We start from the raw sequence: 60948 nt of genomic DNA, 5'->3' as shown, positions 1-60948 counted from the left end.
CGCACCTTCTCATCGACGGCTGAGACGGCACGGCTCCGTCGTGGATAGTGTGGCGTGAGCAGGACCGTCAGGTGTTTTTTTCTTAGACCACTGGGCATACCCGAAGCGTCCACTACTTGAAGAAGTAGGGGTACATGACAGGGCGTCAGGTATCTGACACCTTGGGGGTGAGAATGTGTTGAAAAAGAGTAGACTAAATGACCATTACAGCTTTGTAACTCTGAGAGTGTACAAAATAAATGGAACCAAAGGGATCTACAATTTGAGTTACTAGAAGCTCGGCCGCCGGCCGAGCGTCTAGTCGGCGCCCTGGCCAACTCGGGAACAATGTAAATAGGGAATGAATGCCCCGCCCTTTAATGCAAACCCCATTATACCTGTTGTCATAGCATCCGTTTTGACCATCTGTTTGCCTGTGTCCATTTTATGCCCATATATGGAGATATCTGTATCTGTCTGTCTGCGTCCATTTTATGCCCATATATGGAGATATCTGTGAATGCCCTACCATTTAATGCAAACCCCATTATACCTGTTGTCATACGACCCGTTTTGACCATATGTTTGCCTTTGTCCATTTATGCCCATATATGGAGGTATCTATCTGTCTGCGTCCATTTTATGCCCATATATGGAGATCTCTGTATATGTCTGTCTGTTTCCCTTTTATGCCCATATATGGAGATCTCTGTAACTGTCTGTATGTGTCCTTTTATGCCCATATATGAATATCTGAAGCCGGTGGGACGAACGGTTCTCGAGATACGCAGATTACATACATACATACATACACGCACGGTCGCACGCACACACGCAGAGACTTCTCGCATTTATTGTAAGATGAGGTTCATTAAAACAAAACATTTGAGAACCAATATGTTGTAGTAAATCTGTGTCATACATATTCTGAAGAAAACTTGGAGACTGACATTCAGTAATTGGGTCTCATGACATTCAGTAATTGGGTCTCATGATAAAAAAAAATATATTTTTTGTCCGTGTAAGCCAAGGACATATTTATGATCCCTGAGTTTGTATATCTGCTATTTTTGAATAGTGAAAGTATAAAATATGGTTAAAGTGGTTTGAATCATTGTGATGCTATATTAACTATAATTTTGCTGGGGACCCCCCAGTCTCTCAGACACACATTCTCTCTCTCTCACGCATGCGGAGCGTGCGTGCGTGTCCTGACACACAGTCCTAGACTTTTCTTTTACGCTGTCCTGTACCAGTACATTTATTAAGTCTTACACAAAAAGTACTCTTCTTTGTTTCATTCCGCTTTGTTTATTATTTTTTTCATCTGATACCACTAACCATATCTTTCTTTCCGTAATGCCCCAACCTTTTCAGGTCATTGCCTTTTATTCCTTGCTTCCATGTCTTGCTCTTCCCCTTCCAGCGCTCTCTCTCTCTCTCTCTCTCTCTCTCTCTCTCTCTCTCTCTCTCTCTCTCTCTCTCTCTCTCCCCCCCCTAATTTAAAGACAGCCAGAGGGTAGATTGTTATGACAGCGGACCACACAGCCATTAGCATAAGGAATGTCACCTTTTCCTTCAGCAGAAAAATGACCAGCATTTTCTCCCCCTGCCATCTGTTTGCTTGATGAGAGTGAGTTCATATGCTTGTGTGTGTGTGTGTGTGTGTGTGTGTGTGTGTGTGTGTGTGTGTGTGTGTGTGTGTGTGTGTGTGTGTGTGTGTGTGTGCGTGTGCGTGCACTGAAGGTGGTCCACCCACTCTTAACTTGATATTCAGCGCTAGCTTGTTGCATTGATTATGAATGTTCGGAATCCCCCCCCCCCCCTCCCTCCCTCCTACATGTCAACTCTGTGCCCTTGGCACTCCGCCTTGTTAGTCACCGAACAGCGGAGGCAGACTGGCATCCCGTTGTGTCTTCAAATGGAGGATGTATGATAAAGAGATATTATAAGAGATTTGTTGTAGGAGGGGTGGAAGGAATGGCCTAATTATAGTACAGTAATTAAAGTATATTACACCTTACCATTATTACCATAACAATAATTTTAACCACTTTATCCAATTCAATTCAATTCAAATGAGCTTTATTGGCATGAGAAAACATATGTTTACATTGCCAAAGCAAGTGTTACAAGTAAAATAAAAACAGTTATATCTTGGATATTCAAAAATAGCAGATCTACAAAGTTGTTGTAGAAAATATTGAAAATGATTGGAAATCTTTTCTAATTTCGATTTTCTTTTTTTACATACATCCTCTCTCCTGGGGGTCACTGGCACGAAGCCTTTTCAGATGGGGGGGTCCGTGGACCAAATGTATATCCATTTGGGTGTCTCCTTGGGTTACCACTGGTCATTCATTCATTTCAAGAGCCTATTTGCGTGTTTTCCTCTTTCATTTCTTGTGTCCTTACGTGATTCCTTCTCCTACTCGGTTCAGTTCTGTCTCCATGGTTTCAGCCTCACCGTGCGTCTCCTCCACATCTCAGTTAGTCTGCTGTGAAGCTGCAAAGAGCTGCAAACAACGCCTCGGAAAGACGTTTTCAGCACCTTAATTGCATTGCATTAACTTGCACGCGTCTTATAAAACGTACAATTTAGGCATTTTATCCGACACTCTTATCCAGTGCAAGAGTACCTTAATTAACTCTAGTCTAACAAACGTCAAGGTAAATAGTCACATAAATAAAGTGCAAAGAAAATAAATAACAAAAATATAATGTTGTTGGCGGGCGTAAACCTCATAGTGCATCTCCTTAGTCTAACTTTTTGTTTTAACTAAAAGTAAACGCTTGTGGATCTGTTACTTTTGCTATTTTAAAGGCAACAAAAAGTGATAAAAAGAAAGAGGAGTGCTAGGGGGTGAGGTGAGGTAGAGCCTTTTCAGACCAGCGGAAAATAGGGAGTCTTTGTTACCTGCCAACTATAGCTCCAAAATTTAATTCTGCACTGATATGTGCTGCACAGACGACCCAATTAGTTGAAAAGCAAAGAAAGATGTGCTGTCGTTTTATCTATGAAATTCACTGAAATTCTTACGAGGTGGAAACTCTACATTGTTTATTCAATATTCATTAGTGTTTGAGCGTTCAGGGGAACTATTTGGCATTATGCTCTCCATGCGACGCAGTTTATTTTTAGGGATTTACTGTAATAGGATTATTATTATTATTATTTTTTTTTTCAGTGAGTTATGTTTATGCATCACTGTATCTACAGTGAAGCCCTGTGGCATTCACCTCACACTTAATCATGATCATATCAGCCCTTTTTTTGTGGAAGTAAAATGTTGCCCCCTTATGGACAGTGTGTGTAACTACCACCAATATAGCCAGACCAATGTTGAATGAAAAGTGAAATCATTTTTTCACAACCTTCTGTGCCAGCCTGTCGATATCAGGAAAAACAAGTCTTTAACCCTTTAAATCTGAGAAAGCAAATGTGTATTTTCTTTTTGAAAAATCATGAGAATTTGTGCAAATCTATAAAAATATGCATATTTTTAAAGCAACATTTTTTTAACTCAAATCTTTGAGTCCCTGGAACAAAATATTTGGAGATGGGGGTCGGCGGCCAAATACTTGTGAATCTCCTGTGGCTCTGAATTTGTTGTGTTAGTGGTTCAGGGTGTAGAGAAACCGTCATTAGAACACGGAGGGTTCCTGAAGGGTTCCCATGCAGTTCGATCCCGGGCTTCCCCAGAGTTTTGTCGAAGAGTCCTCTTGAGCAAGACTCTGAACCCCTAGTTGCTCCCGGTGAGCAGGTTGGTGCCTTGCATGGTTTCCTCTGCCATCGGTGTATGAATGTGTGGGTGAATGGGTGAATGTAATGCACAATCTCTAAAGCGCCTTGGATAAAGACACTATATAAATGCACCATTTACCATGGCCGTTAACGCCCCCCCCCCCCTCCCCCCCTCTCTCTGTAGCACCTTCCATTGACGGTACAGGAACTGCAGGATGAGCTGAGAGCCCACAGGGAGATGAACAGTCACTTGCAGCAACAACAACATCAGCAGCAACATCTTCAGGTAGGTCAGACAGTCAGTTCGATAATATTTTTTTGTTTTTTGTCGCATTCCTAAGACAAAAAATGTATTACAATAAATGCACCCCCATTGATCCGGAATCAATGGGGGTGAATTTACTGTAATCACATTTCTGTCTTAGGAATGTGACAAAAAAATATCCATGAATTCAAGTCTCCATTCGCGTGAGTAATCAATAGAGAAAAAAACTTTTTGGGGGTGAACTACTAATAATGTATTTCCAAAAACAGTGGAAATGGCCAATCTACAAGCTCAAAACGCGTGTGATAACGTTCCAGTGTTATCACACTGGACGTTCTAGTATTATCTAGGGATGGGACGATAATCGTTATCATCGTTTATCGTGATAAAAACACAATAATCGTATCGTGCAAGTTTACATTTATCGCGAAATTATCCTCCGTCATGCACTGGGATCAATTCACCTTTTATTTGCCAAGCTGCATGTCTGGTACCACTAAAACCCTCTGTAACTGGTAAAACGGACCTGGAAATAACGTACTTGATACATTCTTTTTATTTCTCACTCTCTACTGCCAAAATGTTCCAAAATGTTCCGCCGGGATATTTAAATTTTTGCGATAATATTGTAAATCACAATTTCTTTGGTCACAATAATCGTGACATGAAATTTTCATATCGACCCATCCCTAGTGTTATCACACCGACAGTAACACAAATAAATCGCTGATCGCTGTTATTTGAGCGACAATTTGAATCGTCAAGTAGATTTCTCATGATCGGCACAGGCCTATCAGCAGGAGAGCTCTACTGGCTCCTACAGAGACCATCATGTCAACCAGGAGGACCACCACCACAGGGACCCCTCCTGCAGCCCCGGACACAGCCCCAGGCAGAGCCCTGGGCCCCCAGGCCCCCCAGGCATGGTCGCCCATCATCATCATCATAGTCCCCAGCCGCCCAGACACACCAGCCCGTCTAACACCTACAGTCCCAGGCAGCAGCACGCGGACGTCATCATCCACAGCCCTGGGTATGGAGCCACGCAGCAGAGACTCAGCCCGGGTAACAACCAAGGTTATTATTATTATTATTATTATTACCAGTAAGACTCCCTAATCGGGAGATAAGCGAACGTCAGGTCACATACACAAACTTTAGAAGGCAATCGTAGCCAATCAGGGTGGAATATGGGAAATGGGAGAAGTCCGCACACTGAATAGTTGCTTTGGGATGTGCGTGCCTTCCCTTGAACAATATGGGAAATGGGACAGATCCATGTTGATGACATGACTTTAGAGATACTTGTGTACCGCTTTGCATGATTTTAGGCCAAAATCTGTAGGAGCAGTGTCCAAAAATGTGTTTTGCAAAAATCAGCCTCATGGTGGCGCTAGAAGAGGGCCATGTGAGAAATCAGGGCTGGAGGTTGTGAGTTACCATCCATGGAGTGTATGTGCAAAGTTTGGCAATGATAGGGGCAACAGTTCCGGAGATAAGAGTAGGGCCAAGAATAATTTGCATAAAACTGCAATATTTATTGAATTATTAAAATAATAACACAAAACACACAATTCAATTTCAATTCAAAGGAGATTTATTTGCTTATTGACATGAACATGAGAAAACATATTTTTACATTGCCATGCAAGAATCAAAATATAATAAAAACAGTTAAAGAAAACGGGGAATGTATATACAGTTTAGTCACAGCGTCATTTTTGGATAATCAGTCTGCTTATCGATAAGTAAAAAAGTAAAAATAATAAAACGGTCTAATAGTAATTATAAAAAGGATATTTATATGCGACATGCCTATGAAAAAATATCTAATAGGCTTTAAAGCAAAAAAAAAAAAAAAATGATGGTGCCCTCGTCAGCACCCTCCAACTGTATATATGTTTTTTCTATACTGTTTTTATTGTATTACTATTTTGATACTTGCTTTGTCAATGTAAACGTATGTTTTCTTGAATTTGGTATAATTGACAAGAAAATGTTGAGAAAACATATTAAACATAGGTCTAGGTCAACTAGGAGGTGTTTAGGAATGTGAGGAATTTAACAGATATGTCGGCCCCCACACGTCACATGTTTGCATGCAAATACGTATGTATGAATGCAAATGCGAGGCTTTGTTTACCGTCGGCCGACTATTAGCGCCCTTCGGCTTCACTGTGCGGGGAGGGGAGGCGCGAGCTCCCGTTTCTCTCAAAGCCAACAGACTATTTGACTAAATGAAAAAATGGTGAAAAAAAGAATAAAAATGAATAGGACATTTTAATAAATCTTATGCAAGGGTGCTCCCTGTCCAAACTGAGGGTGCAAGGCAGGCCTCAGCACTCTCATAAAACCGGCCCTGCTACCTCACCAGCCGTTGTGGTTTCATAAAACTAATGCAATATTTAACAGACTGACCTCTGCTAACTGTCATACAACATGTCACACTTAATGTCATGAGAGATTCATCCAACGTGATGATTCTATGTTAGGAAATACTGTAAAAAGTACAGAACAGTAAAAGGACCAGGTCACCTCTGGGACAACCAGATCTTATTTTATTGTTGTGTGGGACACGATCAACACAATCCTGAATTATTTTTTGTGTTCAATCTGTGTTTTTAGATATGTTAGTATTTCAGCATGCTACAACTGGTCATATGATGCATTTTGCATCATATGACCAGTTGTAGCATGCTGAAATCGGCTGAAATACTAAAATATCTAAAAACCCAGATTGAACACAAAAAAGAACTCAGGCTTGTGTTGATCGTGTCCCACACAACAATAAAATAAGATCTGGTTGTCCCAGAGGTGACCTGGTCCTTTAAGTACAAGAGTAAAAGTATCATATACCTGTATAACTGATACATTTTATAGAATATCAATGTTTACTACTGAGATAATTACATTTCTATGATTCCCATGATATTAATTACTACCTTTAAAATCATTTAATAATCACACCATCATCATCATCATCATCATCATCATCATCATCATCATCATCATCATGTCTAACTACGTGGTTCCTTCCAGAGTTACACTGATCTTCCATGGTAACATCTTCAGAGGGACAGTATGACCAGTTTGAATGAATGGAAAGAGTGTGTCAGTGAAAGTGTGCGTGAAGGTGCGTATGCGTGTGTTAGTATCAGGATCAGAGAAGGACAGCTTTCCTCTGTTCCAGTCCAGCTGGACTCGGATCTTCTTGGGGTTCTGCTTCACTGAGAGAACAGTGGGTGACCCTGGTGAGGAGAATGCTCCGTATTTACCTTTATGTAACAATATGCTCCAGTATTGACCCTCTCCTGTACCCCTCCTCAGAAAAGACTTTGCTAACACACCCAGTCCCCAGAATGTGTTGTCTCCAACCTCAACATCCCAGCAGTGAGTTCCAGAGTTAAAGCCCTCAGAACACAGGACTTGGTGCCATTGGTCAAACCTCTCTGGGTTGTCAGGAAGCTGCTGAACATCTCCACGTCTCACACTGGTCAGATCATCAGACAGGATGAGGTTTGGATAGGCAGTGTTGGGGTCCAGAATGACAGGAGTGTAGGAGACAATGTCCTTCATCTTGTCCCAGACTCTGAAGGTCAGGTTCTTCAGGTGTTTGGCCTCGTCTATCAGTGCTCCTGAGACTGGCGGTGGGTCCTGCAGTGTAAGCTGGACTCTTTTCACTGTGGACTTGTAGTTCTGCAGGAATGAGATGTGTTCAGCTCTCAGATTCTGCTCTATGGCTCTGATTGTGTTTGAAAGGGTTGATATGTCTCGGTTCAGACCCTTAATCTTCTCCTTCACCATCTGAGTCTTCTGCTGCTCTTCCTCGCTCAGTGCACTGATCATTATCATCTCTTCCTTCTGTAGAAACTGATGCATCTTCTTAAACTGTTCCTTCATCTGCATCTCTGTGTGCCGGGCCCGGACCTTAATTGTGGGCTCGCCTGGAAGGCGAGCACACGTATGTTATCTTCATTATTTATTTCTATACTATACTAGTCAGTATCCTCAAAACTTTGGCGCGATTCATCTCCTAAACGCTTACACCTTTCAACACCATTCAAATTTTTATGTGTTCAGCTTACTGAGGACAAGTGTGCGTGTATTTTTCATTTTGAAATGTTTTGTAGTATAATTATAAAAAAATAAAAATGTTTAACTTTAAGCACCCAATGCATTTTCAATGGGTTTAGACAGAGTGAGACATAGGAAAGGGACCCATGTTTATATTAAGTCGCTGTGGCTGCAATATTCACACTTCAGATATGCTATTTATATCAATGCGTTCACACAGGTCTGCTGTCTGATTTGATCCAAATGTCTAAGCTGTGTGATGTATAAAACTATAGTTATAGTTAAAACTATAAATAAATGTCCCTCTACACTCTACTGATTGACACAGCTGTGATTAAAGGCTTGGCTGTCATTGGCTGTTCTGTGGTGATGTAGCCTTACATAAGTCGGCCCTGCAGTGACAATGTGAAAGTCTCGGCAGAAACGTCTTAATGTAAGGCTAGTGGTGCTGCAAAGTAACCAAGTACATTTACTCAAGTATATACAAGTACTTGTACCTACAGTACAATTTTGAGGTACTTTTACTCTACTTTCCATTTTTGTTACATATACTCTACTATAAATACAGCATTTGACAGCTTCAGTTACTTGTTATTTTGCAGATTTTATTATTAATAAAAAAACATAGATGGACCACTTAATACTGCTATGAAGTTGATCTACAATGTGCACGCACGCACACGCACGCACGCACACACACACACACACACACACACACACACACACACACACACACACACACACACACACACACACACACACACACACACACACACACACACACACACAACTGTTACTGTGGAGACGTTTGCTTGTATTTGTCTTTGAGACATGTTTTGTAGTGTTTTAGAAATTTTACTTAAAAAGAATAAGGGATTATTCTAAGTTATAGTTTTGCTTAGGCTTGCACCCCAATTGTTTGGCTACAAATCGGGAAAAATGGTCTACATTTTTTGTGCTGGATGTGCTCTAATTTGTGCAGTTGAAATCATCAATTGTGCTTTTATATATATTTATATATATAAATATTTATATGGTTATGAATTAGCAAATTTAGCAGCAGTTTACTGATTGCCGGTGCAGCAGTATTTCATTGTAGAAGATAGCAGCAGAACAGTGGTGTCGTGTAGAATATCTCAATAATGATAGCAGCACAAATTATAAAATTTACGGCACAATTTTCAGCACTAAAGAATGACACCATTTTTATTATGTTTTCATCATATCTTACTTTCCATTTTTGTTACTTAAACTCCACTACAATTACAGTATTTGACTGCTTCAGTTACTTGTTACTTTGCAGATTTTAGAATTAATACAAAACATAGGGAAACCTGGAGGTCCTTGAGGGTCCATTGCTGGTTCCCAAAGTGTGGTTCGGTTACCCCCGAGGGTCCCTGAAAGGTTTCCAGGGGGTCCATGGCTGGTTGCCAAAGTGTGGTTCGGGTAGAGTACAGTAAAAGTACAGTAAGGTTCAGTAGAGTACAGTAAAGTACAGTAAGGTACAGTAAAGTACAGTAAGTTACAGTACAGTACAGTACAGTACAGTACAGTACAGTACAGTACAGTACAGTACAGTACAGTAAGGTGCAGTACAGTATAGTAAGGTACAGTACAATACTGTAAGGTACTGTACCTTACAGTACCTTAAAGTATCCTATTTGTTGGGTTGGAAGCGAGCCCACACTGTTTCGAAGGAACAGTCTTTCTAGTGTGTTCTGCTGTCTGGTCACATTTTGTTTTAAGTTTATTAAAGAACTTACGTTTCTCCTGTAAAGGCTTCAGTGATTTCTGGACTTCCTCCTTGTAATCCAGTGCAGCTTCATCGATGGGTCTGAATATGTGGTTGATGTGTTTTTTAGAATCCCGACACACAAGACACATGGTCAGTTGACATTCCAGACAGAAGAGTTTGAGTTTCTCAGCATGCAGACTGCAGAGAACCTCAGACCCTGTTGAAGATCGCTGATGTCTCTCCTGTATGAAGGCCTCACACAGGTTCTTCAGAGCCAGGTTTCTGGGTGGATCCACTGAATGTCCCTCCTTACAAACTGGACATTCTTTTATTAACTTCTCTCTCCACCATTCCTGCAGACAGGCTTTACAGAAGCTGTGGCTGCATGACAGGATAACAGGATTTTTAAAGATGTCACAACACACAGGACAGGAAAAGTCTTCTTCTGAGAGAGACAACTTAGATGCCATTTTGTCCCTGAATGAAGCAAAAAAAAGAAAAAACACTCTGCTCAATAAAGGCAATCAGCCAGTCAGTGGTGGTAACACTCCCTCTTCTAGAATGTTCCCTGAAGTTTACTTTCACAGTGAATGGTGGTTCTTGTTAAAGTCCATTCAGCTGACAGAGTCAGCAGCAGGTTCCAGTGGTCTGGGTCAGTATTCCCTCCTGTAGCTGTGGAAAGACTGTCTGTCCTCCTCACTGGAAGGTGTGTTTGATCTGAACGTGAATCTTATCGCCTGTGTGTGTGTGTGTGTGTGTGTGTGTGTGTGTGTGTGTGTCAGAGAGGGGAGGAGCTTTGACACACCACAGATCTGTTGTTGCAACACACACACACACACACACACACACACACACACACACACACACACACACACACACACACACACACACACACACACACAGTGAGCTTGTAGATCACTATTTTCACTACTTCTTAAACATTTGTTTCCTAATTTATGGAATTTCTCAGATTTTGGAAACATGGACATTTAGAAAATGTTTTGAAATAAATAATTAAAAACAAATAGTATGAAATAAAATAAAATAAAGGGACCCATAACAATTTGTCTGCAACCTACAAACGGGTCCTGACTCCTGACCCTGTGTTTGGGAACCAGTGACATAGACTGTAAGGCACTGGTTCTCAACCTGTGAGTCGGGACAGGGGGGGTTCCCAAATTATTTCAGAGGGTCTGATAAGGTTGAATTTTATATGCCTATTTTAAACATTGTATTTCACTCCATGCTCTCTGAACTTTTGAAACCTGACAGAGTGATGGTTGAAGCCCCCATATTCTTCTGACCTTCAAACTGGTTCTCCCAGTTTGGCTCACAGACCCCATGTAGTGTGTGTGGTCTTTTGTTTCAGATTGCTAATCAACGACTGTCTGAGCTTAATCTATTGAAATCCTTTTGACAGTGTTGTTCTCTAATATACATGTGTGAGGTTTGTCTCAGTCTACCAAAGGTGTTAGGGCCTTGGTCCGGCCTCCCTGGGGTTGTGGGAGGAACTTGGCTCAGTATATGAGATGATGTTTTTACTGTATGCTTGAGAGTAGTGATGGGCAATCCCGTTCATTTCAGTGAATGGATCATTTAGTTCACGTTCACGTTAATGATCCGTTCAAAAGATTCGTTCAAATGATTGGTTCATAGCGCTATCGTCCAATGAAAAACACAATCGCCGGAGCGTTTTTATTTCGTCGCGAGTACAGCTCGCCGTCGCGTCCTGTCTGCCGGCCGGGGCTATTAGGGGGAGGGTCGGGGGTGTGAACGAAGTGTGAACGACCCATTTCAGGGATTTGAACAAATCGTTCACGAGTCATGCTAATGATTCGATTCTTATGAACGAATCACTCATGAACGACACATCACTACTGTATGCTTGAGAGCTCTCACGAATAAAACCAAGAACGTTGTACGTCTTTCTCCTCAACTGCGTGATTATTTTCAGACTAATAGGTGAAAAAACCTACCTATCAGGGTCCCCAGATGATTAACTTAATGTGCAATTGTTTTCTCACTCAAAATTAAACAAACCAACATAAAGTTTAAGTGTATACTGTATAGAGGGTATCTGCACATTTCTAAAGTGACAATTTAAGGACTTTTTAATATCTCTAAAATGACAAATTAAACAGATTAAACGTAATCTGACAGCTCACCTCTTTGGACTCCACCTTAGAACAAGCCTTGACTTATGCAAATAGGTTAAAATTAAATTTAGATAGCATGTTATTCAGATGATAGGTTCATTATTTACCTATACATGTAGCATCCTATAGTTCAATTTCAAATGTTTATGAGTGGTGCTAACCGCTCCTACATCTGACATTATTGTCTGTTTGTCCCACGTCTGTCTGTTTGTACGTATGTCCCGCCCCATCCCATTCCACATTGGCCAAGCTTCACGGGACACTAAATTAAACTAGAAAGGTGCAATTCTGGGAAATTGCAAGTTTTTGGTTGATTGATTGATTGAAGAATGTATTAGAAGTTTGCAATAGAAAAAAGTACAGTTTCATGACAGTACAAATCACTGGTACAAGGTCAACTAAAAGGAGATCCTAGAAAGCCGAGGCTTACACTGACACAAGTCACAAGGAATCCAAGGCCACCAGACTTCAGGTCACATCATATTCTCTATTTGCACACTTACTCAGTGGTGGAAAAAGTTCTCAAATGTTATTATAGTATAGTAAATGTATCAATATGGCAATTTAGAAGTAGGCTCTGTTACAAGTAAAAGTCTGGATTTCAACATTTTGTTGAGTAAAAGTACAAAAGTATTGGCATCAAATGTACTTAAAGTACCAAAAGTAAAAGTAAAAAAATAAATGTTTGAAAATAGCAGATCTACAAGCTCACAACACGTCTAGTATATTTATATAAATAATTGTAAAGGTACAATATTTGGATTTGAGATGTAGTGGATTAGAAGCAAAAGTACTGAAAACTGGAAATACTCAATTACATATACCGTAAAAAATTGTACTGAAGTAAATGTACCTAGTTACTTTACACCACTGCTTGTAATCCATGGGTTTCATAGAAAGTTCCCTTCTTGAATTCTGTTTTGTATTTACATATTACGATGTCTTGTAAACTTTTGACCAGCTTGAGATGTCAGAATCTCCTGCAAATTGCAGGAGATTTCATGACGTCAGAATTATGAGATGTTATAATAATCTTGTCAGTAACGTCAGAGTGTACCGCCCCCTGTCTATAGCTGACCTGTCACGTCACATTGTTGTGACATCACATTCCATCCTTGTCCCTTGTATGCCCATATATGGAGATCCCTGATGTCATCAATATTAAGCCCATAGCTTGGAATGCCCTTATATGGACATATTGTGTGAGTCTCATGTGGTCTATAACCACATGAGACATGAGTCATATCCATATTTGGGAAAATATTTTGTCCACATTTTGTCCAACTCAAACAACAAACCGCAACTCGAATCACACTTGCAAATGAATTCCGTCCTGTGCGAATTCCGTCCTGTGCAACCTCGCCCTTTAGATCCTTAGGTGTCTTACTGGTACTAGTCCTTACCCGTCTTTACCCGTTTGAACGCTTATGATGTTATGATGTCTAGGGTCACGTGAGACCTGACCAATCATGGAGACCTAGAGATCGCCTATTTAGAGCTTGGTTGGCCGAAATGTCATGTGAAGCTCACCAATCCATGATGGTCAAGTTTCAGGGCCTTTAGCCAATGAGGAGCAGCGTTCTTGGTGACATCACCACCAACAAGTGCAACCTGATATAAATAACAACAACACCCACAAGAAATCTTTGGGCTCGCTTAAAGGCGAGACCAGTTGTGGGCTCACTGAAAGGCGAGATCCGGGAATATTTTCTCTCTAGACCAAGTTTATTCTTCTCAAAGAAATGACCAACAGTACAAAGGAAGGGCCTTTAGCCAATGAGGGAGGGAGATAACAGGTTGCACTTGTTCGTGGTGATGCCAATGAGGGAGCAGCGAGTCCATACTGTTTTCGTAGGAACAGTATTTCTAGTTTGTTATGAAAGTGTTGTTTTGTTCAGCAGGGTGCCTATACAGGGCAGTGGTGAGCTCGATATCGTGAGGCTTAATTTGGTCATTGGCTTTGTGGATTGGCCAAGCATTGCGTGACATCTGTGACACTGAGAATATGTGTGATAAACACACACATTAGGACTCCAGGGTTGTTTAGTGCAAGATCTAAACAGGTTTACGGTGTGAGAGATGTTCCGCTGGACGGTACATGTGAATGTAGAACACGTAAGGCGCTGGCGCTTTGGTGTTGCTGTTGCCATCCAGCATGAGGTGTACTTCTTTAATTGGTACTGTTTTTATACTACAACTGGGGCGGACTACAACGGGACTATGATAGTATCTGCACATTTCTAAAGTGACAATTTAAGGACTTTTTAATATCTCTAAAATGACAAATTAAACAGATTAAACGTAATCTGACAGCTCACCTCTTTGGACTCCACCTTAGAACAAGCCTTGACTTATGCAAATAGGTTAAAATTAAATTTAGATAGCATGTTATTCAGATGATAGGTTCATTATTTACCTATACATGTAGCATCCTATAGTTCAATTTCAAATGTTTATGAGTGGTGCTAACCGCTCCTACATCTGACATTATTGTCTGTTTGTCCCACGTCTGTCTGTTTGTACGTATGTCCCGCCCCATCCCATTCCACATTGGCCAAGCTTCACGGGACACTAAATTAAACTAGAAAGGTGCAATTCTGGGAAATTGCAAGTTTTTGGTTGATTGATTGATTGAAGAATGTATTAGAAGTTTGCAATAGAAAAAAGTACAGTTTCATGACAGTACAAATCACTGGTACAAGGTCAACTAAAAGGAGATCCTAGAAAGCCGAGGCTTACACTGACACAAGTCACAAGGAATCCAAGGCCACCAGACTTCAGGTCACATCATATTCTCTATTTGCACACTTACTCAGTGGTGGAAAAAGTTCTCAAATGTTATTATAGTATAGTAAATGTATCAATATGGCAATTTAGAAGTAGGCTCTGTTACAAGTAAAAGTCTGGATTTCAACATTTTGTTGAGTAAAAGTACAAAAGTATTGGCATCAAATGTACTTAAAGTACCAAAAGTAAAAGTAAAAAAATAAATGTTTGAAAATAGCAGATCTACAAGCTCACAACACGTCTAGTATATTTATATAAATAATTGTAAAGGTACAATATTTGGATTTGAGATGTAGTGGATTAGAAGCAAAAGTACTGAAAACTGGAAATACTCAATTACATATACCGTAAAAAATTGTACTGAAGTAAATGTACCTAGTTACTTTACACCACTGCTTGTAATCCATGGGTTTCATAGAAAGTTCCCTTCTTGAATTCTGTTTTGTATTTACATATTACGATGTCTTGTAAACTTTTGACCAGCTTGAGATGTCAGAATCTCCTGCAAATTGCAGGAGATTTCATGACGTCAGAATTATGAGATGTTATAATAATCTTGTCAGTAACGTCAGAGTGTACCGCCCCCTGTCTATAGCTGACCTGTCACGTCACATTGTTGTGACATCACATTCCATCCTTGTCCCTTGTATGCCCATATATGGAGATCCCTGATGTCATCAATATTAAGCCCATAGCTTGGAATGCCCTTATATGGACATATTGTGTGAGTCTCATGTGGTCTATAACCACATGAGACATGAGTCATATCCATATTTGGGAAAATATTTTGTCCACATTTTGTCCAACTCAAACAACAAACCGCAACTCGAATCACACTTGCAAATGAATTCCGTCCTGTGCGAATTCCGTCCTGTGCAACCTCGCCCTTTAGATCCTTAGGTGTCTTACTGGTACTAGTCCTTACCCGTCTTTACCCGTTTGAACGCTTATGATGTTATGATGTCTAGGGTCACGTGAGACCTGACCAATCATGGAGACCTAGAGATCGCCTATTTAGAGCTTGGTTGGCCGAAATGTCATGTGAAGCTCACCAATCCATGATGGTCAAGTTTCAGGGCCTTTAGCCAATGAGGAGCAGCGTTCTTGGTGACATCACCACCAACAAGTGCAACCTGATATAAATAACAACAACACCCACAAGAAATCTTTGGGCTCGCTTAAAGGCGAGACCAGTTGTGGGCTCACTGAAAGGCGAGATCCGGGAATATTTTCTCTCTAGACCAAGTTTATTCTTCTCAAAGAAATGACCAACAGTACAAAGGAAGGGCCTTTAGCCAATGAGGGAGGGAGATAACAGGTTGCACTTGTTCGTGGTGATGCCAATGAGGGAGCAGCGAGTCCATACTGTTTTCGTAGGAACAGTATTTCTAGTTTGTTATGAAAGTGTTGTTTTGTTCAGCAGGGTGCCTATACAGGGCAGTGGTGAGCTCGATATCGTGAGGCTTAATTTGGTCATTGGCTTTGTGGATTGGCCAAGCATTGCGTGACATCTGTGACACTGAGAATATGTGTGATAAACACACACATTAGGACTCCAGGGTTGTTTAGTGCAAGATCTAAACAGGTTTACGGTGTGAGAGATGTTCCGCTGGACGGTACATGTGAATGTAGAACACGTAAGGCGCTGGCGCTTTGGTGTTGCTGTTGCCATCCAGCATGAGGTGTACTTCTTTAATTGGTACTGTTTTTATACTACAACTGGGGCGGACTACAACGGGACTATGATAGATGGCTGCGTTTTCAACACAGATTCTTTACGCTTTACGAGGGGGTTGGGACAATCGATAACTGGACACAAAGAAAACTGTGGGAGTTGCATACAGAAATCCTCTTGCGGCCACACAGCTGTGCTGATAGAATATATTGTCTACATCTGGGGTGGTGATTCTCCTTACAGCCACGTGCTTCATGCTTTTGATGTGGACACCCACAGCTGGTCCAAACCCAGGGTGTCAGGGACTGTTCCGGAGGGGAGGGAGAACCACTCGGCCTGTGCTTTGGGTAAGCTCATGTATGTCCATGGAGGACGCAATGCGCTGACTGGTGGATGGACTAATGACTCCTACAGGTTGGACACCTCCACAATGGTCTGGTCTTTAATAAACACCGAAGTCAATGGTTCATTAAAATGCTCTGCCACCATCATCGGGACAAAGATGTATGTCTTTAGGTGCGAAGGGGAGGCGCACCAGAGCAACTACAACCAAATCAGAGTGTTTGACACTGAGACCAACTGCTGGCTGAACCCAGAGCTTTGTCCAGGAAGAGGATTCTATTTGCAGTCGGCCTTTGAATACAACGGAAAGCTGTACTTAATCATAACTGACAGTCATGGCCGTGTTGATGGCCTGTGGAAATTCAACCCGGAGACCTCTTCCTGGACGAAGGTTGAGCCCAAGGGGAAACAACCAAGTCCTACCTATTGGAAGTGCTGTTGCAGGGTGGGAGATCGCATCTTCCTCTTTGGGGACAGATTTACAAAGTATAAAGTGCAAATCCTAGACTTGAGTCCTAGTTTGAAGACGTTAAGCAAGCTAGCAGTTATTCAGTACAGACTGGAGCAGTCGGAAATCCCGCACGACATCAGGTGGGAACTTAACCTCATAAACCACCCCCCTTCCTGAAATCACAGGCTAGTGGGAACTGAGAGCCATGAGCAGAATATATCCACCACCGACTGTTCGACAACTCAAAGCACATTACAGAGGCCGAATCCCGGATCTTATCGGCCCGAGGGCACCGTCTCAACAATGGAACAAAGGCTGAAAAAGCTGGAACAAATAGTGAAACAACAAACAGAATCGTTGGGGAAACGTCGTGGTCATGGGTTAAAAGGAAGGCTTAGAGAATCAACATCAACAACCTGTGAAATTCTTTGAGACATGGCTCCCCACCTTGCTGATGTCGCAGGGTTGCGGAAGACATTAGGCCTGATAAGACTAGACCTGTGGTAATAAAACTCCACACGTTGGAGTTAGGTTATTGTATAGGTTTCTAAAGGACCTCCATTTTAAGGTTGAACTGACCAGCTCTGCTCTTATTATTCATGAAAGGACACATGCCACAAGCCATATTATTATATTAAGATATTATGTTGTCAAGTGAAAACTTGACCAATTGTGGAGATTGGCCCATCTTGTGATGTCACTCTTTACCCCACTCTGATTTGCTACGAACCCTTGGCCCGTGATTGGCCACAGGCATAAACACAGACACACAGACAGACACACTGTCGAGGGGCCAACTTTTGCCATATATGACCTACATGTGCGCCAGCAGAGCACGCCTTGTTTTTGTCTTTTTTGAAAATAGCAGATCTGCAAGCTCACAACGTGGCACACCGCAACACGCTTTGAGCTTGTTGATCATCTATCTTCGCAATATTATTATTATTAACGTTTTGACAAATGATCCATCAATATTCTTTAAAGACTGGCGTCAGGGCATTCCACACTTGGTGGCAGAGTATAATAGAAAGATACTTTTCCCTTGCTTGTGCTATAACCTTACAGGCAACAACAGCCTCCACCCCCACCCCGGGCCTGTTAGGAACAGTCCCGGCCAGCAGCAACAGCAGCAGCAGCACCTCTACGGCCTGGGCCAGAGTCCAGGAGGAGGGGTGGCCCCCGACCCTTCCACCCCCGGCCGGCCCCACAGTCCCTGCCAGGTGCCTGGGTGCGACGGCTTCTCCTCCTCCTCGCCCCCTCCGCAGGTAGGCCTGTCACAGTGGAATTTCGTCATTTTAGGGGCAAGGCCGCTTGGCCTTTGGTGTTGTCCATTTTTTGAGGGCACAAAGGCAAGTCACTGGATTGGTTTAAAGATGGGGACTCAGGGACACTGGTGTCTACATGACAAGAAAGAGACACAGGTGTCTACTGTCTACAAATTAACCAGAAAGAGACAGAGGAGAAAGTGGTACAGTCAGCTGGGGCATTAAGGCCACTAGGTCATGCCATTGGTTTGAGGGGAACAAGGCCAAACAGAGGGGCAACGGTGGCCAAATGTGTGATGCAGATTTTCATCGATTTCATAGATAGATTCAATAGACTTGTTTGATAGCACCTCAGTCTATGTTGGATTCATGTTAATGTGTATTTTCAGACATTTAACCACTTAAATCGCCAATATTTTGTAAACTTGACCTTTCACTATGTACTTGGTTAGCTATTTTTTACTTCTACACCTATTTGCCGGAAATAGACAATCTACAAGCGTGAGAGCTTGTAGATCTGCTATTTTTGGCTACAGTTCTCCTCAGAATAGGGATGCGAGGGTTCAAGTTATTAATTAAAAAGAATGATCCTACCACACAAGGATTTGGTGGACCCCCTGTAGTAACTCTGAGGACCCCCTAGAGGTCCCGTAACCCCTGATTTAGAAGACATTTTTAAGTATTTTCCATGTCTTAGTGGGTTAATCTTTAACTTAAATGTTGTGATGGTGGCGGGCCCCTACACACACAGGACCCGTCGGAGGAGAGCTACATGCGGCTGCAGTCGGAGCACGAGCGGCAGGCCAAGGAGATGCACCTGTTGAGGAGAACCATGGAGGAGATGGAGACCCGGATCGACTCCCAGAAGCAGACGCTGGGCGCCCGGGACGAGAGCATCCAGAGGCTGCTGGAGATGCTGCAGGGCCAGGGGGGGCAGGGGGGCCAGGGGCACGGTGGTGGAGGAGGAGGAGGCCGCTCCAGCCACAGGGCCGCCGCCCTCAGCATGGCGGCCCGCGAGGCAGAGGCCCAGCTGGAGAACATGCACGTCAGAGAGGTTGGTTGTTGTCGTTTTCCTGATCTCACCGGCATTCTGCTTCTGAGGGCATTCAGTGATGGGCGAATAGATTATCAATTTAAATACGATGAGGACCATTTTCCTGGTGCTCACAAGTGAAAATCGCTGTTTTGCGTTTTTTTGTTTGTTTACAACAACAAAAAATTACAATTTAAAAAAAGGATACAGGTTTCTATTGGCATTAGACATTTTGAGGTTTGGTTTAGGGGCTGGAATAAGAGTTTTAAACATGATTTGTACATAGTTACATAGCACATGTTGCCATCATTCACTGAAAAATAGGCGATCTATAAGCTTATAGATCAGCTATTTTTCATGCTTATGGTAAAGAAAATATTAAAAGTGACATTTCATCATGTTGATGTATAGTAATACAAACAAGTAAGTGTGTGTGTGTGTGTGTGTGTGTGTGTGTGTGTGTGTGTGTGTGTGTGTGTGTGTGTGTGTGTGTGTGTGTGCGTGCGTGCGTGTGTGTGTTAAGCGCTGTGGGAGAGCAATAAAGCAGCTCAGCGGGTCTTATCAATGGGTCAGATTAACAGGCGGAGATCTCTAAGCCCCTGTTCAGTCTACACTTCACAATCTGACTGTGTGTGTGTGTGTGTGTGTGTGTGTGTGTGTGTGTGTGTGTGTGTGTGTGAGTGTGTGTGTACGTCTGTCTGTGTGTGTGTGTGTGTGTGTGTGTGTGTGTGTGTGTGTGTGTGTGTGTGTGTGTGTGTGTGTGTGTGTGTTATTATTTTTGGTCGTCATGACAACATGCCCGCCAGTTGTGCTGTAGTTGTATTTAACCTACTGTTCTACTGTCTGCACAACAAGCTGTGTAGTATTCTACTGGTTCTCAATGGGGTCTAAATTATTGATTGTTAGAGGGAACCAAGATTGACAAATATACCAAATGGAATTCTATGGGTCCATTTGGTTCCATGGTGTGTGTACACACCAGAAGCGATACAAATGGACTTGATTATTTCATGTTAAACTTGAAAAAATCGACCTCTTTTCGAAAATTCATTTTGGCGACCGAAGCCTAAATGCACGTCAAATTCTATGGGGAGAGATTTGTCTCAATATTATTCCTGCATCCAATACCATAATGCACAAATATTTTATGATTTACTAAAGTGTTTCCACGATTTGCAAATGTGTTTACACGATTCGGTCCTTGAAATGGACCACTTAAACCCTCTACACTTTGTAAACTGGACCTACCGTAAGTTGGCTACCACTTTATTTCTGTCTACAGCAAATCTCTAACTACAAACCTAACTTCATCTTCGGCTCGTGTTCCTCCCAGAATATGAATGCCTGGGGTTCAAGTGTTTAAAAAGGTTGTGAATGACTGCTCTACAGCACTACATGCTTGTTCAACGCCATCCCAATTTGCGCCACTAGAGGGGAAATGGTACACAAATTGCATACAAATAGTCTTCCTAAGTGGACAGGTCTTGTGTGCGGCCTATGTTTACTGGTGCTAGATCCCGTGAGAGTGTGTTGCCGGGACAGAGAAAGGTTGGGAATAAAGTAGATTTTCTTCCGATGTGTCACTATGTGTCACATTGTGTGGCTTGAGGCGATTGGGTCCAATATTTAGTTCAGTGACCATTGGATAAAGACTCGTTCAGAAGCTGTGTTCAAGTTCACTTCTCCCATTGGAAATAATAGACTCCCACCTAATTCTGATCTCCTCAAAATTAGGCCACCTACATCACACAGACACGGAAGTAATTATGGCAAGTCAGTATTTCCAATTGTCAATACAAACACATTTAAAAAAAGTGTTTCCAACACAACAGTGGGCGGTGTCCATGAGCCAACTCAAGGTTGTTGACTGATTTACCACTGTTTTAAGCCAATCAGAATCCAGTATCTGAACATGTGACCACAAAAAGTGGTAGAATAACTATTTTACTGCTTTATTTATTATGTATTTATTCGTGCTACTGCAATCAAAGTAGCTTAAAAGTAGGTTACCTTTGCGATGTTATAGAAAATGATCTATGCATTATTTCCATTATTATTCCATTATTTTCCATAATTATAGCTGTAATCAAGCCAAACTGACTGCAGGGGGCAGCCATATGCAATGAATGACGCTGCAATTGTCACTTTGCTCCCACTGTAGCTCAGGCCATAGAAATGCATTTTCTAGATCAGGTCCACAGAAAACAGCCAGGAAGTGATTTAGCCATGAATTGTTGTTTATGTGTGGTGGAGATTTGAGAGCAGCGTTACTGTACACACCCGTGCGACCCCTCATCAGCATACAGTGCTCAAACATGGTAAAGAACGAACAAACGGCCGTCCGTATTGGCAACAGTAACCCGCCAGAATGGGGCGAACGTTAACGTACATAGCGGTAAAAGACTTAATGACATAGTTCAATGTTGAAAATGAGTGGTATTCCCCTTTAAGTCAAATATGTGAGTGCTCCACCACTGCAGACATCCAGGTGTACTGAACAGAAGTGTGTCTTGAACTAGAGGGTCTGCTCTGTGCTCCTCAGTCATGCCTTGTTTATTTTTATCTCTTAAATCTTCTTAGCCTTTCATTTCACTACGCCTCCCTCATTGTGTGTGTGTGTGTGCGTGCGTGCGTGCGTGTTATTATTGTTTGTGTGCCTACAGTTTGCCACACCCATTTCCTGTCAGACAGTGGGTGTCTTCCTCTGTGTGTGCGTGCGTGTGTGTGTGCGTGCGTGTGCGGCCTGTCAGCTTACAAACAGCTTTCAATGCGAGGACCCTTGCCACTCACAAGTGGCTGATTTTGACAGCAGAGGGGAGCATGGTGTGTTTGTTTGAGGCTGTGCTGAAACACTGGCACTGCTGTGTGTGTGTGTGTGTGTGTGTGTGTGTGTGTGTGTGTGTGTGTGTGTGTGTGTGTGTGTGTGTGTGTGTGTGTGTGTGTGTGTGTGTGTGTGTGTGTGTGTGTGTGTGTGTGTGTGTGTGTGTGTGTGTGTGTGTGTGGCATCACTGGCATGGTGTGTGGGACCTTGTCATGCGGCGTGTTTAAGAGGTGAGTACCTGTTCACATACACACTCGCTCTGCCATGCTATTTATAACTGTCAGCTTAACACATATGAGAGAGAGAGAGAGAGAGAGAGAGAGAGAGAGAGAGAGAGAGAGAGAGAGAGAGAGAGAGAGAGAGAGAGAGAGAGAGAGAGAGAGAGAGAGTAAAAATGTTAGGTATTTTTACTTTCTTCAGTATAATATACTGAAGAAAGTAAAAATACATTTTTGTATATTATACAGTTTTCCATATTTGCATTATTATTACAAAACATACACTAACCACTTAAAGGGGAATACCACCCATTTTCAACATTGAACTATGTCATTAATATACCTTGCAGTTATGTGGAAATAAGACAAAAGTAGTCTCAACTCAAGTAGAAAATGTTACTGCGGGGAGGAGGGGGTGTAGAGGGAGGAGTTGAGTGAAGCGTGGGGGGGGGGGGGGGGGGGGGGTGATGAAATGAGTGTTTTCTAAGGTAGAAAAACACAGTTTGTTTGTCTGAATATTAATGTATGATTAATGAGGGGAAACACAGCAACGCCCTGATTGAGGAGAGAGAGATGGATTGTTGTTCTTAGAGGGGTTTTTCTTCTTCTCCCCTCTCCTCTCTGCCTTCTTCTTTGAGGTGGAGGTGTGTGTGTGTGTGTGTGTGTGTGTGTGTGTGTGTGTGTGTGTGTGTGTGTGTGTGTGTGCGTGTGCGTGTGCGTGTGTGCGCGAGAGAAAGAGGGGGAGAGAGAGTGAGACTTGAGTCTGTTGGAATGAGAGCGAGGGAACATGGAGAAAGCCATATATTTTCACGTATACATTAAATATTTGACATCTATTTTCAGATCCAACCCAACGCAAATGTTTTAATTGAACCTTCAATAAAATTCCACACCCATTTCAGTCCCCGGCTGTAACTATATGACCCACACAACATTGACCAATCATTAACAACCCCGCTTATGTTGTCTCTGTCCTCATGTGTCCCGATCTGTTACTTTTCCGCATTCAAATTAAAGAAATGGCAAAAGTAGCAGATCTACAAGCTCAAAAGTGGAGACATACTGTACTGTGTACAGCATCCTGCGGACGTTGCGTTGCTTGGTTATTTCTCAATGTCGCTTGCCTGGTGTTGTCTGTCACTGTTCTCTGCGGCTTTTGGGCCTTGGTTCTCGAACCTTTCCAAAACAAGGACACCCAAATTGATGTTTATTTGGCCATATATGGATTCTGTTAGTGTGGTATGTGGCCGATGTGGCCTCCATATACGGCATTCCCATATGAAGTCCTGTTAGACAGGGGCTTAATATTGATGACATCAGGGAACTCCATATATGGGCATAAAAGGGATTCTGTTAGTGTGACATCACAGTGAAGCCAGAGCGTGATGTCAGAGCGGCAAACCCATTCTGTTAGAGTGGTTCCCCTGACATCACAGTGACATCAGAACATGATGTCAGTGCGACAAACCCATAGAACCACAGTGTCAGGCGTTATAGAGAGAGATACAACATATGGACAAGTTGTGAACCGTTCACATACTAATCTGTGACCTACGGTCGCAACAAGCTCAAGCGCAGCATGAAGGATCAAGCTCTGATCATGAGTAAGCGATAAAGCGGATGTCGAAGCCTCTTCCCCACTTTCGTTTTGTCTACTGTCACGCAAATGTATCCTACTGTAATATAGATACATTCATCAAAGCTACAGTAGCATGCTGCTTAGCAGAAATGATTATAAAAAATGCGATGTAAAGATATTAAAAATATACATATTTTCTTGAACGGCCAGCTTCCCTCTCTCGGATTTCGAGAGGTGTAGTGCCAGACTCTATAGAGCATTCAGCGATTGTGGAATATTTATCTGGCTACACAAGACTATAGTTTAGGGAACGGGTATGACAAGGTCACCTGGGCTGGGAATATGCACAGAGCCTATTGTGATCCAGGTTTTGAACTCGTAAAAGGTCATGGGAATTGTGTCCTTTTTTTTCTCCAAAAGGTACCACACAGTTCACAGTGCACACGTATGCCAATGTTTTCTGTGATAGTTTTGCCTGGGGAGAGGAATTAAGTTGTCTGAGGTCATGAGTTGAAGCTTTGTGTGTTTTTTACCCTTTCGGCGTGGAATTTCAGTGATGTTAAAGAATGATGTTTGCCTCCTCCTGTTTATTAATTGGAGGATTTGGGCGCAGTGATTTGACTCCGGAATGTAGCTTGCTTCCTGTGAATGCCCTCCGAACCCCCTGTTTATGTGTCAGGGTAGCAATTTAGCCCCTGCGTGTACACTTGTCATGGTTAGCGGAGCCCGGCTGGTGATGGCCAGCGTGACTATTGCCCCAATTAGGGGGGGAACTACCCTTACCCTTTTGATTAGCTCTAAAGGAAACCGGCCCAACTGCCTTCCATTACCTTGCCCATTACTCTCCTTTAAATGACCCAACCTGTTTGGCTTGGGCCGGGATAATAAATGCCTCCATTTTCTTTTCCCCCTGTGCGTTTTTTTTTCTGTCTTCCTTTAAAACTGGCAGAGTGCAGACAGGGGACTCTCCAGCTACTCTTCACTTGTATGAGGTGAAATTAGCACCTTACGTTTGTGTTTATTTTATCTTATTTTCTTTAAAGGCGAGGTGCTCACTGAAGGGCTTTTGTCCGAGAAGGTTTGGTCAGTGTGTGCACGTGCACGCTTGAATGACGCAATTTAGACATTGGTGGATATGGTACATTTACTTAAGCGTTGCTTTTTGAGCAAGTATCTGTAACTAACTTGAGCATTAGCCTCTTATTTTATTTTATTTATTTTATGTTGACATTTTTTTATGTCTCTCACTCCACGTACATTTCAAATAGATTTATTTTTTCTTTTGACACCATTACATTTCGAGAAAGGGACCTCCAGGACCCAAACTTGCAGCAATTTTATTTTAAATACTTCAGTATTTTGTATAAGCAAGCAACTTTGACTCTTTTCACCAATAGTATATACACTACATTTTTGTACATATGAACTTTTAACTTTGTTGCCACAAAAGTGACTGAACTAAACCAAACTAACCACTTCATCCACCACTGAATTCAGAGAGTGGAGTAAAGGAAATCTTTCTTTAATGTCCTCCTCCTCTCTGTATGTCTGCCTCTTGGTCTGTCTCCTGCCTAAGGGCATACGGTCACGCATGTGCTTCTTACGCGTCAGAAGTGTCAGCGGGGCCTGAAATTCATTTATGGGGGAATTCCCCCCTTAAATGCATCACATTATTCACTTGGGGGTGTGTGGGTGGAGGGGGGGGGGGGGGTCCTTGCGCTAATGCACGTTATAATGACGCTGTTGGCACTTGGCAGAAACCTATCCATGTTTTATGTTTTTTTTTCGTAAATTAAGGCCCTGCTTGATAGTAAAGCGTTGCACAAAAGCAACAGATCCTTCGCGCCGCCTTTCAAGCTTTTGGATCAGCTACTTTTGCTGTTTTTGAATTTGAATCCGGAAAAGTATGTTTTGGACGTATGAGGTTTCCACCTGACAGAGGCAGTAAGATGGAACAATTTCCATCTGCTCACTCAACTGGTAGATTGTGGACAGTTCAGAAACCGTGCGTGCATGCGTGCGTGTGTGTGCGCGTGCGTCAGGAGAAAGAGATGGACAGCATGTTTTAAAGACAGGTAGAATTCCAAGGTAGATTGTATTTGTGAGTATTTGAGGTCTATGTGTTTCTGTGCCCACAGTACATGCCTCCTTCCTATACTCCCTGAAAAGTCAGAACACACAGGGGACGAAGATGCCAAATTCTTGATAATATGAAAAATATCATTTACACTTAACAGCAAATGCTTTATCTCCTGTTACAAGCCTTGACTTGGGGGGAGTGAGTAATAATAGCTGACCTGTCAATCCAAGATTGGATGGGAACCAAGGAAGGAACCAGGCAGACAAACACAATGTGGATGGGATTATGGGCGGATAATGCATAGACAGAACAATGAGATTTGGAGAGGAGGAAAGATACTGTAACTACAGACATTACGCCAGTGTTTTTTGGTCTGGTGTTTTTCACTGGACAGGAACTCCTTTCAGATTAAGTTTTAAGCTTGATTTATATAAAATTTACTTCATCACACGACGGGTGCCGTGAACACCACACACAGCCGATGCACAAGCCCCATAATGCACCACGAGGTCGCGAGCGTTGCCGGGTCCAGAGGCTTATGTCGACTGGGCTGGCCCACCCTATAGGCGACCTAGGTGGCCGTCTTCTAGGGCGCAATCTAGAGGGGGCTTCCGAAATGGGAGGAGAAATACCAGTGTAGTGTTCTGAATGATGGCACTTGCCCGCAATCGGTATTCTATCATTCGTATGCAAGTCTCACTGTGTGCATAACCATGTGATTCTTCACAAACACTACGAAATACTACCAAATAAACTACCATCAGTGCTGCAGTTTAGAGGAAAGGTGAGAAATGCGTGCTATGTTTTGTTACATACATAATAAAAAATAAAGACAGTATGAGACATGATTGATAATCACAGTCAATGTTTGAACAACGATGTGACGACAAGCGAGAGTGGGGTAGGTGTAGGCCATATGTTTAGACTCAAGTGGAGACTGACTAGGCTACTAGAAAATGAAAAGGCGACTGAGTGTTTTAGCTGGAGGCAGTCCGCGGGCGGGCCATCATGGATCCACAACGCTGTCTATCTCAGGGACAACTGGCATAATATTTTGAGGGGGGGAAAAGGACGTTACCGTGAATGCACCGATGGGTTAACAGAGAGATCTTGTATTCAGTCCGGGAGGAGATGGGAAGCCAGTGCAATGAATGGAGTATGGGCATGTAACCTAGGTTCGCTATAGGATTTCCGCATTTTCGGGTTTCTGATCCGGTCGGGAGTGGAAAGAACTTAAGTGATGTTCATAGGCGGTGGGTAATGAAGGCTATGCCTTCCCAAATGCTATGCTGGGAATTATATAGGCTGTTTTGTGTGTGTGTGCTGTTGCTGCAGCCCCCCATTGACGATCAGTTGATAATTCAGCAAGGCTAAATTGATGTCTAAAAGGCTAATAAAAGTGAACGTTTTTGATTGGCTGTTTTTATGCGTCTAAAAAAAACTATTTGTACTTTTACTTTTGGTACTTTAAGTATTTTGTATTTTGATACCAATACTTTCATACTTTTACTCAAGTACATTTTGGATTACAGTAGGCTATGGACTTTTACTTGTAACAGAGTATTTCTACATTGCAGCATTGATACTTTTACTTTTTCCACCACTGACTTACTACTTACTATATGTAGTTACTTTCCAACACTGAGCCTGACAGACGCTGGGCAGATGTGAAGTCATGGAACCATCTGTGTGTGTTTATGCCCGCCGTGGACTGTGTGTGTGTGTGTGTGTGTGTGTGGCATGCGTACTGTACATCAGTCCCTCACCTGCTGATGCGTACTGTCAGCTGACCGCCGCTCTCTCTCTGCCGCGCTTCCTCCCCGACGTCCACCGCTGTCAGAACGTCGCAGGGAGACACTATGCAGAAACACACACACACACACACACACACACACACACACACACACACACACACACACACACACACACACACACACACACACACACACACACACACGAGCACGAGCACACAAAAACAGTGGGTGTTGAGAAGGAATATTGGAAGCATACTGTGGCGCAGATGGTTGGCACCTCCATTAGAGATCTGTTTTATAGCTAGGGATAGTTGTTCACATCTCTATGGTTTACCCCCTAAGTTACCTTATTAGGCCACTGGTTCTCAAACTGTTTCATGTCAAGTTGATGTATATGTCCTGCGGACCCTCCCATCTGAACATAATGCTGTTCCGGGTACCCCAGGAAGATTTGTGTAAAAATAATCAAATCAACATTCAACATTTTACAAACACTTTCAAGATCTTTCAAAATTACTCAAATAGCAGATGTATAAGCTCGCTGTGAACTTGTATATCTGCTTTTTTTTGAATAGCCAACGTATAGACTGATTTCTCCGAGCGGCAACCTTCTGCGGTGTCAAGCTGCAAAGTGCAGCTGTGCGCCGACACCGCAGCTACACGGCAGCACTCTGGAAAAAAGGTCTATAAAGCATGGATGAGGTGATTATGATTGTGCTGCTATATTAACCATTTTGCATGGGGATCCTCTGGAACGCTCCCAAGGACCCCTGAGGGTCCCTGGACTCCACTATGAGAACCACTGGACTAGAACACTGCAGCCAGACTCTTTACACCAAAAATATCTTGGGGTGAAAATTGACATTGTACTCATTCTGCTCAGTGCTCTGCATGACACTTTGCTTTGTGACTTGTGAACTTGCAGAATGGCACTCTTAAGCCTCGATCAGAGTCGGGTCCGCGGTGGAAGGCTATCCACCGCGGTGTAGTGCGGTGTAGTCTTTTTGAGTCATAAAACTACAACGTTAACGCTCAAAAAGACTACACCGCACTAGCCGATAGCCTTCCACCGCGGACCCGACTCTGATCGAGGCTTAACCTAACGAGGACCAGTTTGTGTAGGCAGATGGGCGGGCGCGGCGAATCTCTCTGCGAGTCTCTGGCCAATAGCATGTGTTCTGATCCCCCCAGGGACGTGCTGGCCATTGGGAAAAGCGGGACAACTCCCGCACGGCCGTTTCATTCCCAGCCGGTCCAGGCCGGCCATTAGGAAAAAATTAAAAATTAAATGTTTGTTCCATTTTGGGGGGTTGGGCGGCCAACAAAGTAAATCGTCACTGTCGTGCAGAAACCATGTATCTCCAAGTTTCAAATTTGTAGATGTTTTCACAAAGCAAAGCCCTGCTTCATCATACAAGGCCGTTGCACAAAAGTAGTGAAAACAGCAGATCTACAAGCACACAACGCCTCGCACCGGCGTTGTGTGCTTGTAGATCGGCTGTTTTCACTAGTTTAAATCATTTTTAAAATGATAAATACAAAACAAATGGTTTTGGACATACAAGGTTTCCACTCGACAACGACGAAATATAAGTCACTTTGTCACACATCTTTGAGTAGCAGCAGCGCTACAGAGAGAGATCTCTCTCTATAGCACGCAAGGGCCTCTACAATTCTTTTTCCCTGGCTGAATCTCAGCGCAGAGAACGCTGCTGCGTCATGACGTCAACACATTCGGTGCAACGCTCTCTGCACTCTGATTGGTTAGGGAAATTCTACACTTCCTCCAACAGTGATCATAACGCGATCGCCCAGGCTTCTTTTTCTTCCTATCGCCAAAAGAAGCCTGGTTTTCCGAGGCTAGTAGAATGGCTACTTTCGCCATAACGTCAGTGCTGAAATACATAACCATATAGTCTATGGCTTTGCATATCGTCTCTGTCGGGTGGAAACCTCATATGTCCAAAACTGTTACTTTTCAGGATTCAAATTCAAAAACGTCGAGCTCAAAACAGGTTGCTTCCCGCCGCATTTCGAGCTTGTACACCTGCGACTTTTGTGTAATGCTACAGTATGATCAAGTAGGGCATTCTTTTATACTGAAAAAAACACAAGCGTTAAAATTTGGAGATAAGAGTTTTTTTGCCCGACAGCAACGACATTTGGAGCCAATACAATACAGAAGGTCACCAGGAGCACGCAGTAGTACCAAGAACGTCCACCAAGTGGCAGTGTTCAATCAGTGTTGATGTGCTGTGTGGTCCTCACAGTGAGACTTAACTTGTGTACACTGACTGCAAGCCAGCCAAAGTTATGTGTCCGCACACACACACACACACACACACACACACACACACACACACACACACACACACACACACACACACACACACACACACACACAGAGAAAGAGTCGGAGGCATAAATCTGGGCCTAATCGACTCTCCCCAGCCGTCTGGTCCCTGTAGGCCCAGTAATAACAGCCGCAGCACTGGCCTGTTCCTGCCCAGCCCTGACCTGCTGCCAGACACACACACACACACACACACACACACACACGCACACGCACACGCACACGCACACGCACAGACACACAGACACACACAGACACACGCTCGCGCGCCCACATACAATACACACTCGCGTGCACAGCACACACCCTCGTACATATTTGTACTTGGAGATGGTACGCATGGACTTCATCCACGATGTCGTGCAGATTTACCACGGTCCCTTTGGGACCAGTAATGTTCATGAAGCCTAGTAGATGAAGAGACGCCTCACTCAGTGTTAAATCAATGGCAGAGTGAGGGTGATCTATGAAGGCAGAATGAGGGTGATCTACTCCAGTGGTTCTCAACCTGTGGGTCCAGGTCCCCAGATGATTAACTTAATGTGCAGCATTGTTTTCTCTCTCAACAGTAAACAAACCAACATAAAGGTTAAGTGTATGGAGGGCATCTGCACATTTCTAAAGTGTCAATTTCAGGACTTTTAATACCTCTAAAATGACAAATTAACCATTGGCCAAATACTCAAATATTAGAGGCAGAAATTGTGAAAATAGCACAATAGAACAATGTTATACAAAATGTAATGCCTCAACTCTTAGTGCTCGTCGGGGTGGGGGGTCCCCAGTTAAAATATGATTCTTTTGGGGGTCGCGGCCTGAAAAGGTTGAGCACCACTGATCTACAGTAATGGCAGAGTGAGAGTGATCTACTCTGAAGGCAGAGTGAAGACTCATTCATACTTCAAGGTGCGGTGAGTAGCTACTCACCTTTTTAGGCCATCCTACTTCACGGTGATGTCGGTCAGTAAAAACAGAGAGATGTGTCAGGCCAGGGTGAGAGGTGAGTGACGCAATGTTGTAGTTATCTGACTTTGGAAAACTACACCACAGTGTGTTGCTACTCTGCTCACCTCACCTTGGAGTATGAATGAGCCTTCAGGGTGATCTACTCTAAATACAGAGTGTGGGTGATCTATACTCTAAAGGCAGAGGGCAAGGCAAAGCACTTAATGTCTTTGCACACTGCTGCGCTTTTCGGGCCGAATATCGGAGTGAATTTCGCGTAAATAAAAAAATCTACCTCACGTTATGTCAATCATGTCTGCACACTGCCGCCCGTTTCGTATTTATTTTCGGACCAGGGTTGATTTTCGCTGCTGTCGCACTCAGTCCCTTGCTCTCTCTCTCTTTCCTCTCTCTCTCCCTGGACTCCAGATTTCGGATTTCCAAAACGAGACGAAAACACGCAGTGCAGTGTTCAACCAGCTTTATAGTATGGTCCCCATTTTTCTGGATAGAGCTGCTGTTTTTGGCTGGTGTTCTCTTTCTACCACAATACTCTCTCTCTCTCTCTCTCTCTCTCTCTCTCTCTCTCTCTCTCTCTCTCTCTCTCTCTCACTGATGAAACTTCAGGAATAGTGTGTAAACACGTTCTGTAGTCAGTGTGTTAACAGGATGTGGAAGTTTATGTCAGCGGAGGCCCTCGGTGCCAGCCTCGTGTGTTATCACATGGCTATTATGTCTTCATTTTCACTTTTCTGTTGGCAAACGATTAGTTATAATTATTTTGTCATTCTCGTCTCTCTCTCTCTCTCTCTCTCTCTCTCTCTCTCTCTCTCTCTCTCTCTCTCTCTCTCTCTCTCTCTCTCTCTCGCTCTCTCTCTGCTATCTGTTGTGGTTAGTCTAATTGGTGCAAGTTTGGTCCTGGGCAGGGCTCTTTAAAAGCTCCATCCTGATTGGCTACCCACAGCCTCCGCTAATGAAGCCCTCTCTCCTCTGTCCATAAAAAGGCCTCTGTAAATACCAGCAGCACGCACGCACACACGCACGCACGCACTCACTCACTCACGCAGGCACGCACGCACGCACGAACGCACGCACGCACGCACGCACGCACGCACGCACGCACGCACGCACGCACGCACGCACGCGCACACACACACACACACACACACACACACACACACACACATGACCCGAAAACATGATGTATTCACACAAAAACTGTGCATACAGTCATATATGCACATATACCTAAAACGAACACACACACACACACACACACACACACACACACACACACACACACACACACACACACACACACACACACGTGTGTTTAACTCCCTCCAGCCCCCCAAATCTGCTGAGCACACCCTGGGCTCCTCATACTGGTCATGCTCTGCTGAACTCCCAGAATGTTGGAACGGAAAAGTTTATCGGGGCAAAATTACACCCGTAAAAAAAAAAAAAAACTTGTTCAGTACAGTGTTCTCTCCCCTTTCTCTTCCCGACCCCGTCCCCTGCTTCTTCATGTCATGGACCTATGTATTTGGTCATAGACCCCCCCTCCCCATAGGAAAATAATGTTGAATCGGGGACCCCTCTTACTCCATACAGAAAATTGTTCCAAAATTAAAAATTCCTTCCAAATTGTTCTAACATTTTCCAAGAGCTTTTGAAATTGCCACATCTTCAAGTAGGCTACTATCTATTTTGTAGATCTACCGTTTGAATTTCAAATAGCCGATGTAGATTATAGGGTTAAAGTGGTTAGGCTGATTTGGATGCTATATTAACCGATTTAGCTAAACCCCCCCAAGGACCCCTGCGGTGAGAACCACTGCTCTAAATCAATTCTCCATGAAGCTTTGATTATCCTCACTTTTTCATTTTCATTTCACTATACGTTTGCCTACTTTGTGAGTGCGTTGCAGATGCATTGAGAGCATCTTCCTCCAGTAAGACTCCCTAATTGGGAGATAAGCGACCGTTAGGTCGCATGTAAAAATCGGCCTGATGGTAGCGCTAAATGGGACAGATCCATGTTGATTACATGAGTGTAGACATACTGTGTGCCGCTTTGCGTGATTTTAGGGCCACATCTGTAGGAGCAGTGTCCAAAAATGTGTTTTGCAAGAATCGGCCTCATGTTGGCGCTAGAAGAGGGCCATGTGAGAATTGAGAGGTGGAGGTTGTGGTTTGGCAGCCAATGAGTGTGTGCAAAGCTGCATGATTTTAGGGCAAAATGTGTAGGAGCAGTGTCCAAAAATGTGTTTTGCAAGAATCGGCCTCATGGTGGCGCTAGATGAGGGGCATGTGACAAACGAGGGGTGGAGGTTGTGGTTTGGCAGCCAAGGAGTGTGTGTGTGCAAAGTTTGACATGGATTGGGGGCAACGGTGATGGAGATATGAGAAGGGGAAAAGTGTGACGTGACGTGACGTGACAGACTGACAGCCGGTGGGGGTTTTGATAGTAACTGCGACCTGACGTGACGTTCGCAATAAAACCTTATAGTGTTGGATGAAAAAGCAAAAGCCTCAATCTGTTTTTCCCCCCTCCTGGTTGGCATGATGTAGAAATCAGGAACAATATGACAAAAGCATCATAATTTTACATATTGTGTTAATTGTTTAGGAATCAGAGCTAGTGTGGGGTGGGGATCTCCTTTCACACTGTTTAATCTCACATTAGAACAGTTTTTCAGGCCATTCTGGCACATTTTATGGGGTGCTAACCACAAGTTTAGCTGTGCTGCTGGTGACTAATTAGCGATAAAAGTGATAAACACAATACCAATTGGTATTACCGTATTAAAGGGGAGATATAATGGACCGAGGTTAACTTTCCGACTTTTTCCGGCCTATTGTATACATCAACAACTATACCAAAAGGGGTTCCCGGATTAAAAGGTATTAACTATTTAAATGCCAGAAATAAAATAACACAAAAACTTGAGTTGGAGAATATGAAGACTAGCGGTTTCTCCCCAACAGCAAAAATATATAATATCGCAATCTTAACTGTAAATTCCACACTTTACGTGTCCATTTTGGTTCCATTTGTACACTCTAAGCCAGGGGTCTTCAACATTTTCAGGCCGGGGACCCCTTTGTTGAGAGAGAGAGAGATGAAGCAGGGACTCCCATAACCTTTTCATAGATTCCATATACAGTAGATTCATCGTTTGACAGCACAATCATAAGTGTATTTTGGATTCATGTCAATTTGTGTCTTCAGATATTTAACCACTTGAACCGTCAATACATACAGTATAACCTTGACCTTTCACTCTGTACTTAGTCTGCTCTTTTTCCCCTCTACACCAAAGCTATTTGCCCGAAATGGCAGATCACAAGCTCACAACGCCTCACAACAGGCGTTGTGAATATGGACGCTAGGAATATGGACGCTAGGGTTCAAGTGGTTAATGTAAAAAAGGAGGAAACAAAGTTTCTATCACACAAAGATTTGGAGGCCCCCCTGTAGTAACTCTGAGGACCCCCTAGGGGTCCCGGACCCCCTGTTGAAGACCCCTGCTCTAAGCTACAGGCCAGCAAGGGGCCATTCACTTCCTCCTAACTACCAGTCATTTTAGCTGAGGTTTGGGTTGGGGGCGACCCCTTGGAACTCCCTCCAGGGGGTCCCTGGACCCCACATTATTGAGAAGCAGTTGTGTGTATCCATTATGTACAGTATGTGACACCATTGCCTCCGGGCTAGACATGAACCCTTTTGGAGCATACATACTAGGATGTATGCTTTGCTCAGGATGCCGGCATGCAGGCCCGTTACACAGCGTTTGATCCTATGCATTCCATATGCTCTGTGCTCTGACACATGTGGAGCAGAAGAAGACATGCTTTGATGACATGCTCGCTTTCATGACTTAATTTCCCCCCGTCGAGCGCCACGCGGTAAATGTGGAGATCTGCACTCACTGTGAGTGGACACGCACGCACGCACATACACGGACGTAGAAAGACAGACAGATATAGAGACACTTACATATCGTCGTTGTCGGGTGGAAACCCTGTATGGCCAAAACCGTTTGTTGTGTATTTATCAATTTAAAATGATTTAAACTAGTGAAACGGTGCCATGGCATTGGTCCGAAGGTTCATTAGTCCGAAGGTGCCTAACTCTAACCCTAACCCTAACCTTAACCTCAGTAACCCTAACTAAATTCGGACTAATGAACCTTCGGACTAATGAACCTTCCGGCTAATGAACCTTCGGACTAATGAACCTTCGGACTTATGGGCAGTCCCCGTGAAAACAGTTTTCACTACTTTTGTGCGATGGCCATATGATGAAGGAGTGCTTTACTTTGCGAGAAAAAAAAAATTGAAACTTGGAGATACAAGGTTTCCGCCCGACTGTGACGATATGCGTTTACGCATAGACAAAGTCACACGCGCACACGAGGGTGCGCACGCACACACACAGAGACACCGAGACAGACAGACAGACATTCACATGTGCAGTTTATTTATAGGCAAGGTGACAGACATCACAGCGTTAAACACAAAGCTGGAAGGCAAACCTTTTCTTAGAGACAATCAGAAACAGGACGGGGGGACGGGGGGCAGTGGCTCGGGAGGTAGATAGTGGCCATCTGGGAACCGTACGGTTTCTCGGTTCGATCCCCATCTCCTCCTCCTCCTCCTCAAAGCTCACAACGTGACACAGCTCCTCTTGTTGCTATTTTCAGCAAAGGCTTTCCCCACGATACGAATGCTGGGGTTTAAGTGGTTGAAAACACACACACACACACACACACACACACACACACACACACACGCACACACACACACACACACACACACACACACACACACACACACACACACACTAGGGATGGGACGATATGAAAATGTCGATTATTGTGACAAAAGAAATCGCGATTTACAATATTATTACGACAATCAAAATCTATTATCCTGGGGCGGAACATTTGCCAAAAAATAGCAGATCTACAAGCTCACAACGTGACGTGTTGTGAGCTTGTAGATCGGCTATTTTTTGGCAAAGACATTTGATAGAGTGAAAAAAAAGACTGTATCAAGTACGTATATTATAAGTACCTTTTAACAATTATAGAGGGTTTAAGTGGTACCGGATATGCAGCTCAGCAAATAAAAGGTGAATTGATCCCAGTGCATGACGGAGGACAATATCACGATAAATTAAATCTCCACGTTTCAATTATCGCAAGTGTTTTTTATCACGATAAACAATAATATCGCATATGGTCCCATCCCTAACATACACACACACACACACATACACACACACACACACACACACACACACACACACACACACACACACACACACACACACACACACACACACACACACACACACACACACACACACACACACACACACACACACACACAGTCAGTTGATTAGGAAAGTGGTGCATTCAGTCAGTCAGTCCGTGGCAGGCTAGGCCATGGGGCAGCAGAGGTCTGACAGCACTAATCCTCTCCTCCTCCTCCTCACCCACACACTGACGTGGACAACAGGATAATCCCCTTGTCTCACCCCCCTACCCCCACCATGCCCATCGCTACTCACCATCACACCTCTCTCCGGAGGCCCAAGGGGAACATGCACGCACCCTCCTGCACGTGCGTGCAGTGCACAACCCGCAACAGCCTGCTATGTCAGTTGGTTTATTTTGTACCCCCAAAAGGAGGACCCCCAAATGTATTATTCGGCCACCACTGACCCCCGTCTGAAAAGATTTTATGCCATTTTGTCTCATACTAGATTTGCGTTATTAGAATGTTTAAAAGGTGTCATTATTTTATTCATTTTGGGGAAATACTGTATCTACAGGCTCACAATGATGGGACACGTTGTGAGCCTGTAGTATCTTTTATCTCTTTGAGTCAAGCTACACAGTAAAATCCTCAGTGTTTTATTGAACTCTGAGGTTGTACAGATGGACCATGGTGCGTATTACAATTATCCATGTTCTGGTAAGGCCGTCTGTCTGTCTGTCTGACTGACTGACTGACTGACTGACTGACTGACTGACTGTCTCCCAGACTGGATGTCTTGTCGAAACACGTAGTGTCAGTAAAACAAATATAAGAATACAAGAACCGCTGGTGGCGATCGGTCCGCAGAACAAATGGGGGCAAATGAGTTTTGGGGTGAGCGTTCCTGTCTGTTACAGTCTTTTCTGTTCTGTTGAACCTTAATTCTTCTGCTTACAATATGTCTCTGACATGTCCCTGCTAGCGTGATATCATTGTCCATGTCAGACTCATTGTCCGCCATGAACCATCCATCTCTCTCATTGTTTTTGTCTCATCATCTCTCTCTAACACTCGAGACCCAAAAAAAGAACATTTGGTCATCTCTCCTGGACCCAAACTCGTGAAAATAGCAGATCTTTACAAGCGATTTGATGCGACACGTAGTGATCTTTAGATCGGCTATATTATCAATACGTATTTAAAAGTAAAAGAGTGTATTGCATGATATCCTATATCTCTTTGATTCATTTATATTTATTCATGAAAAATGAAAAAAGGGGATATCTCCATGGGTCCCGACCCACTGTTTGGGGAAACAGCGCTCTAACATGTTACTCATCCCTGTCTGTCTGTCTGTTTGTGTCTGTCTGTGTATGTCTGTCTGTCTGACCTCTGCCCGGCACCGACACTCATGACATGTCATTGTCCATATCTCCATCCATCCGTCCGTCCGTCCGTCCGTCCATCAGTCACAGGGACGTGGGTGAGAGGGTGCGGTCGGTGTCCTCCGTCCTACAGGGCCCTGCGTTGGCGAGGTAGAGCACTGCTTGTTTCTCCCCAACATCCCAGACGCAGCCAGACAGTAGGCCCTGTAGTCAACGAGGAGCAGATGTGCTGGTGGTTGTGTGTGTGTGCATTGTAATAGGTCCTCACGGCCAGGCAGTCCAGTCCTACAGGCTGTTAGAAAACATGGAGAGTCAACATCATTCCTTTTCCCCTATAGCACTGCCGCCCCTGCCCAATGTAGGACGCATGTCTTAACTGCTGTAATATGGCAGTCCCATACCCACATGCGGTCGCATACCGCAACGTGTCCGCAGGTATGCATGCGCGTGTGTTCGTGCGTGCGTGTATGTGTGTGCAGGTGCGCATTCTTGCCTACTAGCATGGTTGCGTGTGTGTGTGTGTGTGTGTGTTGTGTGTGTGTGTGTGTGTGTGTGTGTGTGTGTGTGTGTGTGTGTGTGTGTGTGTGTGTGTGTGTGTGTGTGTGTGTGTGTGTGTGTGTGTGTGTGTGTGTGTGTGTGTGCGTGTGTGCGTGCTTATGTGTATAGTGTGAACTGTTGGCATTAATTATTGATGGAAGAAGCTTGGCACATGTTGCTGGCTGAAAGTGTTGCTAAGCGATAGCTTTAGTGAGACATTTGAGAGAGGGGGAGAGAGAGAGAGAGAGAGAGAGAGAGAGGGAGAGAGAGAGAGAGAGAGAGAGAACAACCAAGAAGAGAGAGACAGATGAGAGGAAAACTGTTGCATCTGAACCTGTTGCTCCAAACTGCAAACAGTTGAGATAAAGCCAGACAAGGCGATCGAGGGCTCCAGATCGTGTTGTGTCCGCCGGAGCGTGTCGGGAGTGCCGTATAGATAAAAACACACCTAACAAGACCAGAGGCGTGGATCGACCAAGGAATATAAATAAAATAGAACGCACTGCGTAGGGCGAGGTGACAAAAAGGACGGCTCAAGAGCCACTGAAAGGACAGGGACAGAGTCCTAAAGTGCTGGCGGTTACTGTAGATCGATCTCACGTTGGACTCGTCCTCGTCAGAGCCTGGGAGAGAGGGAGGAGGGAGGGGAGGGGGGCTCAAGATGATGAGTCGCCAGACTTACTTTTACCGCGTGCCTCCCCAGGAGCTGCACAGACGCAACAACCAGCTCCACCTGCAGGGCGGCGACCCGGCCAAGAACAGAGCTCTGCAGCACGTCATTGAGATGAAGGTAAGATGGAGGGCCGCGGTGTTGCCGGTCCACCGCCGGTCAGCTCCTCCGATGTGTTCGTCACAAAAAGTGTTAATTCATCCATTTGGAGCCGCTGGTTGTCAGTTGGGTGTGTCTTTGGGAAACGGAGGAAACGGACATTGACGAACTGGAATCGGTTCCATCACTTTAGGAACCGTTTCCTGAACTTTTCTTTAGTGGACTTCACGTCTGCTATGCAATTACACTACCGGTGGTTCTCAAACTTCTTTATTTTAAGGACCACCATAACTCTGAGAGTGTAAAAATGGACGCTTGTTGAAGGGAACTGTTTAGGAATCGTACTGGAAAGGATCCCAACTCTGGTTGCCAGCTTTTGGACCCCAGTGTTCCTTGGTGAGGGGGTTCCAGGGGGGTTCCCCAGGTATAATGATTGCCAGTTTGAGAGGGACTAAGTGGGCCACTTAAGGGTCTGTAACTCAGAGAGTTAAATTGACACTATAGTCTGTTGTGTGAAGACACACAGTACAGTACTTCTGGATGGAGCTCACGTTGGTTCTCTTGTCTGTTTGCCACGTTTTGGAGTGCAGCATAAAAGGCCTGCTCCCAGCCTACTGTAAGCTAGAGGTACTGTAGGTTAGACTGTAAGCTGAGACCCCAACCCCCGCCTACAAAACTGTGCTGGGATCAGATGGTGTAGGTGTGGTTACACAAATGCAGACCAGACTGATCTGGACGCAGCACTAAAGAGACACTTAACCATTGAGTGGTCTCTGCCAGTTTGATATTGTTGTTGTTGGTCATAAACCTCCATATTCTAAAGTTTTTTTTAACCCATTTAGGCCTAGAATTATTGAATGCTTTAACCAGTGAAAAATAGCAGATATACAAGCTCACAGCGCGGCACCAAGTGCCGCGCTGCGAGCTTGTAGATCTGCTATTTTTGAAAAAGTCGTGAAAATGTGTGCAAATCTTTGAATATATGTATTTTCAAAGCGAACGTTTGTAACTCACATTTTGCTTCTGGGTGGTCCCTGGAACTAGATATTTTGAGATGGGGGTCCGTGGCCAAATACATATCATTTTGGGGGTCCTTCACATGAAAAGGTTTGAGAACCACTGACAGAGTAGTCTCTCAAGAACAGACTAACTGAACTCCAGTTAAGTGAAAAGGACCTTTTCTTTGACGATGGCCAGCGAGATTGCTGACGTAGAAAGATAGGTTTTTCAAAAAGTCTTAGAAGGATTCAAAAGACACTTCGGGTCAAAATTCTAATTTTCACGATTTTTCAAAAATAGCAGATCTACAAGCTCGCAGCGTGGCACTCGGTGCCGCGCTGTGAGCTTGTATATCTGCTATTTTTCAATAGTTAAAACATAAAATCATGATACACAATACAGTGTACCCGTTCTATTATTTATTTTGCTTTTATTTATTTTTGTTGTAACACTCCACTTGATCATACTCAATATCACACAAAAGCATCAAACGTAGCAGATCTGCTACTTTGGCTGTTTGAATTTGAATGCTGAAAAGTAACAGTTTTGGACTGTCTGTCGGTTTCCACCCGACAGACGATAGGAGGTCAAGAATGTCAATCAATAACTGATATTATTATAGATATTACTTGCGTTAACACACACACACACACACACACACACACACACACACACACACACACACACACACACACACACACACACACACACACACACACACACACACACACACACACACTCGCGCACACAGGGGTTTCAAACTAGTCTCATTGTTGCCTACGGTGTCAGTATGGGGGCCATGCCTGAGGAAAAGTCCATTATTGGCCCACGCAGAGCGCAGCACTTATTCAATTTGTTTCAAATGTCACATATGGAAGCTTTCACTCTCATCTCAGCCCTTTGAAGTCTGTGAGAGCTGTGAAAAATGCAGCTCCACTCCACATGTGTGTGCGTGTGCACGCTCACAAACACATACGCACGCGCATGGGAGCGCGCATGCACACACACAGCATGGACAAAAGCAAGCACGCACGCACACGCACACACACACACACACATGCACACACACACGTGCGCACTTTGCTCCAGAAGTGGTTTGTTTTACAGCAAAGCCACAGTTATTTTTCACACATAGGATGTGATTTGTCTGCCCATTAACAAACGACACATGTGTTGTATGAGGGAGTGTGGGACGGTTATGCTGCTTGCAAACTGCATGAGAAGAGGCCAAATTAAATCTGACTGGAATAATTAGAAGAAAGCAGAACAAAACCTGACCAGAAGGAATGATAGAGGGAGGGAGAGAGGGAGGGAGAGAGAGAGAGAGAAAGAGAGATCAGGGTTTCTATGGTAACCGCTGAGGCGTGACGTTGGATCAAGGCGCATTTTGCCGGAGTTGGAAGTCCCGTTCTGACACGCAGTGTTCTGGTTGAGCAGTACTTCTCAAACTTTTTGCATGCCAAGGACCCCTAAATTAATTAGAAGCATATATTTTTTTACGTTATTTAAAGATGCGGTGCCATGATTATCAGAAAAAGTACAAAACTATGGCACCACCTCTTTAAGTGAAGTAAAAGTACCACAAAATACTAAATACTAATAGTAAATGTACTTATGTTTACTTACTGGTAGTGTTTTGATTGAATACTTTATTACCAAGTTTTTAACAGTACAGGTACAGTATAGTGCAGTCAAAGGTTATCCTAAAAGGGTAACACAGCTATTTCCATTGTGATCCATTGTACTCAATTAATCATTGCCTCAAGCCTATACACATCAGCCTATGCTGTACATACAATACAAAACATATTACATCAAAATCACATGCTATTATGTACAACAAGGGTCTTCAACAGGGGGTCCGAGACCCCTAGAGAGTCCTCAGAGTTACTACAGGGGGTCCTCCGAATCTTTGTGTGATAGAAACTTTATGAACGACTTGAACCCTAGTGTCCATATTCTGAGAACACAATTCTGAGCTCACAACACCACGCACCGCAAGGTGTTGTGAGCTTATAGATCGTCTATTTCTGTCAAAGAGGTTTGGTGTACAGGGGAAAAAGAGTAGACTAAGTACAGAGCAAAAGGTCAAGTTTTTTAAGTATTGAAAGTTCAAGTGGTTAAATATCTGAAAACACAAATTGACATGAATCCAAAATACACTGATGATCGTTGCTGTCAAACAATGAAACTATATGGAATCCATGAACAGGTTGTGGGGGTCCCTGCTTCATATCTCTCTCAACTTGGCCTGAAAACTTGAAGACCCCTGATGTACAGAGAAAGGAGGTGTGGGAAGGGGGGGCAGAGGTATCATCGAGGTGATAAACCATGTTCACAGTGTTATCTTGCACCAGTGTGTTTCTGTGTATTCTTGTCTGAATGCTTGTGTCATTTTGTGTGATTTCAGACCAGCAACCCCCCTTACTGTTTTGACCCTGACATTGTCTGGCAGGTACAGTACCGACTCCTCCATCTATCTGTCTCCCTGCAGCCTCCTGAACGTGTACAAATGGACCTCCGAGGGTCCATTTGTACACTCTTCTTCTCCACAGTTCTTATACTGTGTTTATTTGCTACTTAAAGCCATAAGGTGCATGCACTCGTTGAGCTATGTTCACTGCCCTCTACCCAGTAAAATCTTTACTGTTAATGGACTCTATTTTTTAATAACTTGTGTATAAATAAGTGTTAATTAGCTCTATATATTGTTTGTTCAGTAACCAGGACCTCCCGGTCTCTCCAGCGCTTTAGTAAAAATACAATACATAACATAAAAACATAAAAAATATCCTGTATGAGATCAGACATACAGGATACAGGATGAATGTGAAAAGTGAAATTTGAAGTGATGAACCAAATAAGTGATCTGTGGGGGGTTCTCTCCCGATTGGGTGAAATGTATTTTTTGTCTACCAAAGAGCTCTGTTACTGAACAAAGTTTAACAATCAGAATTTATACTTTTTAACAAAACCCTTTTCAACCAAAGAATATCACTGACAGCACCTGTTTAAATGAATGAACACTTAAGGATTTTACGGCGCATCCATTTTGGTTTCTTTCTGATCACTTTGGTTTCTTTCTGAAGTTTTGTGAAGCCAAAAGATCTGTTATCTCCTCCTATACTGAGACGTGCAGTGGATTCCGAATTCAACACATGGGCTAAAACTGGATGAAACAATTCAGAAATAAAAGAACTGCAAGAGTTTAGGGCGGTCCCTGCTATTGGGACAGCAATTTGACATGTTTTCAAAGCAGGAGGCGTCGGTTTTTTAGCAGCTGTTCTCGCCACTGTGCTATAGCTTAGTGGTCCTCAACCTGTAGGTCGGGAGGGGGCCCAGATGAGAGTGAAGTTTAAGACCCTTTTAATACGACGAAATAAAGACTAACGAACTATACCATAAAAAATGATTTGGCCAAATTGTCAAATAATTATCATAAGAAAGAGGCTAAATGATAAACGCGAGATGTGAGCTTGTAGATCTGCTATTTTCACAATATTAATCTGTGAATTTGAGTCAAACTAAATGTAATACCTCAACTCCTACTGTACAATTACAAGTGTTAGTCTGGTGTGGGGGGGGGTCCCCAGTTAAAATATGCCTGAAAAGGTTGAGAACCACTGTAATTGAGTGAATTTAGATTTCCCCAGGCCAGAAGTATCAGTGTAGGTGGAGATCTGTGATCGTCTGGCTACGCGAGACTTATCGTTATTTTGTTCTCTCTCCCTCTTCTCTGGGTTTTGCTTTTACTAGTCGTCATGCCAATTGATTCCTCCCCACTGCTGCTCTTACGTACTGGCTCACCTGCCAGTGAGGAGCCCCCACCGGGAGGACGAAGTAGAGCCTTCGTCCCTGCCGACAGCTGCCACCCCCAGCCCGTAGGTGTATGTACAATATGTGCAGTCACAGATATCATCCTCCCCGCCTGGCTTCCTTACCCCGAAACACGGGCCAGTTGTGTTAGTATAGACACCCGGCAAAGCCGGATGCACCGCGGTGGATTCGAATCCCCAGACTCCACGTGGTGGGCAGGCACTTTACCACTGCACCACCCGAGCGCTTGTGGGTTTGTCCCTTGCCTTGCTGGGGTGGGCTGCTGCTGCTGCAAGGGCAATTGGATGGTTATCTGTAAGCAACCATGCAGCAGATATTGTAATCAATTCATCAATATGAGGCATGTGGTAGCAAATGGAATAATAGTGCGTGTATGTGTGAGTGTATGTATTGAGTGTGTGTGCAAAGCTTTGGACAGGGTTGGTGTACACAGGTGGATACACTGCGTGCCTTCTGTCTGTCCATGCTGTGCAATGTGTGCATTCAAGTACATTTGGGGTCGGGTGTGTCCATGTGCACGCCTGCATGCGTGCCTGTGTGTGTTTGCGGGCTTGCCTGTCCACTCACACAAGTGTGTATAGGATGGTATACAGCGCCGCGTCGCGGAGACTGGTCTGATGTCAAGGGGATGTAATAGAGGTCAGATGCTCGCATGTTGCCTGTGGTTTCTGCTCATGGCATCATGCAATCTGCTTCCATTTATTCAATTACCTTTCTCTCCTCTTCCAAGGTTTACCATTTAAACGTATGTCTTATTCCATGGAGCTTAACAACCCCGGGACAAGTCTGTGACAGACCCTTCCATTCCCTCATAAATGGTGCAGTAGGAAAGTTATCGAGGCGTCGTGGTGGGACTCCACCTGTGTGGATGTTTTCCCCCATATCGTTCCCACACGTTCCACCCAGGGCTTCCCACAGCCCGTATGTGTGGCTTTTGAACCTACGTCCAAGACGTCAGGCCTCTCTGAGCTAGAAGATCTGGTGCCAACCGGAGTTATAACGCGCCGCGTCAACGTCGGGGCCATTTGCCGGTCTTCTGGTGTTCATTTTTCCAGAATGTCAAATTTCAAACTGGAACTGATTGTCGTTCCCTGTTCGTCTTTGATCTACTGTCAAAGTGCTGGCTGGGCTTTTTTTTCCTTTTTTTTCGATGGAACCAAGATTCCTCGTTGGAGCGATCTTTTTCCAGGCTTTCTTCCTCTCTCTCTTTTCTGTCTCTGGTCTTTTTTTGCATGCACTTGTGTTCTGACAGAACTGTCTGAAGTTCAGCGTTAGTTCAACATCTCTCCTGTAATTTGGAAAAGAGAAATAACTCGACTGTTACGTGTCCCTTGTTCTAAAACCTGAACTCTGTCAGAAATGACTGATCTAAGCACATGAACCCTATAGTGTCCCTATTCTGGTCGTGTCATAATTGAGCATTCGGTTAAAACATCCGATCTACAAGCTCACAAGGCGTGAGCTTTGTGAGCTAGTACAGAGCCCTGGGGAGACTCCAGGTCAATGATGTGTAGGGTTTAAGTCGGTGGTTCCCAAACGGTTTAGCCTGTGACCCAAAAGAGATATTAGACCTTTGCCTGGGACCCAAACTAGTGAAAACAGCGGATCTACAAGCTTACGTGAGCTTGTAGATCAGCTTCTTTCACTACTTCTAAAACATGGAATTTTCACTTGTTTTCTAATGGAATTTCTTAGATTTTTGTTTTGTTATTTATTCATGAAGTTAATTTGATAAATCATTTTTCGTGAAAATCTTGGCTTTTTTTTGGGAATGTTTTTTTGAAAACTTTTTAAAATAATAATAATTAAGAACAAAATGTAGGAAACCAAAAATTAAGGGACCCATAAAAATGGGTCCCAACCCAGTGCTTTGGAACCCCAGGTTTAAGTGGTTAAAATGTCCACCTGTCAGGGCGCCCGCTGGCCTACTGGTCCAGACGCTTACCACTTAGGCATTGCCACATAGGCATTTATGCCTGGCGGCGTCGCCGGATCGATTCCCGATCCGGACGACCTTTGCCGCGTGTCACTCCCCATCTCTCCCCCCATTTCCTGTCAATCTACTGTCCTATCAATAAAGGGCATGTAGCCCCCCAAAAAACAAATCTTTAAAATGTCCACCTGTCGTGACCATATATGGGTGCAGGACACTAAGATGTCGTCCATGGAGAGGAACATCAGAGACCTGGAGGACGAGATCCAGATGCTGAAGGCGAGCAGCGTGCACCCCGAGGACGAGCACAAACAGGTGGAGGTCTACAAGAGCCACTCTAGGTTCATGAAGATCAAGGTAGACTCATGCTCTCTGCATGACGCCGCCCCCTCTCTCTCTCTCTCTCTCTATCTCCTCCGTCACCCTTGCATGACTCCAGTGATGCAACGTTGAGAGGTGTTTTTTTCCCCCCGGGGGAACTGCGTGGCAACGTGCATGTTGTATGCCGCCGAGAACCGAACATGTGCCACCGAGAACCGAGCATGTGCCAGCGTGGGCTCTGCGTGTTCAAGACAAACTGCATGCCGTGGGCACGATGTCTCTTCCTCCATGACACATTCCCCCTCAAACGCATGCCGTGCTTAGGCCTAATTTGTACTCTGTAGTGTGACCGTGTTGGCTTGCCAGAAATAATGCAAGACAGGGGACATCAATGTGTCTGTACACGGACAAATGTGTCGACTGTTTTCTGTTTTTACGCACCATTACAATGTTCTTATTTTGATCATAACATATTACTGAATAGCCCCATTTCCACTGTAGGGCCGACCGAGAACTAGAACCAGAACTTTCCAGAACCAATAACTTTCCAGAAAGTTCCAGGACCAAGTTCTGCTTTTGTTTCCATATAACCAGACCTAACCAGGAAGGTCCAGAATTGAGAGCAGCAGCTCTGCTGGCCCCACCCATAGGATCCCAGAACTCAAGTTTAGTTCTACCTCAGGAGCAGGACCTAAAAAATGGTTCCTGGAACCTTGTTTGAAACCGGGCCTTGCGCAATGGAAACAAAACCAGCACCAAAAAAATTAGGTTCAGGTTCTGGAAAGTTCTGGTTCCTCCTTGCAGTGGAAAAGGGCCTCACGTCAAGTCTCTATAGGTCTTCTTCAGAATATGTAGACAAAAATGTCCACCACAAGCCAACGCGGCGATGACGACCCCTGAATGCGACGCGTTGTTCAGGTCGTAGACCGCTTGTTTTTGGCAAGCAGCGTCACCGGCGCGACGGGGTATATACTGTATGAATCAAGCTTTACTCCATGGATTTATTTTTGCTGCGCGTTCCGAACGCTCATGGGACCGGCGGAGAGCCTATAAATACATGTTTGCACATCCTTATCTCGGCTTGTGACGATTTAGCTTTCCCACTAGTCGATGCTGTCCGGGAGCCTCCGCTCGTCGTCCAACGATGGAACAGACGGCCGACTCTATCGACAGTGTCTGTTTACTGTCCTGCTTTTAGCCTGCAGGAAGCACTTTATACGGCCTGGCTCAAGTTACTCTGTCCCAGGGTTTATACTGGTTTATTCATAGGTACACACACACACACACACACACACACACACACACACACACACACACACAAACACGCACAAATGCATACCCCACCCCACGCCACGGACGCACACATTTCACTCGAATGCAGAGGCATGGATAGACAGACACACGCACATACACTCGTATGAATAGGTACATGGATGTGTGTGTGTGTGTTGCGGGGTCCATGTTTAAAAACGAAGTCTTGGGTTTCAACGGAGGTTGAGGGCCGTGAGTGTCGGTGATGGCTGGGGTTAGATGAGCAGAACTCCATGTGAATAAACGCTCCCCCCCCTTTTTTTTGGCTCATTAATGGCGCTCTTTGTAGGGTCCATTTGTCAATGCATTGGTGGGGGGGTTGGGGGGTGGGGGGGAGTTCCTGATGCACATAAAGGGATGTTTTTTTTTTAATATGAATGGGCCCCTGACAGACGAGTGTGAGCTTACAACAGCAGGGGGAGAGAGTTCTCTCCTCACCCCTCCCTCCTCTGCAACGATATGATATACATCAAGGTGACTCCCAGGCCTCCCATCTCTCTATAGCGCTCGCCGTCGGAGGCTGAAACCTCTTATCTCCACGTTTTAATGAACGATAGAAGATCTACCACCGCGCTGCGAGCCTGTAGATCTGCTATTTTTGAAAAGCTGTGAAAATGTGTGCAAATCTTGTATTTTTTAGAGCGAACGTTTGTAACTCAGATTTTGCTTCTGGGGGGTCCCTGGAACTAAATATTTTGAGATGGGGGTTCCGTGGCCCATGGACGGATTAACCCCCGCGAGGGCCCCTGGCCGATATTTTTTTAGGGGCCCTCCACCCCCCACCATAACCCCTCCTCCCTCCTGACGCGCACTATCCAGCTTGGATTTTAAGCCATGATGATCATCTGTGGACCAAGAAAGCACCTGAGGAGGGGCCCACACATTTGTTTTTTGATTAAAATATACATTTAATTTTTGTAAATTGTCATTGACCACGCGGGCAAGTTCCCCCAAGGGCCCCTGAGAGCCAAGGGCCCCTGGCAACGGCCCCACCGGCCCAATGGTTAATACAGCCCTGCCGTGGCCAAATACATATCATTTTGGGAGTTCTTGACATGAAAAGGTTTGAGCACCACTGACATAGAAACATAGGTTTTTCACAAAAACATTTAGAAGGCACTTCAAAATCACAGCCAAAATATTCAAAGACTTAGACAAAAATTGAAGATCTACAAGCTCGCTGCTTGTATATCTGCTATTTTTTGATAGTTAACTGGGGTATGTTTCTTCGTTAAATTAACACCATACTACGGCGTTGCACAAAAGCGTTCGCAACGCCTTTTTCAAGCTTGTGGCTCCGCTATACTTTTGCTGTCGAGTTGAGTCCTGCAGAGTAGCAGTTTTGGAGATCTGAGGTTTACACCCGACAGACGATAGATATACAGTTGCACAGAGACGCACAGAGACACACACACGCGCACACACACATGCACACACACAAACGCACGCACACACGCACTCATGCACGCACTGACACAAACACACACTAGGTGCAAATGACAGAAAGGTCTCGGGTAGCCGAACTCTTTTGTTTCTTTTCTTTGACCTATATCTCACACGCTCGCGCGCGGCGCTGTCCTGGCAGGTCTTTCAGCAGCAGGGTCAGCTGGTGGTGAGGGGAGGTTGTTTGATAAGAGGAACCAGGAGGACAGTACAGGGTCTCTGGTTTCCACCCAGGGGTCTTTGATCTGCCCCGAGCGACACCGCGACTCTGGACGGACGCTCCTGCGAATAAGGAGACGGCCCGGAAGAGAGAGGAGCGCCCTGCGGAGGGCATATCGTCGTCTAGTGAAAATAGACGTTCTAAGCACTTGTAGCTTGTAGATCTGCTATTTACACTACTTTTGTGCTTTTGTTGTTGTCAGTGGTTCTCAACCTTTTCAGGCCGCGACCCCCAAAATAATCATATTTTAACTGGGGAACCCACACCCTGACGAGCACTAAGAGTTGAGGCATTACATTTTGTATAACAAGGTTCTATTGTGAAAATAGCAGATCTGCTATTTTCACAATTTCTGCCTCTAATATTTCACAATTTGGCCACTGTTTAATTTGTCATTTTAGAGGTATTAAAAAGTCCTCAAATTGTCACTTTAGAAATGTGCATATACCTTCTATACACTTAAATTTTATGTTGGTTTGTTTACTGTTGAGTGAGAAAACATTGTTAACATTTACTTAAACATCTGGGGACCCCCCAAAATAATTTGGGGATCCCGACCCACAGGTTGAGAACCACTGTTTTAGGTTGCCACCTTTTTAGGAGACCGGAATTAGGTGGGAGTATATTCGTTCCAAAGGGAGAACTGAACGTGAATGCAGCTTCTGAACAAGTCTTTCCGCCGTGGTCACTGAACTAAATATTGGACACAATCGCCACAAGCCACACAATATTCGGAATATTTTGACACTAAAATGCCTTTTTTCAGAGAGACATGCAAGGGTTTTGTAATGTCGTTAGTGTATACCGCTTAGCCTCTAGCGGCTACAATTGGGATGGCCTATCATTCTATAGTAATATCCACCATCTTTGCGGCAGTGGCGTCAGTTGAGCAAAAGCTAGGGTATGGCAAAGATGCGAGTCCTCATGCGTACGCCTGCTGGGAATATACCATTTTGTCAAGATGGGGAGAATACAAGTGTGGAGAATATAATTACAAAACCTTGTTAACACTTGGGTGACTGAACTGAAAAAACTACCCCTCCGCCTGCATTTACCGTTCATTTAGACCGTTAGATTTTCTCCCTTTTGGCCGAGCTGCGCAACACCTCCTCCCCCTGCTGCCGGCGGGGGTTCTATTGTCTTCCAAATGTGAATTAGCATTTCAATTGACCTCTCAAAATACGACGGGACAACAAGCTCACCATAGCCACACAGTTTGTGAGCTTATATAATTAAACATTTGTTTGGCAAAGCTTTCATATATGTCCCGACTTTATTATTATTATTACTAGAAATTGATATAAGTTAGTTAATTATAAAGAGAACGTTGATCAGTAGGCTCACTAGAGCGAAGCCGTGGCGAGCGAAGCCGTGGCCCAACACAAAGTTAACAAAGAAATTACATAAACAAGGGAAATAACAAATAAAGAATGGTCTAAACACAACTTATAAAGCAACGAAAATAATAAGCTAAATAAGAGGAAACGAAAAATACAATAACTTAGCCAAACAGAACCTTTCCGAAGCGTTCAGAACTCAACAAAAACTCAACACATCTTAAAAATAAATAAATAAATAAATCCCGTCCTGTCCCACTCCTGTACAAGGACTCCTCATACCTGGAGTTGTTGTCTTATGTCTTTCTCTGCTTTACTGTAGCCTACTCACTACTCAGGGATTAGACACAAGTTCATAGGACTACTCTTCTCGGACCCCGAAAACTTTAAAGGTAGAAATGTATTTTATTCACGGCTTTTATGCGCAACTCTATTGTTGCGCTGACGGCGCCTGGTTTGTGCTGCGTCAGCCTGCGTGCATCTCTTAGTTTTCACTTGAGTTGAGAAACAAACCACTTCAATATGATGGACGTTATGTAACATTTTGTCAACAATCTCTGCACCTTTGGAGTAATATAGCCTAAAGGTAATATAATATAAGTTCACTTTGAGTCTTTGACACTTATTTATATCCATCGCGCTGTTCAACTCTGCACAACGCGGCACAAAGCGTTGCAGCGTGATACGATCTATAGGCCTATATAGAGAGAAAGAGAGAGAGAGAGATAATTCACATTCTCTTCACTCTGTAAAATGTTCACGTAGTGTTTTTTGCTTAGGCATGTAACAATAAAAAGCAAATGATTATCCATTAGAAATTAAACGTGCAGGACACAAGTGTCGGGTGCCTATACTGTTTGATCGCACCAATGTCACCGTGACATGCGTGCCGTCTAAAAGCCGTCTCCACTCGGACAGAACAGGCGCAGCGTGTGCGCAGCGTGTGCCGTGTTCCCGTGTAGGCATATCTATACAAGATATTCATTTTGGCCGATAACTTATAGATCACCCAGTTGTTCTTTATATGTATTATTAGCTGAAATGATGCTTAGCTTTTAGAAACACGCTGTGCAGTGGCAGCAGCGTCGCACTTCTCCCGGTCAGCAAGAGCATCATCTCCCCTCAAATGATTGCTCATGCACGGCTAAAATAATTAATAATAGGCCTACATTATATACACCATAGCGATTCTCATAATTAATATTATATTGATACTATTTATGAAATAAAACATTTCCAGGTAGTGGTTTTAATGTCTTTGCTAAGCTGACAGTGAAATGCAAATGATCCATTACCTTGAACAAAGGCGCACAACGGGAGCGCTAAACGTGTGAATTCTCTTAGGAGGGGGAGAATGGGGGAGAGCGGTCTATTCTGCCGATAATTACCGTCAGAGTGGTATAATTGTATTTTATTTCATAATTAGGAAACGTTTCAGAAGGGGAAAAAAAATGAGAACATATATCTTGAGTATTTAGGAAAAGTCATGGAAGGGGAAATTTCTGAGACCTTCACAGGGAGAGTTATTGCACTTTGAAATCTCAAAATCGGCCTAAAGGACCGGTTAGTCACCCGTGTGTTAAAGTGACCATTTTGTAAAATGTTGCATTTGTAGTTATTTTACTGTAATTTAACAACATAATAACCAACACAGATAGACAAAGAGGTGCCATGGCATTGGTCCAAAATCCCATGTTCCTACATCCCATTAGTCAGAATCTGGTGATTAACCTGGTGAAAAATACTATGTCTAAACCTAAACCTAACCCTAACCTCAGTAAAACTATGCCTAAACCTAACCCAAACCCTAACCCTAACCTCAGTAAAACTATGCCTAAACCTAACCCAAACCCTAACCCTAAACTAAAACTATGCCTAAACCTAAGCCTAAAACCTAACCCTTACTAAATTCGGACTAATGAGATGTAGGACTAATGAGATTTCGGACCTATGGGAAGTCCCCGACAAAGAGACATTAATGGATTTATATTTAAAAGTAACTTTTATTTTCCCTCCCTGGACCCCAGGGTATGGCAGCTGCATACCCCTGCCATACCCAATTGACGCCCCCTAATCTGCGGTAGCTTAGCTAGCTGCTGTGTCTCTTGTGTTTGTGTGTTGTCTCCGTAGGAAACTCGGGCCTCGTCTCCCCGCGTGGCTCTGAGCTCCATGCATATGCGACCACCTCCCACCTTCCTCCTCCCCAACCAGCACTCCTCTTCCTGGAGCACACCGCAGCCTGAAGTACCCTCGTCATGTTTTTGGCCTCTTTTTATATCTATTTTCTTTACTCATTAGTAAGGGGATATCTTAAAAAGTCCTGGAATAAATTCCTTTCCAAAAACTTGTAAAGGAAACACATCTCACAAAGACTGAAATACAGTTTCCCTCTGAGAATCCTTGACAGCTGCTGAAAGTTGGGGTCCCATTAACTTAACTATACAGGAAAAATAAATATGCTTTAAGTAGCATGTGAGGGGTCAAACTAGGGTTTTTTCATGATTCTGAATCCATTGCAAGCATTTGTTTTGCACAAAAACATTCCTTGGGGTAAAGGCAGCGCCCACAATACTGTGAAAAGTGATGACTCATCACTAAACCATAGTTTTGTCAGGCTGTTTTTTTGTCCAAGAAATGTTTTTCGTGCAAAAAAAATTCTTGCAATGGATTCAGAATCATGAAAAAACCCTTTGTGAGATGTGTTACTAGAGACCTTTACAAACACATTGGTGAATACATTTTTTGGTAAGGAATTTATTCCAGGATTTGACACTATTTCTGAAGATATCCCCTTACTACATCTCTAGGGATGGAGTTCGAAACAACAAGCCTGTTACATGCTTGATAACAAATGTATTGAGTACCCGGTATCAATAAGCTTTGGGCTTATCACGCCTGTTATCGAGCATATAGCGTCCCATGACACCATGTTTAAACAATCGAGAGAAGAGGCGATCAAGAAATTATTATAGTACTATTCCTAATATAAAGCCATTTAACACTGTCTTGTTTTAATGATAGGCAAAATATGTTTTACTTTTGTTAATTAGGAAGAGAAGTTGCTGCAAGAAAGCAGAAGTCCTGCAACACTCCAAATTAAATAAAGTCTTTACGGTGCACGGCTCAATAATATCATGAAACGCCACACAAAGAATCTCCTTTTCACATGATTTATTTACCTCTTGGACAGAGACAATGACAACTTTTGTTAATTGTCAACTTCATAGATGGTGGTCAGCTCACAGTCACAACAACTGGCCAATAATAAAAGATACCTGTTCTTTTCAGAAAGAACACATCTTTCCAAAATAAATATTAGAAAACGCTCAATAGTGGGCTAGATAAAAGCCCGGCTCAATAAGCAGCACCGATAAGTTGCTCATTATCAATAAAAATGTACGAGCTCCAACCCTACTCATCTCTCACTCACTCTAAAGGCCTGTCTATACTTCAACCAAAATGTTCGGTGAGTTGTGTTTTCCGACGTGCACATTTCCGAACTCTCATTCGGTCTAATGCTTTTCAGAAGTCCCGAGGGACATACTTTTATGGTCGAAAAGGACCTTTTGATCGAAGTATGGACAGCCCTTTAATTCATTTTCTCTTTCCCCCCTCCCCTCCTTTCCTTTTTTTCTTTCTTTTTCCTAGCGCTCTTTTGAATTTAACACACTCTCTTTCTCACGTTTTATTTTCCCTCTCCCACACTTTCTCCGCTCGTTTGGTGGCTTCGTGTTTTACTCTCCCTCTGTTCCTCCTTGTCTTTCTGTCTCTCAGCACTCTCTCCGCTGCTCATATCTCACATTGAGGCTCATTTGATTTCACCTTGCCCCCCTCCTCCCGTTTCCCATCATTTAGTCCCCCCTCTTTTCTCTCTCTCCTCCCTGTCTCTTTCCCCCTCCGTCTCTCTCCCTCTCAATTTCTCTCTCTCTCTCTCTCTTCCTCCCTCCTTTTCTCTCTCTCTCCCCCCCTCCCTCCTCTTTGGGGGTGGGAGATGATTGGTCCCGACTCTTGCTCCAGTCAAAAAATTCTCCCGCCATGACGCAGCACCGCCTGCTCAGCACCACAATTAGAGAAATCTTTGCTCCGAATCAACCTCACGCATTTTTGGCACCGGTGCACAGATGACAATCTCCTGCACATAGCAAAAGGCCCAGGGAAACAGGGGGGGGGGGGGGGGGGGGGGGGAGAGAGAAAAAAAAGAAAGAGAACCCGCTGCTGTTCCATTTGATTTCCTTTGTGGTTTTCTGCCCTGTTCTGTAAGGCCCTTTCCCTTACATTACACCATTTCAAAAACAATCTGTAATCTGCCAGACATTTTGAGTGTAATATTGCTCCTCATAACTCATATCTCCCCGCATGTATTTTCCTCCCCTGCTTGGTCTGGTCTGTCTTTGGCTGTGGGTGTTTTCCACGGACAGGGGTGTTTACACCAAATTCTGGGCCCTGGGTACAAGGATTCACTCGCATGTTGTGCTTTAACTATTGAAAAATAGCAGAGCTTGTAGATCTGCTATTTTTGAAAAAAACAATGTTTCTATGTCAGTGGTGCTCAGATATTTTCATGTGAAGGACCCCCAAAATGATATGTATTTGGCCACGGACCCCCATCTTAAAATATTTAGTTCCAGGGCCCCCTCAGAAGCAAAATTTGAGTTACAAAGATTTGCACACATTTTCCCGACTTTTCAAAAATGGCAGATCTACAAGCTCGCAGTGCGGCACTCGGTGCTGCGCTGTGTGCTGGTATATCTGCTATTTCTCAATAGCTAAAGTATAAAATAATTCCAGGCCCCTCCACCTTGGGCCCTAGTAACTCAGTCCCACTTTCCCCTCCATTGTGACGCCCCTGACCACGGGGCCGTGCAGTAGGACTTGGACGGTGTTTTCTCGGGGTCCTAGAGCTGAGGATGGATATGACTGGAGTGTGTTTTAGTCTCTCCTCGTGTTCAAGGGAGTGTGCACTTGCGTCAACACTTCATGTTTTGTTATGGACTGCAAGAACGGTTGTGTCCAGGAAAAAAAAAAAGTTCTGTTTTTGGAGGATAATGTGTCGTCCACAAATGAACTCTGGGGAGAAATTGGCCCATGTTTTACAAATTGTCATAAATCTGACAATGCTTATGCTGACCCAACCCCGGCACACCACTATGCATCTGCTTTCTTCCCTGTGTGTGTGTGTGGGCTACAGTTTTGCCATTTACATTTGCATGTGCGTGCGGGCGTGTGTGTGTTTGCCTTTCGTTGCATGCTGTTTGCTGCCTTGAAAATGTTTATCAATTACAAGTACTGTATATCCAATCAGCAAAACGTAGGTTGCCAATAACAGTTGTACATCTGATGGGTGTAGGTGTAGATGGGTGTGTGTGTGTGTGTGTGTGTGTGTGTGTGTGTGTGTGTGTGTGTGTGCGTGTGCGTGTGCGTGTGTGTGTGAGTGAGAGAGAGTGAGAGGACGTGTGTGTGTGTGTGTGTGTGTGTGCGTGCGTGCGTGCGTGCGTGCTTGCATGCATGACTACGCGTGCATGTGTCATTTTTCCAAAGCCCTGGCAGTGTTGACTAGCTGTGACGGTTTGATTTAACTGCGTAAAACTGTTTTAATAACAAGCGTGCGTGTGTGTTTGCGTGCGTGCGTACGTGCGTGCGTTTGCGTGCGTTTCCAGACGGAGCAGCTGAAGCTGGAGTTCAACAAGAAGGAGGCGGAGATGCAGGCGCTGCAGACCAAGCTGGAGACGCTGACCAATCAGAACTCGGACGGCAAGCAGCACATCGACGTGCTCAAGGAGTCGCTGAACGCCAAGGAGCAGCGCTCCCTCACCCTGCAGACCGAGGTTAGAGCCACACACACACACACACACACACACACACACACACACACACACACACACACACACACACACACAGCCAGGCACGTGCACATATTGACATCAAGGGGGCTTGAGGCCCTGCCCTTTTATCCGTGTGTAAAAAGTGCCCTCTCTCCAGACCATGAATGCAGTTTTTACTATGGTGAAAGAATTGCAAATGCCCTCTTCTCCATGCCATACCTGAAGGCAGTATTGAAGAGAATTACCTTGTCCAAACTCCCCTGAACTTGAATGCAGCATCTTATGTTGAAAGGCCGAGGGCCGGCCGCACTTTGGCACTCGCCCTCTCTCAAGAATTGCCCTCTCTGTGTAGAAATTAATGATGTTACGCCACATCCCCAGTATTGACTTGATAATGCTTAGTGTAGTGTGGTATCATGCACTGAAAATGGACGACCTCCAAGCTCACAACGTGTCGCAGCGTGACGCGTTGCGAGCTGGGAGGTTGTCTATTTTCGATATTTCCACCAAAAGGCAGCATTAGAAATTTCAGCCCCTGCCTCTCACATTTTTCTGCAGTACCTGCACACAGACACGCACGCACACAGCCGCACGCACACAAACGCAAGACATATTTCACAGGCAGTTTTTCCTATTCTTATTAGACAGGGTGGTGTAATCCAGTCGATGGTGTATAAGCCAACTTTTTTGGTGTCAAGAACCGCCCACAATGATGTGTATTTGGCCGCGGACCCCAATCTGAAAATAATGATGTTATGCTATGATATTTTTTTTAATGCTAAATTATTCAAGATTTTCCATTTTCTTTTGAGACTTTTCAACGAAAGTTATGTCTGTAATAAGCCATATAGTTATAGACCTTAACTTTGACAGTGTACAAATGGAACCAAATGGACCCTAACAGACTTCTAAGGGTCAATTTAGACCCCCATAAAGGAAGCTAGAGAGTCCCTGAAATCCACTTTGAGAATTGAAGCTTCAGCATTAGTTTATTCAGGACACTAGAGTCTTGCCCCGCCCAGCTGTACTCGGCTGTCAGTCAGCTCTTTCCCTATTCCTGATTCTCATATCAGCTGGTCATTACGTCACACTGTCATCAAAGCTCTCATTCAGTAGGGAAGGCTCCTTTAAATACGGCTTGCTTTCTCTACCTATGCTTGGTTATCCGAAGCCCCGGATACTCGCTGCCTCCTCCACCCCAGCCTTCACCTTTGATCAGTCTGGCTAAGCTCAAATACTTGTGATTATGTCTGACTAAGTTACGTGTCATGTATTGCTATTGTTTTGCTATTGTATCCCTATGGGGAGGTCTTGCTTAGCGTTCCCTGATTTTGCTTAGCATGCTTAAAAACCATGCACAAAAGTCAGGGAGCATCTCCGAACGCAGAGCCCTTCAAGCGCCAAAATAAACTGTATTCCATTCATGCAATAAATGGTTAAACCTACTTTGACGTGAGTGTTGCTGACTAAAACACTGTTATAGACAGTACCGTACGTCATACTTGCATCCCCATGTTGACGCTTCGACAGTCTTTGACACCAGATAAAGTGAAGCTAATTCAACTTTGCGACCGTCTTACTGTAACCTGCTCACTTGCGACGGCAGACGACAGCCAAGGTTCTGGAGATCCCAGAGTTCCTCCACTACAGAGTCATGGTGCTTATAGCCACGCTGTGGTACTAGTGGGAAAATAAGCTGTCCAACTAAAGAGAGGAGAGCAGATGTCAGTGGTGGAAATAGTACTCAAATGTTTTACTTAAGTAAAAGTATCAATACTGTAATGTAGAAATCACTACTGGCTAGGCCTGGCACAATTTGGGTGGGCAAAGATGCGAGCTTGTACATCGGCTATTTTAAAATAGCCAACATTAAATTTTTTACAGGGACACAATACAGTCATTGAGTGGACTTTCCAAGCAATATGGAGACGTTTACATTTTAGAAATCGCTTCATAACTGACTGAGCTATGATCAAATCAAACTGTCTTTCTTTCTTTGCTTCTTGGATAGTGCATCGCATCCCACCACACTTCTTTTGTTATTTTTATGTGGGCACAAAAACGAGATGGGTGGGCCCAGGCGTATTGGATACGCCCCTGGTAGAAATGCTTGAGAACTGAACTGGAAACATCTAATCGTAAGATACTGTAGTAGGAGATCCTTATCCCGTGTGCATCGATGTATGACATGTGTGCAGTCACACCAATTAGTGTGACATCCCACACCGACCCCAGTGTACGTAGGTGTGGGATGGTAGTGGTATGCGTGGTTGACACTGGGCACTCTGCTGCTGTTGACCAGTTCCATTTCAGGCTGGTCATATAAAAGGCAACAATCTGTTCTTATACATGTGACAGTAGGTCTGTTAGTGTTTGTTTTCTATGCACCCCCCCCCTCTATTGTGAAATGCCTTTAAAAAAAGAAACAGAAAATAGCAAAAATTGTGTTGCGACGCGGCATGTTATGAGCTTGCAACTTTTTGAAAGGAATTATATATAGTTTATCTCGTCTCGATCGGGTGGAAACCTCCTATTTCCAATTACTGTTCCTTTTTCAGGATTCAAATGACAAAAATTTCAAAAGTGGCAGATCTACTGTACAAGTTCAAAACGTGGCGCAAAGCCTTCTCAACCTTGCAGAACTGGTACTTTTCATTGCAACCGTCAGGTCACAAGTTACTATGAAAACCTCCACCGGCTGTCTGTCCCTCCGTCAGTTTGTCCGTCATTTTTGGCCCTACTCTTATCTCTTCGCCACCATGAGGTACTTTTGTGTGACATCGTAGTATGATCAAGTATAAGGTATAATTTACAAAAAAAGAAAATAAAGCGGTTTCTACCCGACAGCAACAATATATTCCCTTTCTTTCCAGTTGACCCCCTCCCTCCAGGCGCCCCCCGAGGCAACGGCCCCCGACACTAAACCTCGGGGCACAACACTGCTTGATTTGTCAAATGTACTGTAGGCGAGTGTCAAAAGTGTGTTTATTTGCATAGAAGGTATTTTTGTTCCCTGAAGAACTCCCAGGCAGCCGGCCGCCAACAACAGCACAGCCAGGGGAGTGAATGTGGCCGAGGATTTTGCACTAAATAATGTACTTTTCCACTCGCAGTGTAATCGCCTTGGCTTCAGAAGACTTGGATTATGCTGCGTGACCCGTGTGGAGTAATGTTATGGTAATTCCCTGTTGTTTTTGGAACTCTTAAGAGGACAAGAAGGGCTAATTTGTTAGTTTAAAATGTTGGGTCAAATTGACCCATTTTGCAAGCTGCGGTCTTTTTTCGGAGCTGGAGAAATGGGTTGAGAGCGGGCTTTCTGATGAAACAGGAGGGTCCCTGGTTTGTGTCCCACCCTAACTGCTCCCCTGAGTGCTCATTGTAACCATCTTAGCAGTCATCAGCTAGGTGAAGTACTGTATCCCCACCCCTTCGTTAGTCCCGTGGGGGTGGGTCTCCCTTTCTCCCTTAAATCACTTAAAGGAGGGGTCTTCAACGTTTTCAGGCCAAGGACCCCTTAGTCGAGAGAGAGATGTAGCAGCGTTGTGAGCTTGTAGATCTGCTATTTTTGGCAAAAGTTCTCATAATATGGACGCTAGGGTTCAAGTGGTTAATATAAAAAAGGATCGCACAAAGATCTGGAGGACCCCCTGTAGTAACTCTGAGGACCCCTGTTGAAGACCCTTGACTTAAAGGGATAGTTGACCCAAAATATCACCCTTTTTTCTATCGATTACTCATTTGGGGGTGAACTTTCCCTCTAAATCCCACTGACCGGAGTCCCTCAGGGGAAATTGTAAATAGTAAAAGAGTCAATTTAACTGAGCCGGTTACAGTGAGACATCTCAAAGTTGAATTGGCATTACTCAATGTATGTGCAGTACGTCCTAACAGGATCTCGTGTCAAAGACTGTCAAGCACCAACATGTACAGCATGACCACTATCATCTGTATCGAATGAATGAATGAATGAAATATGTATTACGTGTCATGCCATCAATTTGGCCCATCCCATGTGGGATTATATGACACCTTACACAAAAACATTTCATTGCACTGACATCAACAGTCCCTCCCGTTCATATCACATCTTATAACATATTCAATAACTAAATGTGCATACAGTATACACATGAACAAAATAAGAACAAACAAGACAATAGTATTTTACATGTAAATGGCCTTCCTTCTCATTGACCAAGCCTTGTCAAGAAATGAAGCAAAAGAATAAATATCATGTTCAAAGAGTCGTTTTAGCTTCTCTGAGTCATCCAACCACACAAACTCATAATTTGGGTCAACCTTATTAAAGAGGCCTTGCCTAATAGAATTTCAGAACGGGCAATAGAAAAAAAAATGCATTTCATTTTCAATTTCATTAAGATCACACAGACCACATAACCTATCCTCCTCCGCTGTGCCTACATATCTACCTGTCTCAATATGAAGACCAAGTACGCCAGCCCTGATCTGGCACATAAGGATCGTTTCTTTTTTGACAGGTTATAC

The 60948-nt window shown here is 43.9% G+C and overlaps 1 protein-coding gene across 1 annotated transcript; it reads right to left on the bottom strand.

Annotated features, from left to right (window-relative positions):
• Positions 1-7010: 7010 nt before the first annotated feature.
• On the bottom strand, positions 7011-10268 carry LOC308290703 (E3 ubiquitin-protein ligase TRIM39-like; the record flags this gene model as incomplete). Its single annotated transcript, XM_080732613.1, has 2 exons — positions 7011-7696; positions 9827-10268. The coding sequence occupies 2 exons, from the start codon at positions 10266-10268 to the stop codon at positions 7011-7013; spliced, it is 1128 nt and encodes a 375-aa protein (XP_080588739.1).
• Positions 10269-60948: the final 50680 nt, after the last annotated feature.

This window comes from Nannobrachium achirus, assembly GCF_963921795.1.
Source record: "Nannobrachium achirus genome assembly, chromosome: 9".
NCBI classification, from domain to species: Eukaryota; Metazoa; Chordata; class Actinopteri; order Myctophiformes; family Myctophidae; genus Nannobrachium; species Nannobrachium achirus.
The sequence above is the reverse complement of the archived record's forward strand: the minus strand, read 5'-3'. Positions and strand labels throughout refer to the sequence as shown.